General features: G+C 43.9%; 5 non-coding genes and 15 pseudogenes across 5 annotated transcripts; all 20 read left to right on the forward strand.

The window, feature by feature from the left end:
* Nucleotides 1–17,725: 17,725 nt before the first annotated feature.
* LOC135601634 (5S ribosomal RNA) lies at nucleotides 17,726–17,844 on the forward strand (annotated as a pseudogene).
* A 350-nt stretch (nucleotides 17,845–18,194) lies between these two features.
* LOC135602350 (5S ribosomal RNA) lies at nucleotides 18,195–18,313 on the forward strand (annotated as a pseudogene).
* A 350-nt stretch (nucleotides 18,314–18,663) lies between these two features.
* Nucleotides 18,664–18,782, forward strand: LOC135602205 (5S ribosomal RNA; annotated as a pseudogene).
* Nucleotides 18,783–19,132: 350 nt separating this feature from the next.
* Nucleotides 19,133–19,251, forward strand: LOC135600996 (5S ribosomal RNA). The gene has a single exon (XR_010483302.1). It is a non-coding gene; the product is annotated as a 5S ribosomal RNA (ribosomal RNA).
* A 350-nt stretch (nucleotides 19,252–19,601) lies between these two features.
* On the forward strand, nucleotides 19,602–19,726 carry LOC135604476 (5S ribosomal RNA; annotated as a pseudogene).
* A 338-nt stretch (nucleotides 19,727–20,064) lies between these two features.
* Nucleotides 20,065–20,183, forward strand: LOC135602167 (5S ribosomal RNA; annotated as a pseudogene).
* Nucleotides 20,184–20,533: 350 nt separating this feature from the next.
* On the forward strand, nucleotides 20,534–20,652 carry LOC135601795 (5S ribosomal RNA; annotated as a pseudogene).
* Nucleotides 20,653–22,396: 1,744 nt separating this feature from the next.
* Nucleotides 22,397–22,515, forward strand: LOC135601808 (5S ribosomal RNA; annotated as a pseudogene).
* An 11,352-nt stretch (nucleotides 22,516–33,867) lies between these two features.
* Nucleotides 33,868–33,985, forward strand: LOC135604364 (5S ribosomal RNA; annotated as a pseudogene).
* A 351-nt stretch (nucleotides 33,986–34,336) lies between these two features.
* On the forward strand, nucleotides 34,337–34,455 carry LOC135601607 (5S ribosomal RNA). Its single transcript, XR_010483897.1, has one exon. It is a non-coding gene; the product is annotated as a 5S ribosomal RNA (ribosomal RNA).
* A 351-nt stretch (nucleotides 34,456–34,806) lies between these two features.
* LOC135601608 (5S ribosomal RNA) lies at nucleotides 34,807–34,925 on the forward strand. The gene has a single exon (XR_010483898.1). It is a non-coding gene; the product is annotated as a 5S ribosomal RNA (ribosomal RNA).
* Nucleotides 34,926–35,275: 350 nt separating this feature from the next.
* On the forward strand, nucleotides 35,276–35,394 carry LOC135601417 (5S ribosomal RNA). The gene has a single exon (XR_010483712.1). It is a non-coding gene; the product is annotated as a 5S ribosomal RNA (ribosomal RNA).
* A 350-nt stretch (nucleotides 35,395–35,744) lies between these two features.
* Nucleotides 35,745–35,863, forward strand: LOC135604415 (5S ribosomal RNA; annotated as a pseudogene).
* Nucleotides 35,864–36,213: 350 nt separating this feature from the next.
* Nucleotides 36,214–36,332, forward strand: LOC135600965 (5S ribosomal RNA). The gene has a single exon (XR_010483273.1). It is a non-coding gene; the product is annotated as a 5S ribosomal RNA (ribosomal RNA).
* Nucleotides 36,333–36,682: 350 nt separating this feature from the next.
* Nucleotides 36,683–36,802, forward strand: LOC135599287 (5S ribosomal RNA; annotated as a pseudogene).
* A 20,583-nt stretch (nucleotides 36,803–57,385) lies between these two features.
* Nucleotides 57,386–57,504, forward strand: LOC135604546 (5S ribosomal RNA; annotated as a pseudogene).
* A 350-nt stretch (nucleotides 57,505–57,854) lies between these two features.
* Nucleotides 57,855–57,973, forward strand: LOC135603070 (5S ribosomal RNA; annotated as a pseudogene).
* Nucleotides 57,974–58,323: 350 nt separating this feature from the next.
* LOC135603273 (5S ribosomal RNA) lies at nucleotides 58,324–58,442 on the forward strand (annotated as a pseudogene).
* Nucleotides 58,443–58,792: 350 nt separating this feature from the next.
* Nucleotides 58,793–58,911, forward strand: LOC135602668 (5S ribosomal RNA; annotated as a pseudogene).
* Nucleotides 58,912–59,261: 350 nt separating this feature from the next.
* LOC135599497 (5S ribosomal RNA) lies at nucleotides 59,262–59,380 on the forward strand (annotated as a pseudogene).
* Nucleotides 59,381–71,447: the final 12,067 nt, after the last annotated feature.

Raw genomic sequence — 71,447 nt, forward strand, 5'->3', positions numbered from 1 at the left:
GGAGTACCAAACCAGGTTTGAAAGGTTATCTAATCAAACTCATGATTGGTCTCAAAAACAGCTATTGAGGACCTTTATTGAGGGCTTGAAGCCGGAGATCCGAGGAGAAGTTAAAGCGCGACAACCGTACACGCTTATGGCAGCCATTTCTTTCGCACGACATCAAGAGGAGCAATTGAACCATGAAGCTCGAAGGACTAGGGTCACTCCTCAACCAGTAATATTGAAGCCCTTAGCCCCCCCTACTGTTGACCGAGTCCCTACACCAAAAAGGTTGACAAGAGAAGAGCTTCAGGAGCGATCTGCGAAGGGGTTATGTTGGCATTGCGACGAGCCGTGGAGCCATGAGCATCGCTGTAGTAAAGGGAGACTTTTTATCATTGAACCAGTAGAAGAAGAGGTCATTGAACATCCAGAAGAGAGCATTGAACATAAAGAAGAAGATGCAGAAGAAGAGCCACAACCGACCGAAGTTACGGTACATGCACTAGCCGGCTACTCAAACTCGCAAATGATGAAAGTTGGAGGCCTTCTCAAACAACAACTGATCACTGTTTTCATCGACACGGGCAGCACTAATAATATCCTAAATAGTAAGGTTGCTATCCGAATGGCATTACCTATCGAGAATCATTGCAGGTTTGATGTTAAGGTCACCGACAGACGGATTTTGAAGTGTGATCGTAGGCGCCCGCAGGAGAAACTATTGCTGCAGGACCAAGAGATAATTGCAGATTTCTTCATTCTCCCTCTTGATGATCATGAGGCCATGCTCAGAATTAAATGGTTGACAACATTAGGTGATTTTTCTTCGAATTTTATGAAACTAATTATGAAATTTTACAGTAAGGAGAAACAGGTGATACTGCACGGGAAACGTGGGGGCGACGTAACGATGATTTGGACACAACAAATGAAGAAGGTTTTGCATAAAGCATACAGTGGCTTTTTGGTACAACTTGAGCAGCAAACTAAGGGAGAGCCAACAGAATTTGAAGATCCAAATCTACTTCCTTTGCTTGCTGAATTTTCAAATATATTTGACGAACCGCGCAACCTACCTCTTACCTGTCGGCATGATCATTGTATAATGATTCTTCCAGGCAAATCTTCAGCAAATGCTCAGCCATATCAGTATCCACATCTCCAGAAGGATGAAAATAGAAAGGATTATAAAAGAGATGCTCGAAACAGGAGTTATTCGGCCAAGTTGCAACCTCTACTCTTCGCCGGTGCTACTTGTACGCAAGAAGGACGGAACAAGGCGAATATGTGTTGATTACCGAGCTCTCAATGGCATAATCATCAAGGACAAATACTTTATTCCAATAGTAGATGAATTGCTAGATGAAAGGGAGTACAAATCTTTACAAAGCTGGACCTTTGATCCGGGTATCATCAAATACGAGCATGCGAAGAAGACATACGAAAAACCACCTTTTGAACACACAACAACCACGAATTTTTGCTTTCTTCAACAAAAGGTGGAATATCTTGGGCATATCATATCAGAGGAAGGTGTGGCAGTGGACCCCTTCAAAATTGGAGCAATGCAAAACTGGCCGACCTCGAGAAACATAAAATTGCTACATGGCTTTCTGGGTTTAACAGGCTACTACCGCAAGTTCGTGAAAAACTATGGAAAGATCAGTGCACCACTTACTTCCTTACTAGAAAAAGATGTCTTCCAATGGTTGGATAGAGCCTCCGCTGCCTTCGACAAACTTAAGGCAGCCATGACGACGACGCCGGTGCTAACACTACCAGATTTCAACCGACCCTTCATTATTGAGGCCGACACATCTGGAGTCAGAATTGGAGCCATTCTCATGCAAGATGGTCGACCACTCATATACACTAGCAAGGCATTATCTCCCTCCGATCAAAATATGTCAACATATGGTAAGGAGATGCTCGCCATTGTGCGCGCAGCAACGAGGTGGAGATTGTACTTGATCAGGCGATACTTTCAAATCAAGACCGACCATAAAAGCCTAAAATATCTCTTGGAGCAGAAGATATCTTCCCCCGAGCAACAAAAATGGGTAACAAAACTTCTTGGATTTGATTTTGAAATAACTTACAAAAAGGGGAAAGAGAATGTTCTTGCAGATGCGCTTTCGCAGCTACCCGAGCAAGTTGAAGTTTCGATCGTTTCACTTCCGACCAGCGACTTCCTTGAGGATATTAAGATGGAATGGCAGGAAGATTCAAAAACTAGTAAGATTATAAAAAAATTGGAGGAAGCACCAAGCTCCGTAGCTCATTACAATTGGGACTCAAAAGAATTACACTATAAGAGTACTAAATTGAAAAGGAGTATGGCATATCACTCACAAACCGACGGCCAGACAGAAGTTGTAAATAGGTGCTTGGAGATAGCCCAAAGCCACCCACCAAATATGACTACCCAAGGAGGACTTCAGACTCAGCCAAGTGCCATTATTGATCGACGGATTATGACTCGACGAAGACGATCCACTACTGAATTGCTAATACAGTGGGCAAACCTACTAACAGAAGATGCCACTTTGGAGAACTATGATGACTTGAAGATCAAATTCCCAAAATTCATGAATCGTCAGCCTCGAGGACAAGGCTGATTTGAAGAGGGCGGGTTTGTTAGGACTCTAGCTAGGAGAGTCCTAATTGAGAGGGACATTCATGTAAAACTGTTAGGACTTTAGCTAGGAGAGTCCTAATTGAGAGGGACATTCTGTTAGGACTCTAGCTAGGAGAGTCCTAATTAAGAGGGACATTCATATAGGAGGTTTTTTCTTAGAGAAGGATTAGGAGTTGTAAGGGAATAGGAGTCTTGAGTAGGAGTCCTATTAGGAGTTATTTGAAGTAAGAGTCTTAAGTAGGAGTCCTATTAGGAGTTAGGGTTTAGAAGCCCTATAAATAGTCATGTATTTCTCCTCTTTTCATAAGCAATAGATGAATCTTTTCTGCAGCCTTTGAGCAGCAACTTGGAGGGAGGAACCCCTATAGAGTTCCAAGGAGGCCGATCCCCTAAAGAGATCAACCCCAAGTTTAGAATCTGCAAGGGTTCTAACATCTACCCCCCTCTTTTTCATTTGTGTACCGAACAGTATTAAAGTCTCCAAGAACAATCCAAGGTACATTGAGACAGCCATTTGCAATATTAGTCAGGTCAGACCAAAGAGTATTTCTTTCTTGCATACTATTTGAAGCATATATACCAATGAAATTGAATTGACAACCATTCTTTTTGTCCTCTACCTTAAGTTGAATGAATTGATCAGTAGCAGAAATAAACCAAGCATTAATAGAGTTAGGATGCCATAAGACCCATATTCTACCAAAAGTTTCATTTGAGCCATTGGTAAACAGTTCTGCGTCCGGCCATATTAAATTCTTTTGAGCTTGAACGCGCGATTGTTTAATTTTCGTTTCTACTAGAATAACAATATCACATGCGGCAGACTTGATTATTCTATTGAGCTCCCGACATTTCTCCGGCTTATTAAGTCCGCGAACATTCCAACATGTTATCTTCATCAGTAATAAAGAAATGAAAAGGTGGTAAGGTATTCATCCTACGACTTTGGATGGACTGTACCATCCTTTTTCTTATCCTTCGGTTTTGTATTTTCCTCCCGCACAATATCCTTACCTTTTATGACTTTATTTCTATATTTATCCACTTCATCTACAGCTTGCAGATTTTTAAACTTTAAAATACCTTGAATCATGTGGTCTTGATTGGCAGGGTTTGTTGAAGCACGATAAGATTGTTGCAGCACAATTTCCTGGATAGTACTTGTTGGAGTAGCTTGGCTAGAGAGGTTTGTTGGGGCATGAGTTTGTTGAGACAGAATATCCTTGTTGGCGATGTTTATTGTGGCTTGAGTTTGTTGAGGAAGAATATCCTTGCTGGCGAGATTTGTTTGGGCCTGAGTTTGTTGAGTTATTGTGGACGGATCCAATGATATTGGAAGAGATGAAGTTCCTGACTTATGTTTCTCCTGTCCACTAGTACCAAGGGAAACCTCTGTTGTGGAAGGCTCCGACATTATAGGAAGAGATATAATTTTGGATTTGTCCTTCTGTCTGCGGTGCTGTCCTTGTGAGTCGGAATGCTCAATAGTCTTCGCCACCATCGGTGCTACTGCCATTAGAGAAGACTCGCTTTGTGTGATTATTAGAGACTCAAGATCCTGTATGGAGCATGATCTCAAAACCGAGCACTTCACCCGAAGAGAAAAAGATATTTTTATCAAATTTAATTTTGCTATTAGCTAAAGATCTTGGGAATGATGCCAAATAATGTATCCATAGGTAGTTATAGTCTACAGCATGTGTAGTCATAACTATCGCATTCGCACATTATGAGTTACGTGGCTTTGTCTATGACTTGTATAGATAAAGCTATTTGTAGAAACTTTACACATAATCAATTTACTTTTACTTACCAAAAAAAAAAAGAGAAGACTCGCTTTGTTGCGGAGGCGTGTTAGGACTCTAGCTAGGAGAGTCCTAATTGAGAGGGACATTCATGTAAAACTATTAGGACTTTAGCTAGGAGAGTCCTAATTGAGAGGGACATTCTGTTAGGACTCTTCGCTAGGAGAGTCCTAATTGAGAGGGACATTCTGTTAGGACTCTAGTTAGGAGAGTCCTAATTGAGAGGGACATTCATGTAGGAGGTTTTTTCTTAGAGAAGAATTAGGAGTTGTAAGGGAATAGGAGTCTTGAGTAGGAGTCCTATTAGGAGTTGGTTAGAAGTAAGAGTCTTAAGTAGGAGTCCTATTAGGAGTTAGGGTTTACAAGCCCTATAAATAGCCATGTATTCCTCCTCTTTTCTAAAGCAATAGATGAATCTTTTCTGCAGCCTTTGAGCAGCAACTTGGAGGGAGGAACCCCTATAGAGTTCCAAGGAGGCCGATCCCCTAAAGAGATCAACCCCAAGTTTAGAATCTGCAAGGGTTCTAACACCTGGTATCAGAGCAGCGTTCTTGGCGTCTCGCTGCCCTTCCACAGCCATCCATCAACCCTCCACAACCATCCAAAGCAATTCCCACAATTGCTTAAAAGATCATCGCCGAATTCCGCCATCATCTCCACCACCACGGATCATCCTTTGATCTCCCCGTGAATTGCAACAGGTTCTGGTTTTCTACCTTAATGCTGCTGCAATTTAGTTATCCTTATTTGAAAATCCCAAACAAATTATTCCTACATTGCTGCATAAACTTTTCGTCATAAAGTTTTCATCTCTACGACGAAAGATACATTGCAGAATTCCAACCGTATAGCACTGTCTGTTTGATCTTGCTACTATGTTTTTTCTATCCAAATCTCCATGAAATTTTATGACATCTTTGACACTTCCTAACAGCAGATTTACCTTTGGTTTTGTCAAAAAATTCTCAATATAAACCATTGATATTTTACATCTAATCTGCTATACTTTAAAATCTGCACCGTAAAATTTCAGCAACATAGCACTGATTGTTTGATCTTGATACTACGTTGTTTCTATCCAAATCTCTACGAAATTTTTATGATAGCTTTGACACTTCCTAATAGTAGATTTCCCTTTAGTTTCATCAAAAAATTCTCAATATAAACTTCTGATCTTTTACGTCCAATCTGCTATACTTAAAAATCTGTGCTGCAGAAAATTTCAGCCGCATATTGTTGCCTTAACCCATCTATTTGCAATCATTTTTGAATGAAATTTCTTATACACTTTATAGATCATCTTGGCTTCCATCTAAGATTGATCTATTGAGGAATTTATCTCTAAAACCGATTTTGTGTTGCTATAAATTTTCATCGTAAACTGCTGAAATTTTTCGACGAGAATTCTGCTATCGCAGCTTGCACCAATTTCCTTGCTGTTATACTTCCGAAATTTTCTTGATTAAATTAGACATCCTTGCTGATTTTGCTGTCAATTCCCTCCTCAATTTTCTTAAGTTTTTGGTGGAAATTTCGTTGAGAAACCACTGTTTCTTCGACGATAATTCTGCTCTTACAAGTCAGCACATACTTGCTGCAACTTCCACTGATTTCTATCAAACCTTTGCTGCCATCTACCACAGACCCAAAACTTTATCCACAGCCCTAAAACACCACCAAACCACACCCTCAAACTACACCCAAAACAGCAACAAAACAAGCCTAAACCGTAGCCTACATCCACCAATCCACCAACCCTTTCGACCATCACCTCTCTCAACCAATACATCCCTTTAACCCAACAACAAAAGAGGGATCTTAACATCACAGATTTGAAGACATATACTATGGTATCTAAGGAGGCAATCAATGCTAAATTCGAAGCCTTGGAGGCACGAATGGAGGATAAGATTCGGATGCTCTTTACCGAACTCAGATTGGGCCGACCACTAAGCCCGAAGAAATCACATCAAGGAGAGCTTTGCCCAATCACACCAAGCCCGAAGATATGACTTCCAAGAGAGGGGAAGCTCTATGACCAACCCCAACTATCCATGTATGAGAGTGGACTTCCCTAGATGGGAAGAAGGAGACCCGATTGGTTGGATCTTGCACGCGGAGCGATATTTTCGGTACCACAAAACCGCGGATGCATCTATGGTGAAAATTGCAGCTATACATCTTGAAGGGGATGCTATACAGTGGTTTGACTGGTTTGAACATACTTATGGAGTCCTTTCATGGCAACAATTCAAAGAAGGACTGCTGATCCGCTTCAGACCAACCGATTACGAGAATATTGACGGACAACTAGCAAAGATCCGACAAACCTCCACCATTCAGGAGTACCAAACCAGGTTTGAAAGGTTATCTAATCAAACTCTTGATTGGTCTCAAAAACAGCTATTGAGGACCTTTATTGAGGGCTTGAAGCCGGAGATCCGAGGAGAAGTTAAAGCGCGACAACCGTACATGCTTATGGCAGCCATCTCTTTCGCACGACATCAAGAGGAGCAATTGAACCATGAAGCTCGAAGGACTAGGGTCACTCCTCAACCAGTAATATTGAAGCCCTTAGCCCCCCCTACTGTTGACCGAGTCCCTCCACCAAAAAGGTTGACAAGAGAAGAGCTTCAGGAGCGATCTACGAAGGGGTTATGTTGGTATTGCGACGAGCCGTGGAGCCATAAGCATCGCTGTAGTAAAGGGAGACTTTTTATCATTGAACCAGTAGAAGAAGAGGTCATTGAACATCCAGAAGAGAGCATTGAACATAAAGAAGAAGATGCAGAAGAAGAGCCACAACCGACCGAAGTTACGGTACATGCACTAGCCGGCTACTCAAACCCGCAAATGATGAAAGTTGGAGGCTTTCTCAAACAACAACTGATCACTGTTTTCATCGACACGGGCAGCACTAATAATATCCTAAACAGTAAGGTTGCTATCCGAATGGCATTACCTATCGAGAATCGTTGCAGGTTTGATGTTAAGGTCACCGACAAACGGATTTTGAAGTGTGATCGTAGGCGCCCGCAGGAGAAACTATTGCTGCAGGACCAAGAGATAATTGCAGATTTCTTCCTTCTCCCTCTTGATGATCATGAGGCCATGCTCAGAATTAAATGGTTGACAACATTAGGTGATTTTTCTTGGAATTTTATGAAACTAATTATGAAATTTTACAGTAAGGAGAAACAGGTGATACTGCACGGGAAACGTGGGGGCGACGTAACAATGATTTGCACACAACAAATGAAGAAGGTTTTGCATAAAGCATGCAGTGGCTTTTTGGTACAACTTGAGCAGCAAACTAAGGGAGAGCCAACAAAATTGGAAGATCCAAATCTACTTCCTTTGCTTGCTGAATTTTCAGATATATTTGACGAACTACACAACCTACCTCTTACCCGTCGGCATGATCATTGTATAATGATTCTTCTAGGCCAATCTCCAGCAAATGCTCAGCCATATCAGTATCTACAGGAGTTATTCGGCTATGTTGTAGCCTCTACTCTTCACCGGTGTTCCTCATACGAAAGAAGGATGGAATATGGCGATTATGTGTTGATTACCGAACTCTCAATGGCATAACCATCAAGGATAAATACCCTATTCCAGTAGTAGATGAGTTGCAAGATGAAAGGGAGCACAAATCTTCACAAAGCTGGACCTTCGATCCGGGTATCATCAAATACGAGTATGCGAAGAAGACATACCGAAAACCACCTTTTGAACACACATTAACCACTATGAATTTTTGCTTTCTTCAAAAGAAGGTGGAATATCTTGGGCATATCATATCAGAGGAAGGTGTGGCAGTAGACCCCTTCAAAATTGGAGCAATGCAAAATTGGCTGACCCCGAGGAACATAAAATTGCTACATGGCTTTCTGGGTTTAACAGGCTACTACTGCAAGTTCGTGAAAAACTATGGAGAGATCAGTGCACCACTTACTTCCTTTTTGAAAAAATATGTCTTCCAATGGTCGGACAGAGCCTCCGTTGCCTTCGACAAACTTAAGGCAGCCATGACGACGACGCCGGTGCTAACACTACCAGATTTCAACCGACCCTTCATTATTGAGGCCGATGCATCTGGAGTCGGAATTGGAGCAATTCTCATGCAAGATGGTCGACCACTCGCATACACTAGCAAGGCATTATCTCCCTCCCATCAAAATAAGTCAGCATATGATAAGGAGATGCTCGCCATTGTGCGCGCAGCAACGAGGTGGAGACCCTACTTGATTGGTCGACGATTTCAAATTAAAACCGACCATAAAAGCCTCAAGTACTTTTTGGAGCGAAAGATATCATCCCCTGAGCAGCAAAACTGGGTAACAAAACTTCTTGGATTTGATTATAAAATAACTTACAAAAAGGGGAAAGAGAATGTTCTTGCAGATGCGCTTTCGCAACTACCCGAGCAAGCTGAAGTTTTGGCCAATTCACTTCCGACCAGCGACTTCCTTGAGGATATTAAGATGGAATGGCAGGAAGATTCAAAGACTAGTAAGATTATAAAAAAATTGGAGGAAGCACCAAGCTCCGTAGCTCATTACAATTGGGACTCAAAAGAATTACACTATAAGAGTACTAAATTGAAAAGGAGTATGGCATATCACTCACAAACCGACGGCCAGATAGAAGTTGTAAATAGGTGCTTGGAGATAGCCCAAAGCCACCCACCAAATATGACTACCCAAGGAAGACTTCAGACTCAGCCAAGTGTCATTATTGATCGACGGATTATGACTCGACGACGACGATCCACTACTGAATTGCTAATACAGTGGGCAAACCTACTAACAGAAGATGCCACTTTGGAGAACTATGATGACTTGAAGATCAAATTCCCAAAATTCATGAATCGTCAGCCTCGAGGACAAGGCTGATTTGAAGAGGCGGCGGGTTTGTTAGGACTCTAGCTAGGAGAGTCCTAATTGAGAGGGACATTCATGTAAAACTATTAGGACTTTAGCTAGGAGAGTCCTAATTGAGAGGGACATTATGTTAGGACTCTAGCTAGGAGAGTCCTAATTGAGAGGGACATTCTGTTAGGACTCTAGTTAGGAGAGTCCTAATTGAGAGGGACATTCATGTAGGAGGTTTTTTCTTAGAGAAGAATTAGGAGTTGTAAGGGAATAGGAGTCTTGAGTAGGAGTCCTATTAGGAGTTGGTTAGAAGTAAGAGTCTTAAGTAGGAGTCCTATTAGGAGTTAGGGTTTACAAGCCCTATAAATAGCCATGTATTCCTCCTCTTTTCTAAAGCAATAGATGAATCTTTTCTGCAGCCTTTGAGCAGCAACTTGGAGGGAGGAACCCCTATAGAGTTCCAAGGAGGCCGATCCCCTAAAGAGATCAACCCCAAGTTTAGAATCTGCAAGGGTTCTAACAAGGCGCTTGACGTGGTCGATAAACCTTTATGATTTGTTTTGGAGTTTGTTGACAAGCTCCATTTGTATGACCAAAAGATAAGCAATGCTGACATCGTTGTGGCTTCCAAGAATATGAGACATGTACCTTCCGAGTGTTCCCGTCAAGATCACGATAGAAAACCTCATTTGGAAGATCTTCGTCAGAAGAAACCAGTACACATGCTCGTGCAAATGCTAATCTCGTCTGAGCAGCTGTTGCTTTGTCGATGTAGAGTGGCTGTCCCAGAGTGCTGCATAACTTTGCAATAAAACGTCGACTCCAAAGATGTAGAGGAAGACCTTGAAAGGATACCCATAATGGAATAGACTGTAGGCTATCTAACTCCAAACGGACATCAGGAGACCAGCGTCGTAGAATCATTGGATGGCCGCGAATAGTCCAGAATCCTTCGAGGACTCGTTGTAAATCTTCTTCAGAGTATAGCTTGCAAACAAAGAATCCGTTCTCCAGCATATGAAGATCAAATGACGATATTCCCCATCGAGTTTTGATAAATGAGGATAGTGGGAAATAAGATGTTTTGAGACCTACCACATAGCCAACAATCGCCATAGACCATGTCTCAATAAGCTCTGCTGAATCAGCAGTCTCGTATACAGCAATCTTCTTATCAGCCTGAACTTCTGGAGTAAAGAATTCCAAGCTTAGATCCGGACTTCCAACCGGAGCCTTGAAGAGGCTAGTCCAAGGCCTAGGGTCACTGGAAATGAGGGCAGGCTGCCGCGATCTAGAGCGCGATCTACTTCGATGCTGTTTCGTCGAAGGAGTTTCTCTCTGGAGAGGATATGGAGGAGGAGCCAATTGAGGGGTAACGGTAGGGAGTCTTACCGTAGCGGCGACACTATAGCGGCGACCAGATCTAGGGTGACGACACTATAGCGGCGACGACACTGTAGCGGTGAACAGATCTAGGGCGACCACTGTAGCAGCGGCCATATCTCCCTAGGGCGATCTGACTCCTGCAGCGTCGGCTTTCTCCCACGGGCGACAGGCGACGACACTGTAGCGGCGATCTGATTTCCTGCAGCGTCGGCTGTTTCCCAAGGGCAACGTACTGTAGCGGCGGCGACGACACTGTAGCAGCGACAGTACTGTAGCGGCGACGACACTGTAGCGGCGACGAGATCTCCTTAGGGCGATCTGACTCCTGCAGCGTTGGCTTTCTCCCACGGGCGACGTTACTATAGCAACGATCTGATCTCCCTTACTGTAGTGGTGATCGGATCTCCTGCAGCGTCGGCTTCTCCCCAAGGGCGACGACACTATAGCGGCGACCAGATCTCCCTAGGGCGACGGTGCTGTAGCGGCGATCTGATATACTGCGACGGTGGCTTTTCCCTATGGAGATGATTCTATAGCCGCGACCAGAAGAGGGATCAAACATGGCAACGACGGCCCCTAGGGCTGGCGACGGTGGCGGGAGAGTTGATATGATGGTAAGACTCCCTACCGTTACCCCTCAATTGGCTCCTCCTCCATATCCTCTCCAAAGAGAAACTCCTTCGACGAAACAGCATCGAAGTAGGTCGCGCTCTAGATCACGGCAGCCTGCCCTCATTTCCAGTGATCCTAGGCCTTGGACTAGCCTCTTCAAGGCTCCGGTTGGAAGTCCGGATCTAAGCTTGGAATTCTTTACTCCCGAAGTTCAGGCTGATAAGAAGATTGCTGTATACGAGACTACTGATTCAGCAGAGCTTATTGAGACATGGTCTATGGCGATTGTTGGCTATGTGGTAGGTCTCAAAACATCTTATTTCCCACTATCCTCATTTATCAAAACTCGATGGGGAATATCATCATTTGATCTTCATATGCTGGAGAACGGATTCTTTGTTTGCAAGCTATACTCTGAAGAAGATTTACAACGGGTCCTCGAAGGATTCTGGACTATTCGCGGCCATCCAATGATTCTACGACGCTGGTCTCCTGATGTCCGTTTGGAGTTAGATAGCCTACAGTCTATTCCATTATGGGTATCCTTTCAAGGTCTTCCTCTATATCTTTGGAGTCGACGTTTTATTGCAAAGTTATGCAGCACTCTGGGACAGCCACTCTACATCGACAAAGCAACTGCTGCTCAAACGAGATTAGCATTTGCACGAGCATGTGTACTGGTTTCTTCTAACGAAGATCTTCCAAATGAGGTTTTCTATCGTGATCTTGACGGGAACACTCGGAAGGTACATGTCTCATATTCCTGGAAGCCACAATGATGTCAGCATTGCTTATCTTTTGGTCATGCAAATGGAGCTTGTCAGCAAACTCCAAAACAAATCACAAAGGTCTATCGACCACGTCAAGCGCCTCCGCAACAAAGTGAGTCTTCTCTAAGGGCAGTAGCACCGATGGTGGCGAAGACTATTGAGCATTCCGACTCGCAAGGACAGCACCGCGGACAGAAGGACAAATCCAAAATTATATCTCTTCCTATAATGTCGGAGCCTTCCACAACAGAGGTTTCCCTTGGTACTAGTGGACAGGAGAAACATAAGTCAGGAACTTCATCTCTTCCAATATCATTGGATCCGTCCACAATAGCTCAACAAACTCAGGCCCAAACAAATCTAGCCAGCAAGGATATTCTTCCTCAACAAACTCAGGCCACAACAAACATCGCCAACAAGGATATTCTGTCTCAACAAACTCATGCCCCAACAAACCTCTCTAGCCAAGCTACTCCAACAAGTACTATCCAGGAAATTGTGCTGCAACAATCTTATCATGCTTCAACAAACCCTGCCAATCAAGACCACATGATTCAAGGTATTTTAAAGTTTAAAAATCTGCAAGCTGTAGATGAAGTGGATAAATATAGAAATAAAGCCATAAAAGGTAAGGATATTGTGCGGGAGGAAAATACAAAACCGAAGGATAAGAAAAAGGATGGTACAGTCCATCCAAAGTCGTAGGATGAATACCTTACCACCTTTTTATTTCTTTATTACTGATGAAGATAACATGTTGGAATGTTCGCGGACTTAATAAGCCGGAGAAATGTCGGGAGCTCAACAGAATAATCAAGTCTGCCGCATGTGATATTGTTATTCTAGTAGAAACGAAAATTAAACAATCGCGCGTTCAAGCTCAAAAGAATTTAATATGGCCGGACGCAGAACTGTTTACGAATGACTCAAATGAAACTTTTGGTAGAATATGGGTCTTATGGCATCCTAACTCTATTAATGCTTGGTTTATTTCTGCTACTGATCAATTCATTCAACTTAAGGTAGAGGACAAAAAGAATGGCTGTCAATTCAATTTCATTGGTATATATGCTTCAAATAGTATGCAAGAAAGAAATACTCTTTGGTCTGACCTGACTAATATTGCAAATGGCTGTCTCAATGTACCTTGGATTGTTCTTGGAGACTTTAATACTGTTCGGTACACAAATGAAAAAGAGGGGGGTAGACAACTTTCAGAAAGCCAGCTTCAAAGTTTTAATGATTACATTGACACTGCAGCTTTGTTTGATATGAAATCTGTGGGTAATTGGCTCTCCTGGAGTAATCAAGGTGCTGCTAACAGAAAAATAATGGCTCGACTTGATAGGTGTTTGATTAATCATGAATGGTTAACAGTTTATCCAGATTCACTTCTTGAGTATGGTGCTCCTTTGTTTTCTGACCATTCTTTAATGTATATACACGCAGACAAAGCGACACCAAGAGGCAAGAAACCGTTTAGATTCTTTAACATGTGGAGTACTCATCCTCAATTTCTTGATGTTATCAGATCTGCTTGGAATGTTAATGTGCATGGATCCCCCCCTACATCTTATGTCAAAAGCTCAAAGTCTGTAAAGCAGCACTAAAGGAGTGGAATACAAATACCTTTGGCAATATTACCACCACAGTTCAATTTTGCAGGAAGGAACTAATGTCATTGCAACATGAGCTACAACTTCAGCCAAATGATGAGAATATTATCTACAAAGAGACAGAAGCCAGAAATAACTTCATGCAAGCCTTAAAACAAGAGGAAAGTTTTGTAAAGCAGAAGTCTCGACAGCATTGGCTTACACTAGGAGATTCCAATACTAAATTTTTTTATGCTTCAATTGCTACTCGAAGGGCTGTTAACCGTATCAGCAAATGCAGAGACAAAGATGATAATCTTATTGAGAATTTAGATGAGGTTAAAGCACACACAGAGCAATTTTTTTATTCCTTAATCAAGCTGGGAAAACTAATAACATTCATGTGGAGCCGGCTAGAAAACTTGATTCGGAAGCTATTTCAATCCTCAATGCCCCAATTACTGACGACGAAATTGTATGTATTGTCTTTAAGTCACCAAAGCACAAAAGCCCAGGTCCAGATGGATTTCCAGCTGAATTTTACCAAACTGCTTGGTCTATTATTGGAAAAGATGTGATCAAGGCTTGCCAACATTTTTTCTCTTCAGGTCATATTCTTAGAGAGATGAATTGCACCTTTATTTCTTTAATTCCGAAGAATGCAGGGGCTGATTCACTAGAGAACTATCGACCCATATCATTATGCAACTTTATTTACAAGATCATCTCCAAAGTATTAGCAAATAGAATGCAAAAGGTAATACACAGGATCATTAGCCCAAATCAAGCTGCTTTCATGAAAGGGAGAAGTATACATCATAACATTTTGCTTGCTAATGACTTGGTCAAAGATTTGCATTCAAAAGCAAGAGGGACAAAAATATGTTTTAAAGCTGATTTACGGAAAGCCTTTGATTCAGTTAATAGGAAATTTATCTATAAGATGCTCCTCGATATGAACTTCCCACAGCAATGGGTTAATTGGATTCAATCTTGCCTGGAAACTCCAAAGTTTTCGATACTCTTTAATGGCTCACCTATTGGTTTTTTTGGGAGCACGAATGGCATTCGACAAGATGATCCACTCTCTCCGTATCTCTTTACTATTGCGATGGAAGGACTTAGCTGTATGTTGGAACATGCAGTCTTAAATGGCAGTATTAAGGTACCTAATGCTGGCTCTATTCATATATCACATATAACATTTGCAGATGATTTACTTATCTTTCTCCAAAATGATCCAACTTCAATAAAGAACCTGGCTACTATTATGAATGACTTTGGTATGGTTTCTGGACTTCAGTTAAATCATGCGAAAAGTAAAGTATATATGAGCCCTTACGTTGAGGATAAGGTCTTTATTGCACAAACTTTGGGGGTTAGTGAGGGAAGCCTGCCAGTTCCTTATTTGGGTCTCCCGCTCATATCCACAGGCATTCACAAAATCCACTGTCAGCCTATCTTGCAAAAAATAAAGAATAGAATTTCTTCTTGGAAAAATAGGCTTCTATCAAAAGCAGGACGACTCGAACTCATCCGTTCTGTATTGCACTCCTACTCTATATATTGGTGTAATGCATTTCTTCTGCCTGCTGGACTTCTCCAAGATATTGAACGGTTATTAATGAACTTCTTCTGGAATGGCACAAATGATAAGGCAATGCATATGGTAAATTGGGATAGCATTTGCAAACCGAAAGATGAAGGGGGGCTAAACTTGAGAAATACTAGAGATTGGAATCAAGCATGCCTGGTACAACAATTGTGGGATCTTTTGCAAAACAAATGTTCCTTATGGTCACAATGGGTTTCTGCTAGGTATCTTTCAAAGGAATCAATCTGGGAAATTTCAACAAGAACATACCACTCTTCAGCTTGGAAAGGAATTTTAAAGGCAAGGAATTGGCTAATCAAACACATTTCTTATGCAATCTCTTCTGGAACTAGTACTAATATGTGGTACGATCCTTGGGTGAATGGGAAGAGTATATTTCAATTATATGGCGACAGAATACGAAAAGATCTTGGCGCTCCCAAAGATTGGAAGGTTTCCGAGTTCATTGTTAATGGTACCTGGTGTCTCCCTAATCCTATTTCTCCCGAAATGTTATCACTTTGGCCGACTATCATAGCTATTCCAATCAGGAACAACTCTTCAGATATACTTATTTGGCCTCATGACAATGGCAAATTTAGTGCCACATCCGCATGGAATCAAATTAGGCAAAGAAATAACAAGTGGGTCCCAAGCAGTTGGACATGGGATCGACCGGGATCACAAAGACACTCCTTATGTACATGGCAGGCCCTTCTCAATAAACTACCTACAATAGACAATATGAAAAGAAGAGGTATCTATCATGTTAACCGATGCTCCCTTTGTTTGCAATAAGAAGAAACTGTTGACCACCTCTATTTTGCTTGTAATTATACAAAATGGATATGGAAGGAGATTCTCCAGCGATTTGAACTCAATAGACTGCCGCAACCAAACTTGCACCAAGAACTAGGCGACCTTATGCAATGTTTCTCAAGAAAAGGGCCACTTACACAACTGGCAAAGGTTACTTTCAGATGCGCTATTTGGTGGATGTGGAAGGAGAGATGTAATAGAATCTTTGAATGTCAACACACAAACAATGCTCAGCTCTTGAAAGAGATTATTAGAGACTCAAGATCTTGCATGGAGCATGATCTTAAAACCGAGCACTTCACCCGAAGAGAAAAAGATATTTTTATCAAATTTAATTTTGCTATTAGCTAAAGATCTTGGGAATGATGCCAAATAATGTACCCACAGGTAGTTATAGTCTACAGCATGTGTAGTCATAACTATCGCATTCGCACTCTATGAGTTACTTGGCTTTGTCTATGACTTGTATAGATAAAGCTATTTGTAGAAACTTTATACATAATCAATTTACTTTTACTTACCAAAAAAAAAAAAAAGTCTTACCATCGTATTAACTCTCCCGCCACCATCGCCAGCCCTAGGGGCCGTCGCTGCCATGTTTGATCCCTCTTCTGGTCGCGGCTATAGAATCATCTCCATAGGGAAAAACCACCGTCGCAGTATATCAGATCGCCGCTACAGTACCGTCGCCCTAGGGAGATCTGGTCGCCGCTATAGTATCGTCGCCCTTGGGGAGAAGCTGACGCTGCAGGAGATCCGATCACCACTACAGTAAGGGAGATCAGATCGTTGCTATAGTATCATCGCCCGTGGGAGAAAGCCAACGCTGCAGGAGTCAGATCGCCTTAGGGAGATCTCGTCGCCGCTACAGTGTCGTCGCCGCTACAGTACTGTCGCTGCTACAGTGTCGTCGCCGCCGCTACAGTACGTCGCCCTTGGGAAACAGCCGACGCTGCAGGAAATCAGATCGCCGCTACAGTGTCGTCGCCTGTCGCCTGTCGCCCGTGGGAGAAAGCCGACGCTGCAGGAGTCAGATCGCCCTAGGGAGATCTGGCCGCCGCTACAGTGGTCGCCCTAGATATGTTCGCCGCTACAGTGTCGTCGCCGCTACAATGGTCGCCCTAGATCTGGTTGACGCTACAGTGTCGTCGCCGCTGCAGGAGTCAGATCGCCCTAGGGAGATCTGGCCGCCGCTACAGTGTCATCGCCGCTACAGTGGTCGCCCTAGATCTGGCCGCCGCTACAGTGGTCGCCGCTACAGTGCCGCCGCTACAGTGTTGTCTGTTGCACTCCTTTTTGCGTCCCGAGATACGAAACATCTCCCGTAGACCTCCGAGACGATTGTTTTGGGGCTCAGAATTTGTCGTGACCGCTACGCAGTCAGTATCGTGGGGCTCGGAGAGAGCTTTCCGGATTGGGGTCGCAATAGCGATTCCGAGATCGTTCTAGAAAGTGCCGATGGTTTCGACGCGCGCTTGCCGTGACCGATACGCAGTCGTTGGGCTAGGGCTCGGAGAGAGCTTGAAATAGGGATTTCGTGAACGTTCGAGAAAGCGTCGACGGTTTCGTGACAGGCAAAGAGGCTCCGGACGTTGATGCGCCGGCCGCGAGGTGCACATAGGTGAGGGACAAAGCACGCGAAACGGGTGCGATAATGCCAGCACTAAATCACCGGATCCCATCAGAACTCCGAAGTTAAGCGTGATTTAGAGAGAGTAGTACTAGGATGGGTGACCCCCTGGGAAGCCCTCGTGTTGCACTCCATTTTGCGTCTCGAGATACGAAACATCTCCCGTAGACCTCCGAGACGATTGTTTTGGGGCTCAGAATTTGCCGTGACCACTACGCAGTCAGTATCGTGGGGCTCGGAGAGAGCTTTCCGGATTGGGGTCGCAATAGCGATTCCGAGATCGTTCTAGAAAGTGCCGATGGTTTCGACGCGCCCTTGCCGTGATCGATACGCAGTCATTGGGCTAGGGCACGGAGAGAGCTTGCAATAGGGATTTCGTGAACGTTCGAGAAAGCGCCGACGTTTTCGTGACGGGCAAGAGTCTCCGGACGTTGATGCGCCGGCCGCGACGTGCACATCGGCGAGGGACGAAGCACGCGAAAAGGGTACGATAATGCCAGCACTAAAGCACCGGATCCCATCAGAACTCCGAAGTTAAGCGTGATTTAGAGAGAGTAGTACTAGGATGGGTGACCCCCTGGGAAGCCCTCGTGTTGCACTCCATTTTGCGTCTCGAGATACGAAACATCTCCCGTAGACCTCCGAGACGATTGTTTTGGGGCTCAGAATTTGCCGTGACCACTACGCAGTCAGTATCGTGGGGCTCGGAGAGAGCTTTCCGGATTGGGGTCGCAATAGCGAATCCGAGATCGTTCTAGAAAGTGCCGATGGTTTCGACGCGCCCTTGCCGTGATCGATACGCAGTCATTGGGCTAGGGCTCGGAGAGAGCGTACAATAGGGATTTCGTGAACGTTCGAGAAAGCGCCGACGTTTTCGTGACGGGCAAGAGTCTCCGGACGTTGATGCGCCGGCCGCGACATGCACATCGGCGAGGGACGAAGCACGCGAAAAGGGTACGATAATGCCAGCACTAAAGCACCGGATCCCATCAGAACTCCGAAGTTAAGCGTGATTTAGAGAGAGTAGTACTAGGATGGGTGACCCCCTGGGAAGTCCTCGTGTTGCACTCCTTTTTGCGTCCCGAGATACGAAACATCTCCCGTAGACCTCCGAGATGATTGTTTTGGGGCTCGGAATTTGCCGTGACCGCTACGCTGTCAGTATCGTGGGGCTCGGAGAGAGCTTTCCGGATTGGGGTCGCAATAGCGATTCCGAGATCGTTCTAGAAAGTGCCGATGGTTTCGACGCGCCCTTGCCGTGACCGATACGCAGTCGTTGGGCTAGGGCTCGGAGAGAGCTTGCAATAGGGATTTCGTGAACGTTTGAGAAAGCACCGACGGTTTCGTGATGGGAAAGAGGCTCCGGACGTTGATGCGCCGGCCGCGACGTGCACATCGGCGAGGGACGAAGCACGCGAAAAGGGTGCGATAATGCGAGCACTAAAGCACCGGATCCCATCAGAACTCCGAAGTTAAGCGTGATTTAGAGAGAGTTGTACTAGGATGGGTGACCCCCTGGGAAGTCCTCGTGTTGCACTCCTTTTTGCGTCCCGAGATACGAAACATCTCCCGTAGACCTCCGAGATGATTGTTTTGGGGCTCGGAATTTGCCGTGATCGCTACGCTGTCAGTATCGTGGGGCTCGGAGAGAGCTTTCCGGATTTGGGTCGCAATAGCTATTCCGAGATCGTTCTAGAAAGTGCAGATGGTTTCGACGCACGCTTTCCGTGACCGATACGCAGTCGTTGTGCTAGGGTTCGTAGAGAGCTTGCAATAAGGATTTCGTGAACGTTCGAGAAAGCGCCGACGGTTTCGTGACAGGCAAGAGGCTCCGGACGTTGATGCGCCGGTCGCGACGTGCACATCGGCGAGGGACGAAGCATGCGAACAGGGTGCGATAATGCCAGCACTAAAGCACCGGATCCCATCAGAACTCCGAAGTTAAGCGTGATTTAGAGAGAGTAGTACTTGGATGGGTGACCCCCTGGGAGACGATCGTGTCCTTTTTGCATCCCGAGATACGAAACATCTCCCGTAGACCTCCGAGACGTTTGTTTTGGGGCTCGGAATTTGCCGTGACTGCTACGCAGTCAGTATCGTGGGGCTCGGAGAGAGCTTTACGGATTGGGGTCGCAATAGCGATTCCGAGATCGTTCTAGAAATTGCCGATGGTTTTGAGGCGCGCTTGCCGTGACCGATACGCAGTCGTTGGGCTAGGGCTCGGAGAGAGCTTGCAATAGGGATTTCGTGAACGTTCGAGATAGCGCCAACGTTTTCATGAAGGGCAAGAGTCTCTGGACGTTGATGCGCCGGCCGCGACGTGCACATCGGCGAGGGACGAAGCACGCGAAAAGGGTGCGATAATGCCAGCACTAAAGCACTGGATCCCTTCAGAACTCCGAAGTTAAGCGTGATTTAGAGAGAGTAGTACTAGGATGGGTGACCCCCTGGGAAGTCCTCGTGTTGCACTCCTTTTTGCGTCCCGAGATACGAAACATCTCCCGTAGACCTCCGAGATGATTGTTTTGGGGCTCGGAATTTGCCGTGACAGCTACGCAGTCAGTATTGTGGTGCTCGGAGAGAGCTTTTCGGATTGGGGTCGCAATAGCTATTAGAAGATCGTTCTAGAAAGTGCAGATGGTTTCGACGCGCGCTTGCCGTGACCGATACACAGTCGTTGTGCTAGGGCTCGGAGAGAGATTGCAATAGGGATTTCGTGAATGTTCGAGAAAGCGCCGACCGTTTCGTGACGGGCAAGCGGCTCCAGACGTTGATGCGTCGGCCGCGACGTGCACATCTGCGAGGGACGAAGCACGCGAACAGGGTGCGATAATGCCAGCACTAAAGCACCGGATCCCATCAGAACTCTGAAGTTAAGCGTGATTTAGAGAGAGTAGTACTTGGATGGGTGACCCCCTGGGAATTCCTCGTGTTGCACTCCTTTTTGCGTCCCGAGATACGAAACATCTCCCGTAGACCTCCGAGACGTTTGTTTTGGGGCTCGGAATTAGCCGTGACTGCTACGTAGTCAGTATCGTGGGGCTCGGAGAGAGCTTTCCGGATTGGGGTCGCAATAGCGATTCCGAGATCGTTCTAGAAAGTGCCGATTGTTTCGACGCGCCCTTGCCGTGACCGATACGCAGTCGTTGGGCTAGGGCTCGGAGAGAGCTTGCAATACGGATTTCGTGAACGTTCGAGAAAGCGCCGACGGTTTCGTGACGGGCAAGAGTTTCCGGACGTTGATGCGCCGGCCGCGACGTGCTCATCGGCGAGGGACGAAGCACGCGTAAAGGGTGCGATAATGCCAGCACTAATCACCGAATCCCATCAGAACTCTGAAGTTTTTTTTTGGTAAGTAAAAGTAAATTGATTATGTGTAAAGATTCTACAAATAGCTTTATCTATACAAGTCATAGACAAAGCCAATTAACTCATAGAGTGCGAATGCGATAGTTATGACTACACATGCTGTAGACTATAACTACCTGTGGGTACATTATTTGACATCATTCCCAAGATCTTTAGCTAATAGCAAAATTAAATTTGATAAAAATATCTTTTTCTCTTCGGGTGAAGTGCTCGATTTTGAGATCATGCTCCATACAGGATCTTGAGTCTCTAATAATCTCTTTCAAGAGTTGAGCATTGTTTGTGTGTTGACATTCAAAGATTCTATTACATCTCTCTTTCCACATCCACCAAATAGCGCATCTGAAAGTAACCTTTGCCAGTTGTGTAAGTGGCCCTTTTCTTGAGAAACATTGCATAAGGTCGCCTAGTTCTTGGTGCAAGTTTGGTTGCGGCAGTCTATTGAGTTCAAATCGCTGGAGAATCTCCTTCCATATCCATTTTGTATAATTACAAGCAAAATAAAGGTGGTCAACAGTTTCTTCTTGTTGCAAACAAAGGGAGCATCGGTTAACATGATAGATACCTCTTCTTTTCATATTGTCTATTGTAGGTAGTTTATTGAGAAGGGCCTGCCATGTACATAAGGAGTGTCTTTGTGATCCCGGTCGATCCCATGTCCAACTGCTTGGGACCCACTTGTTATTTCTTTGTCTAATTTGATTCCATACGGATGTGGCACTAAATTTGCCATTGTCATGAGGCCAAATAAGTATATCTGAAGAGTTGTTCCTGATTGGAATAGCTATGATAGTCGGCCAAAGTGATAACATTTCGGGAGAAATAGGATTAGGGAGACACCAGGTACCGTTAGCAATGAACTCGGAAACCTTCCAATCTTTGGGAGCCCCAAGATCTTTTCGTATTCTGTCGCCATATAATTGAAATATACTCTTCCCATTCACCCAAGGATCGTACCACATATTAGTACTAGTTCCAGAAGAGATTGCATAAGAAATGTGTTTGATTAGCCAATTCCTTGCCTTTAAAATTCCTTTCCAAGCTGAAGAGTGGTATGTTCTTGTTGAAATTTCCCAGATTGATTCCTTTGAAAGATACCTAGCGATTCCGAGATCGTTCTAGAAACTGCCGATGGTTTCGACGCGCCCTTGCCGTGACCGATACGCAGTCGTTGGGCTAGGGCTCGGAGAGAGCTTGCAATAGGGATTTCGTGAACGTTCGAGAAAGCGCCGAAGGTTTCGTGATGGGCAAGAGGCTCCGGACGTTGATGCGCCGGCCGTGACGTGCACATCGGCGAGGGACGAAGCACACGAACAGGGTGCGATAATGCCAGCACTAAAGCACCGGATCCCATCAGAACTCTGAAGTTAAGAGTGATTTAGAGAGAGTAGTACTTGGATGGGTGACCCCTTGGGAATTCCACGTGTTGCACTCCTTTTTGCGTCCCGAGATACGAAACATCTCCCGTAGACCTCCGAGACGTTTGTTTTGGGGCTCGGAATTTGCCGTGACTGCTACGCAGTCAGTATCGTGGGGCTCGGAGAGAGCTTTCCGGATTGGGGTCGCAATAGCGATTCCGAGATCGTTCTAGAAATTGCCGATGGTTTCGAGGCGCGCTTGCCGTGACCGATACGCAGTCCTTGGGCTAGGCCTCGGAGAGAGCTTGCAATAGGGATTTCGTGAAAGTTCGAGAAAGCGCCGACGGTTTCGTGACGGGCAAGAGGTTCCGGACGTTGATGCGTGTTAGGACTCTAGCTAGGAGAGTCCTAATTGAGAGGGATATTCCGTTAGGACTCTAGCTAGGAGAGTCCTAATTGAGAGGGACACTCTGTTAGGACTCTAACTAGGAGAGTCCCAATTGAGAGGGACATTCTGTTAGGAGATTTTTTCTTAGAGAAGAATTAGGAGTTGTAAGGGAATAGGAGTCTTGAGTATGAGTCATATTAGGAGTTGGTTAGAAGTAAGAGTCCTAAGTAGGAGTCCTATTAGGAGTTAGGGTTTAGAAGCCCTATAAATAGCCATGTATTCCTTCTCTTTTCATAAGCAATAGATGAATCTTTTCTGCAGCCTTTGAGCAGCAACTTGGAGGGAGGAACCCCTATAGAGTTCCAAGGAGGCCGATCCCCTAAAGAGATCAACCCCAAGTTTAGAATCTGCAAGGGTTCTAACACCTGGTATCAGAGCAGCGTTCTTGGCGTCTCGCTGCCCTTTCACAGCCATCCATCAACCCTCCACAACCATCCAAAGCAATTCCCACAATTGCTTAAAAGATCGTCACCGAATTCCGCCATCATCTCTACCACCACGGATCATCCTTTGATCTCCCCGTGAATTGCAACAGGTTCTGGTTTCCTACCTTACTGCTGCTGCAATTTAGTTATCCTTATTCGAAAATCCAAAAAAAAAAAAAAAATCGTTCCTATATTGCTGCATAAACTTTTCGTCACAAAGTTTTCATCTCTACGACGAAAGATATATTGCAGAATTCCAGCCGCATATCACCATCTGTTTGATCTTGCTACTGTGCTTTTTCTATCCAAATTTCTATGAAATTTTTATGACATCTTTGACACTTCTTAACAGTGGATTTCCCTTTGGTTTCATCAAAAAATTCTCAATATAAACTACTGATCTTTTATGTCCAATCTGCTGCACTTGAATTGCAGAATTCAAGCTGCATAGCACCATCTGTTTGATCTTGCTACTGTGCTTTTTCTATCCAATTTTCTACGAAATTTTTATGACATCTTTGACACTTCCTAACAGTAGATTTCCCTTTGGTTTCATCGAAAAATTCTCAATATAAACTACTGATCTTTTATGTCCAATCTGCTACACTTGAAAATCTATGCTGCAGAAAATTTCAACTACATATCGTTGCCTTAACCCATCTATTTGCAATCTTTTTTGAATGAAATTTCTTATAGACTTCATATATCATCTTGGCTTCCATCTAAGATTGATCTATTAAGAAATTCATCTCTAAAAACGATTTTATGTTGCTGCAAATTTTCATCGTAACCCGCTGAAATTTTTCGACGATAATTCTGCAATTCCAACTTGCACCAATTTCTTTGCTGTTATACTGCCGAAATTTTCTTGATTAAATTAGATATCCTTGCTGTCATATAAACTGTGATTTTGCTATCAATTCCCTCCTCAATTCTCTTAAGTTTTTGGTGGAAATTACGTCGAGAAACCGTTGTTTCTTCGACGACAATTCTACTCTTACAAGACAGCACATACTTGCTGCAACTTCCACGGATTTCTGTCAAACCTTTGCTACCATCTACCACAGATCCAAAACTTTCATCCAGAGCCCTAAAACTCTACCAAACCACACCCTCAAACTGCACCCAAAACAGCCACAAAACAAGCCTAAACCGTAGCCTACATCCACCAATCCACCAACACTTTCGACCATCACTTCTCTCAACCTATACATGCCTTTAACCCAACAGTAAAAGAGAGATCTTAACATCATTGATTTGGGGCCATATACTATGGCATCTAAGGAGGCAATCAATGCTAAATTCGAAGCCTTGGAGGCGCGAATGGAGGATAAGATTCGGACGCTCTTTACCGAACTCAGATTGGGCCGACCACTAAGCCCGAAGAAATCATATCAAGGAGAGAGCTTTGCCCAATCACACCAAGCCCGAAGAGATGACTTCCAAGAGAGGGGAAGCTCTATGACCAACCCCAACTATCCATGCATGAGAGTGGACTTCCCTAGATGGGAAGAAGGAAACCCGATTGGTTGGATTTCGTATGCGGAGCGATATTTTCGGTACCACAAAACCGCGGATGTATCTATGGTGAAAATTGCAGCTATACATCTTGAAGGGGATGCTATTCAATGGTTTGACTGGTTTGAACATACTTATGGAGTCCTTTCATGGCGACAATTCAAAGAAGAACTGCTGATTCGCTTCAGACCAACCGATTACGAGAATATTGACAAACAACTAGCAAAGATCCGACAAACCTCCACCATTCAGGAGTACCAAACCAGGTTTGAAAGGTTATCTAATCAAAATCATGATTGGTCTCAAAAATAGCTATTGAGGACCTTCATTGAGGGCTTGAAGCCGGAGATCCGAGGAGAAGTTAAAGCGCGACAACCGTATACGCTTATGGCAGCCATCTCTTTCGCACGACATCAAGAGGAGCAATTGAACCATGAAGCTCGGAGGACTAGGGTCACTCCTCAACCAGTAATATTGAAGCCCTCAGCCCCCCCTACTGTCGACCAAGTCCCTGCACCAAAGAGGTTAACAGGAGAAGAGCTTCGGGAGCGATATGCGAAGGGGTTATGTTGGCATTGTGACGAGCCGTGGAGCCGTGAGCATCGCTGCAGTAAAGGAGGACTTCTTATGATTGAACCGATAGAAGAAGAGGTCATTGAACATCCAAAAGAGAGCTTTGAATATGAAGAAGAAGATGCAGAAGAAGAGCCACAATCGACCGAAGTTACGGTACATACACTAGCTAGCTACTCAAACCCGCAAACGATGAAAATTGGAGGCCTTCTCAAACAACAACCAATCACTGTTCTCATCGACACGGGCAGTACTACTAACTTCCTAAATAGTAAGCTTGCTGTTCGGATATCATTACCTATCGAGAATCGCTGCAAGTTTGATGTTAAGGTCGCCGACGGACGGATTTTGAATTGTGATCATAGGCGCTTGCAGGAGAAACTATTGCTGCAGGACCAAGAGATAATTGCAGATTTCTTCCTTCTCCCTCTTAACAATCATGAGGCCATGCTCAGAATTAAATGGTTGACGACATTAGGTGATATTTCCTGGAATTTTATGAAACTAATTATGAAATTTTACAGTAAGGAGAAACATGTGACATTGCACGGGAAACGTGGGGGCGACATAACAACGATTTGCACACAACAAATGGAGAATGTTTTGCATAAAGCATGCAGCGGCTTTTTGGTACAACTTGAGCAGCAAACTAAGGGAGAGCTAACAGAATTTGAAGATCCAAATCTACTTCCTTTGCTTGCTGAATTTTCAAATATATTTGACGAACCGCGCAACCTACCTCTTACCTGTCGGCATGAGCATGATCATTGTATAATGATTCTTCCAGGCAAATCTTCAGCAAATGCTCAGCCATATCAGTATCCACATCTCCAGAAGGATGAAATAGAAAGGATTATAAAAGAGATGCTCGAAACAGGAGTTATTCGGCCAAGTTCCAACCTCTACTCTTCGCCGGTGCTACTTGTATGCAAGAAGGACGGAACAAGGCGAATATGTGTTGATTACCGAGCTCTCAATGGCATAATCATCAAGGACAAATGCTTTATTCCAATAGTTGATGAATTGCTAGATGAAAGGGAGCACAAATCTTTAAAAAGCTGGACCTTTGATCCGGGTATCATCAAATACGAGCATGCAAAGAAGACATACGGAAAACCACCTTTTGAACACACAACAACCACAAATTTTTGCTTTCTTCAACAAAAGGTGGAATATCTTGGGCATATCATATCAGAGGAAGGTGTGGCAGTGGACCCCTTCAAAATTGGAGCAATGCAAAACTGGCCGACCTCGAGAAACATAAAATTGCTACATGGCTTTCTGGGTTTAACAGGCTACTACCGCAAGTTCGTGAAAAACTATGGAAAGATCAGTGCACCACTTACTTCCTTACTAGAAAAAAATGTCTTCCAATGGTTGGACAGAGCCTCCGCTGCCTTCGACAAACTTAAGGCAGCCATGACGACGACGCCGGTGCTAACACTACCAGATTTCAACCGACCCTTCATTATTGAGGCCGACACATCTGGAGTCAGAATTGGAGCCATTCTCATGCAAGATGGTCGACCACTCGCATACACTAGCAAGACATTATCTCCCTCCGATCAAAATATGTCAACATATGATAAGGAGATGCTCGCCATTGTGCGCGCAGCAACGAGGTGGAGATTATACTTGATCAGGCGATACTTGCAAATCAAGACCGACCATAAAAGCCTAAAATATCTCTTGGAACAGAAGATATCTTCCCCCGAGCAGCAAAAATGGGTAACAAAACTTCTTGGATTTGATTTTGAAATAACTTACAAAAAGGGAAAAGAGAATGTTCTTGCAGATGCGCTTTCGCAGCTACCCGAGCAAGTTGAAGTTTCGACCGTTTCACTTCCGACCAGCGACTTCCTTGAGGATATTAAGATGGAATGGCAAGAAGATTCAGATACTAGTAAGATTATAAAAAAATTGGAGGAAGCACCAAGCCCCATGGCTCATTATAATTGGGACTCAAAAGAATTACACTATAAGGGACGCATTGTGCTTGTGACAAATTCTACTTGCATCTTCAATAGAAGATTTTGGACAAAGTTATTCTATATGCAGGGTACTAAATTGAAAAGGAGTACGACATATCACCCACAAACCAACAGCCAACCGGAAGTTTTAAACAGGTGCTTGGAGACAGCCCAAAGCCACCCACCAAATATGACTACCCAAAGAGAACTCCAGACCCAGCCAAGTGCCATTATTAATCGACGGATCGTGACTCGACGACGACGACCCACTAATGAAGTGCTAATACAGTGGGCGAACCTACCAAAAGAAGATGCCACTTGGGAGAACTATGACGACTTGAAGATCAAATTCCCAGAATTCATGAATCATCAGCCTCGAGGACAAGGCTGATTTGAAGAGGGCGGGTCTGTTAGGACTCTAGCTTGGAGAGTCCTAATTGAGAGGGACATTCATGTAAAAATGTTAGGACTCTAGCTAGGAGAGTCCTAATTGAGAGGGACATTCATGTAAAAATGTTAGGACTCTAGCTAGGAGAGTCCTAATTGAGAGGGACATTCTGTTAGGACTCTAGCTAGGAGAGTCCTAATTGTGAGGGGCATTCATGTAGGAGGTTTTTTCTTAGAGAAGAATTAGGAGTTGTAAGGGAATAGGAGTCTTGAGTAGGAGTCCTATTAGGAGTTGGTTAGAAGTAAGAGTCTTAAGTAGGAGTCCTATTAGGTGTTAGGGTTTAGAAGCCCTATAAATAGCCATGTATTCCTTCTCTTTTCATAAGCAATAGATGAATCTTTTCTGCAGCCTTTGAGCAGCAACTTGGAGGGAGGAACCCCTATAGAGTTCCAAGGAGGCCGATCCCCTAAAGAGATCAACCCCAAGTTTAGAATCTGCAAGGGTTCTAACAAGAAGCCCTATAAATAACCATGTATTCCTTCTCTTTTGATAAGCAATAGATGAAACTTTTCTGCAGCCTTTGAGCAGCACTTGGAGGGAGGAACCCCTATAGAGTTCCAAGGAGGCCGATCCCCTAAAGAGATCAACCCCAAGTTTAGAATCTGCAAGGGTTCTAACAACTGGTATCAGAGCAGCGTTCTTGGCATCTCGCTGCCCTTCCACTGCCATCCATCAACCCTCGACAACCGCCCAAAGCAATTCCCATAATTGCTTAAGAGATCATTGCCAAATTCCACCATCATCTCCACCACCGCAGATCATCCTTTGATCTCCCTGTGAATTGCAACAGGTTCTGGTTTCCTACCTTACTGCTGCTGCAATTTAGTTATCCATATTCGAAAATCCAAAAAAAAAAAAAAAAAAAAATTCGTTCCTATATTGCTGCAAATTTCATCGTAAGTTGCTGAAATTTTTCGACGAGAATTCTGCTATCGCAACTTACACCAATTTTCTTGCTGTTACTGCCGAAATTTTCTTGATTAAATTGGACATCCTTGCTGTCATATAAACTGAGATATTGCTGTCAATTCCCTCCTCAAATCTCTCAAATTTTTTGTGGAGATTTCATCGAGAAACCGCTGTTTCTTCGACGTTAATTCTGCTCTTACAAGACAACACAATTCTGCAGCAAACTTTCACTGATTTCTATCAAACCTATACATGCCTTTAACCCGTCAACAAAAGAGAAATCTTAACATCACAGATTTGGAGTCATATACTATGGCATCTGAGGACGCAATCAATGCTAAATTTGAAGCCTTTGAGGCACGAATGAAGGATAAGATTCGGACTCTCCTTACCGAATTCAGTTTGGGCCGACCACCAAGCCCGAAGAAATCACATCAAGGAGAGAGCTCTAATCAATCAAATCATGCCCAAAGAGATGACTTTCAAGAGAGGGGAGGTTCTATGACCGACCCCAACTATTCGCGCATGAGAGTGGACTTCCCTAGATGGGAAGAAGGAGACCCAATTGGTTGGATCTCGCGCGCGGAGCGATATTTTCGGTACCATAAAACTGCAGATGCATCCATGGTGGAAATTGCAGCTATACATCTTGAAGGGGATGCCATACAATGGTTTGACTGGTTTGAACACACTTATGGAGCCCTTTCATGGCGACAATTCAAAGAAGGACTACTGATCCGCTTCGGACCAACTTATTACGAGAACATTGACGGACAACTAGCAAAGATCCGACAAACCTCCACCATTCAGGAGTACCAAACCAGGTTTGAAAGGTTATCTAATCAAACTCGTGATTGGTCTGAAAAACAGTTATTGGGTACTTTTATTGAGGGTTTAAAGCCGGAGATCCGGGGAGAAGTTAAGGCACGACAACCATACACGCTTATGGCAGCCATCTCTTTCGCACGACTTCAAGAAGAGCGATTGAACCATGAAGCCCGGAGGACTAGGATCACTCCACGACCTACAATACTAAAGCCCTCAGCTCCCCCTACTATCAACCGAGTCCCTGCACCGAAAAGGTTAACAAGAGAAGAACTTCGGGAGCGATCTGCGAAGGGGTTATGTTGGCATTGCGACGAGCCGTGGAGCCGCGAGCATCGCTGTAAAAAAGGTAGACTTCTTATGATTGAACCAGTAGAAGAAGAGGTCTTTGAACATTTAGAAGAGAGCCTTGAACATGAAGAAGAAGATATGGAAGAAGAGTCACAGCCGACCGACATTATGGTACATGCACTAGCCGGCTACTCAAATCCGCAAACGATGAAAGTTGGAGGCCTTCTCAAACAACAGCCGATCACTGTTCTCATCGACACGGGTAGCACTAATAACTTCCTGAATAGTAAGGTTGCTGCTCGGATGGCACTGCATATTGAAGGTTGCAGCAAGTTCGATGTAAAGGTTGCCGACGGCAGAATCCTAAAGTGCGACCAAAGATGCCCGCAGGTGAAACTATTACTACAAGACCAAGAAATTATCACCGATTTCTTCCTCCTACCAATCGATGACTATGAGGCAGTGCTTGGTATAGAATGGCTGACTACACTAGGTGATGTCTCTTGGAACTTTTCTAAATTAATTATGAAATTCTACTGTAAGGGCAAACAGATCATCCTACGCGGGAAGCGCGGAAGCAACGTTACCACTGTTTCGACCCAACGAATGGAGAAAGTTTTACACAAGGTAAATGGTGGCTTTTTGATGCACCTCCAGCAGCAACCAGAGGGGAAGAAAATAGAAATTGAAGATCAAAATCTTGCCCAATTGCTTACTGAATTTGCCGACATATTTGCTGAACCGCGCGGTCTTCCTCCTTCTCGGCAACATGACCATCGAATTCCAATCCTTCCGGGCAAGCCACCAGCGAACACTCGACCGTACCGATATCCTCACCTCCAGAAAGATGAAATTGAAAAGATCGTAAAGGAGATGCTTGAAACAGGGGTGATTCGGCCAAGTTGCAGCCCCTATTCCTCACCGGTGCTACTTGTACGCAAGAAGGACGGAACTTGGCGGATGTGCATCGACTACCGAGCTTTAAATGGCATCACCGTCAAGGACAAATACCCAATACCAGTGGTGGATGAACTTCTTGATGAATTGAAAGGAGCTCGAGTCTTCACGAAGTTGGACCTCCGATCCGGTTACCACCAAATTCGGGTATGTAACGATGACATTCCAAAAACTGCATTTCGCACACATGATGGCCATTATGAATTCTTGGTAATGCCTTTTGGACTCACTAATGCTCCTTCAACCTTTCAAAGTCTCATGAATGATATATTTCGGAGCTTTCTTCGTAAATTTGTGCTGGTATTTTTCGATGATATTCTCGTTTACAGCCCTTCTCTCGAGACTCACTTTCAGCATTTACGGATTGTTTTGACGATCCTTCGGGAGAATACTCTTTTTGTTAAGCAACCAAAGTGCAGCTTTCTCCAGCAAAAAGTAGAGTACCTTGGGCATATAATATCAGAAGAAGGAGTGGCGGTAGACCCAACAAAAATTGAGGCAATGCAAGGCTGGCCGAAACCTACAAACGTGAAATTACTGCGGGGGTTCCTTGGACTAACGGGTTACTACCGAAAATTTGTTAAGGACTATGGGAAGATCAGTGCACCACTCACTTCTTTACTGAAAAAAGATGCTTTCCAATGGTCGGACAAAGCCTCTGCTGCCTTCGACAAACTTAAAGCAGCCATGACAACGACGCCGGTGCTTGCGCTACCAGATTTCAATATACCCTTCATCATTGAGGCCGACGCATCTGGAGTCGGAATTGGAGCTGTTCTCATGCAAAATGGTCGACCACTCGCATACACTAGCAAGGCATTATCTCCCTCCCATCAAAATATGTCAGTATATGATAAGGAGATGCTTGCCATTGTACACGCAGTAACGAGGTGGAGACCCTACCTGATCGGCCGGCGATTTCAAATTAAAACTGATCATAAAAGCCTCAAGTACTTTTTGGAGCAAAAGATATCATCCCCTGAGCAGCAAAAATGGGTAACCAAACTTCTTGGATTTGATTATGAAATTATTTACAAAAAGGGGAAAGAAAACGTTGTTGCAGATGCACTCTCACGGCTACCTGAACAAGCTAAGGTTTCAGCCATCTCCCTTCCTACCACCGGTCTACTCGAGGACATTAGGGAAGAATGGAAGAAGGATCCAGAGATCAGTAAGATCATAAAAAAATTGGAGGAGGATCCAAGTGCAATAGCCCACTACACTTGGGATTCGAGGAATTTACGCTACAAAGGTCGCATTGTGCTTATACCTGACTCCCCTTGCATCGCAATCATCTTGCATGAAATGCACTCTATACCTTCAGCAGGGCACTCTGGATTCCTAAGAACCTACAAAAGAGTGAAGCAAAATTTTTATTGGAGAGGGATGAAAAAAATTATTGCTGAATATGTGGCACAATGTGATGTATGTCAACAGCACAAGGGTGAAACTGTGGCAAATCCAGGGAAGCTACAACCACTACCCATACCAGACTCAGTGTGGACTGACATCTCCATGGACTTCATTGAAGGGCTGCCATCTTCCAAAGGTAAAAGCACGATTCTCGTGGTGGTTGATCGACTTACGAAATATGCTCATTTTTGTGCTGTGAGAAATCCCTACACTGCTGCTAGTATTGCTCAGATTTTCATAGAAAATATTGTTAAACTGCATGGGATGCCAAGGTCCATCGTAAGTGATCGTGACAGGATCTTCACTAGTAAATTTTGGACCAAGTTATTTCAGTTACAAGGCACCAAACTCAAGATGAGCACAGCATATCATCCACAAACTGACGGCCAAACAGAGGTGGTAAATAGGTGCTTAGAGACGTACCTCCGGTGTTTCGCTAGCGACCGACCAAAAGAATGGGCGAAATGGCTTCCTTGGGCCGAATGGTGGTATAATACTACATATCATTCATCTACAAAATGTGCCCCTTATGAAGCATTGTAAGGTCGACCAGCACTTGTGATTCCAAAGTATGTAATTGGCTCGGCCAAGGTAGATCAGGTTGACCAAGAATTGATTGATAGGGACAAACTCTTACAACTGTTAAAAGATAATCTCTCTACCGCTCAAGCCAGAATGAAGCAGCAAGCCGACACACGACGAAGTGAAAGAGAATTTTCAGTGGGAGATTGGGTTTATCTTCGCCTACAACCGTACAAGCAACTCTCTATCAACACTCGAGCCTCCATGAAGCTATCCCCACGTTTTTATGGGCCCTATCAGATCACAGAGCGTATTGGAGCCGTGGCATACAGACTTAAATTACCTGAAGATGCCAAAATTCACCCTGTCTTCCACGTATCATGCCTAAAGCCCAAGTTGGGAGAACACGAGTCACCCCAGATCCAACTGCCCAACACAACTGAGGATGGAGTTATTCAAGCCCAACCACAGGCCATCCTCGATCGCAGGATCGTGATGCGTCGCCGACATCCCTCTACTGAAGTACTAGTGCATTGGAATAATCTACCACTTGAAGACGCCACATGGGAACCATATGAGGAGCTGAAGACCCGGTTCCCTGAGTTCATGGAATCTCAGCCTTGAGGACAAGGCTGATTTGAAGAGGGCGGGTCTGTTAGGACTCTAGCTAGGAGAGTCCTAATTGAGAGGGATATTCCGTTAGGACTCTAGCTAGGAGAGTCCTAATTGAGAGGGACACTCTGTTAGGACTCTAACTAGGAGAGTCCTAATTGAGAAGGACATTCTGTTAGGAGATTTTTTCTTAGAGAAGAATTAGGAGTTGTAAGGGAATAGGAGTCTTGAGTATGAGTCATATTAGGAGTTGGTTAGAAGTAAGAGTCCTAAGTAGGAGTCCTATTAGGAGTTAGGGTTTAGAAGCCCTATAAATAACCATGTATTCCTTCTCTTTTGATAAGCAATAGATGAAACTTTTCTGCAGCCTTTGAGCAGCACTTGGAGGGAGGAACCCCTATAGAGTTCCAAGGAGGCCGATCCCCTAAAGAGATCAACCCCAAGTTTAGAATCTGCAAGGGTTCTAACAATGCGCCGGCCGCGACGTGCTCATCCGCGAGGGACGAAGCACGCGAAAAGGGTGCGATAATGCCAACACTAATCACCGAATCCCATCAGAACTCCGAAGTTAAGCGTGATTTAGAGAGAGTTGTACTAGGATGGGTGACCCCCTGGGAAGTCCTCGTGTTGCACTCCTTTTTGCGTCCCGAGATACGAAACATCTCCCGTAGACCTCCGAGACGATTGTTTTGGGGCTCGGAATTTGCCGTGACCGCTACGCAGTTAGTATCGTGGGGCTCGGAGAGAGCTTTCCGGATTGGGGTCGCAATAGCGATTCCGAGATCGTTCTAGAAAGTGCCGTTGGTTTCAACGCGCCCTTGCCGTGACCGATACGCAGTCGTTGGGCTAGGGCTCGGAGAGAGCTTGCAATAGGGATTTCGTGAACGTTCGAGAAAGCGCCGACGGTTTCGTGACGGGCAAGAGTCTCCGGACGTTGATGCGCCGGCCGCGACGTGCACATCGGCGAGGGGACGAAGCACGCGAAAAGGGTGCGATAATGCCAGCACTAAAGCACCGGATCCCTTCAGAACTCCGAAGTTAAGCGTGATTTAGAGAGAGTAGTACTAGGATGGGTGACCCCCTGGGAAGTCCTCGTGTTGCACTCCTTTTTGCGTCCCGAGATACGAAACATCTCCCGTAGACCTCCGAGACGTTTGTTTTGGGGCTCGGAATTTGCCGTGACTGCTACGCAATCAGTATCGTGGGGCTCGGAGAGAGCTTTCCGGATTGGGGTCGCAATAGCGATTCCGAGATCGTTCTAGAAATTGCCGATGGTTTCGAGGCGCGCTTGCCGTGACCGATACGCAGTCCTTGGGCTAGGCCTCGGAGAGAGCTTGCAATAGGGATTTCATGAACGTTTGAGAAAGCGCCGACGGTTTCGTGACGGGCAAGAGTCTCCGGACGTTGATGCGCCGGCCGCGACGTGCACATCGGCGAGGGGACGAAGCACGCGAAAAGGGTGCGATAATGCCAGCACTAAAGCACCGGATCCCTTCAGAACTCCGAAGTTAAGCGTGATTTAGAGAGAGTAGTACTAGGATGGGTGACCCCCTGGGAAGTCCTCGTGTTGCACTCCTTTTTGCGTCCCGAGATACGAAACATCTCCCGTAGACCTCCGAGACGTTTGTTTTGGGGCTCGGAATTTGCCGTGACTGCTACGCAATCATTATCGTGGGGCTCGGAGAGAGCTTTCCGGATTGGGGTCGCAATAGTGATTCCGAGATCGTTCTAGAAATTGCCGATGGTTTCGAGGCGCGCTTGCCGTGACCGATACGCAGTCCTTGGGCTAGGCCTCGGAGAGAGCTTGCAATAGGGATTTCGTGAACGTTCGAGAAAGCGCTGACGGTTTCGTGACGGGCAAGAGTCTCCGGACGTTGATGCGCCGGCCGCGACGTGCACATCGGCGAGGGACGAAGCACGCGAAAAGGGTGCGATAATGCCAGCACTAAAGCACCGGATCCCATCAGAACTCCGAAGTTAAGCGTGATTTAGAGAGAGTAGTACTTGGATGGGTGACCTCCTAGGAAGTCCTCGTGTTGCACTCCTTTTTGCGTCCCGAGATACGAAACATCTCCCGTAGACCTCCGAGACGTTTGTTTTGGGGCTCAGAATTTGCCGTGACCGTTACGCAATCAGTATCGTGGGGCTCGGAGAGAGCTTTCCGGATTGGGGTCGCAATAGTGATTCCGAGATCGTTCTAGAAATTGCCGATGGTTTCGAGGCGCGTTTGCCGTGACCGATACGCAGTCCTTGGGCTAGGCCTCGGAGAGAGCTTGCAATAGGGATTTAGTGAACGTTTGAGAAAGCGCCGACGGTTTCGTGACGGGCAAGAGGCTCCGGACGTTGATGCGCCGGCCGCGACGTGCACATCGGCGAGGGACGAAGCACGCGAAAATGGTACGATAATGCCAGCACTAAAGCACCGGATCCCATCAGAACTCCGAAGTTAAGCGTGATTTAGAGAGAGTAGTACTAGGATGGGTGAACCCCTAGGAAGTCCTCGTGTTGCACTCCTTTTTGCGTCCCGAGATACGAAACACCTCCCGTAGACCTCCGAGACGATTGTTTTGGGGCTCGGAATTTGCCGTGACCGCTACGCAGTCAGTATCGTGGGGCTCGGAGAGAGCTTTCCGGATTGGGGTCGCAATAGCGATTCGGAGATCGTTCTAGAAAGTGCAGATGGTTTCGACGCGCGCTTGTCGTGACCGATACGCAATCGTTGTGCTAGGCCTTGGAGAGAGCTTGCAATAGGGATTTCGTGAACGTTCGAGAAAGCGCCAACGGTTTCGTGACGGGCAAGAGGCTCCGGACGTTGATGCACCGGCCGCGACGTGCACATCGGCGAGGGACGAAGCACGAGAAAAGGGTGCGATAATGGCAGCACTAAAGCACCGGATCCCATCAGAACTCCGAAGTTAAGCGTGATTTAGAGAGAGTAGTACTAGGATGGGTGACCCCCTGGGAAGTCCTCGTGTTGCACTCCTTTTTGCGTCCCGAGATACGAAACATCTCCCGTAGACCTCCCTAATGATTGTTTTGGGGCTCGGAATTTGCCGTGACCGCTACGCTGTCAGTATCGTGGGGCTCGGAGAGAGCTTTCCTGATTGGGGTCGCAATAGCGATTCCGAGATCATTCTAGAAAGTGCCGATGGTTTCGACGCGCACTTGCCGTGACCGATAAACAGTCGTTGGGCTAGGGCTCGGAGAGAGCTTGAAATAGGGATTTCGTGAACGTTCGAGAAAGCGCCGACGGTTTCGTGACAGGCAAGAGGCTCCGGACGTTGATGCGCCGGCCGCGACGTGCACATAGGCGAGGGACGAAGCACGCGAAACGGGTGCGATAATGCCAGCACTAAATCATCGGATCCCATCAGAACTCCGAAGTTAAGCGTGCTTGGGCCAGAGTAGTACTAGGATGGGTGACCCTGTTAGGACTCTAGCTTGGAGAGTCCTAATTGAGAGGGACATTCATGTAAAACTGTTAGGACTCAAGCTAGGAGAGTCTTAATTGAGAGGGACATTCTGTTAGGACTCTAGCTTGGAGAGTCCTAGTTGAGTTGGGCATTCAAGTAGGAGGTGTTTTCTTAGAGAAGAATTAGTAGTTGTAAGGGAATAGGAGTCTTGACTATGAGTCCTACTAAGAGTTGGTTAGAAGTAAGAGTCTTAAGTAGGAGTCATATTATGAGTTAGGGTTTAGAAGCCCTATAAATAGTAATGTATTCCTTCTCTTTTGATAAGCAATAGATGAATCTTTTCTGCAGCCTTTGAGCAGCAACTTGGAGGGAGGAACCCCTATAGAGTTCCAAGGAGGTCGATCCCCTAAAGAGATCAACCCCAAGTTTAGAATCTGCAAGGGTTCTATCTCCTGGTATCAGAGCAGCGTTCTTGGCGTCTCGCTGCCCTCCCACAGCCATCCATCAACCCTCCACAACCACTCAAAGCAATTCTCACAATTGCTTAAAAGATCGTCGCCGAATTCCGCCATCATCTCCACCACCGCGGATCATCCTTTGATCTCCCCGTGAATAGCAACAGGTTCTGGTTTTCTACCTTACTGCTACTGCAATTTAGTTATCTTTATTTGAAAATCCCAAAAAAATTATTCCTATATTGCTGCATAAACTTTTCGTCATAAAGTTTTCATCTCTACGACGAAAGATACATTGCAGAATTCCAACCGTATAGCACTATCTGTTTGATCTTGCTACTATGTTTTTTCTATCCAAATCTCCACGAAATTTTATGACATCTTTGACACTTCCTAACAGCAGATTTCCCTTTGGTTTTGTCAAAAAATTCTCAATATATACCATTGATATTTTACATCTAATCTGCTATACTTGAAAATCTGCACCGTAAAATTTCAGCCGCATAGCACTGATTGTTTGATCTTGATACTACGTTGTTTCTATCCAAATCTCTACGAAATTTTTATGATAGCTTTGACACTTCCTAATAGTGGATTTTCCTTTGGTTTCATCAAAAAATTCTCAATATAAACTTCTGATCTTTTACGTCCAATCTGCTATAATTAAAAATCTATGGTGCAGAAAATTTCTTTTTTTTTTTTGGTAAGTAAAAGTAAATTGATTATGTGTAAAGATTCTACAAATAGCTTTATCTATATAAGTCATAGACAAAGCCAATTAACTCATAGAGTGCGAATGCGATAGTTATGACTACACATGCTATAGACTATAACTACCTGTGGGTACATTATTTGACATCATTCCCAAGATCTTTAGCTAATAGCAAAATTAAATTTGATAAAAATATCTTTTTCTCTTCGGGTGAAGTGCTCGATTTTGAGATCATGCTCCATACAGGATCTTGAGTCTCTAATAATCTCTTTCAAGAGCTGAGCATTGTTTGTGTGTTGACATTCAAAGATTCTATTACATCTCTCCTTCCACATCCACCAAATAGCGCATCTGAAAGTAACCTTTGCCAGTTGTGTAAGTGGCCCTTTTCTTGAGAAACATTGCATAAGGTCGCCTAGTTCTTGGTGCAAGTTTGGTTGCGGCAGTCTATTGAGTTCAAATCGCTGGAGAATCTCCTTCCATATCCATTTTGTATAATTACAAGCAAAATAAAGGTGGTCAACAGTTTCTTCTTGTTGCAAACAAAGGGAGCATCGGTTAACATGATAGATACCTCTTCTTTTCATATTGTCTATTGTAGGTAGTTTATTGAGAAGGGCCTGCCATGTACATAAGGAGTGTCTTTGTGATCCCGGTCGATCCCATGTCCAACTGCTTGGGACCCACGCAGATTCTAAACTTGGGGTTGATCTCTTTAGGGGATCGGCTTCCTTGGAACTCTATAGGGGTTCCTCCCTCCAAGTTGCTGCTCAAAGGCTGCAGAAAATATTCATCTATTGCTTAAGAAAAGAGAAGGAATACATGGCTATTTATAGGGCTTCTAAACCCTAACTCCTAATAGGACTCCTACTTAAGACTCTTACTTCTAACCAACTCCTAATAGGACTCCTACTCAAGACTCCTATTCCCTTACAACTCCTAATTCTTCTCTAAGAAAAAACCTCCTACATGAATGCCCCTCACAATTAGGACTCTCCTAGCTAGAGTCCTAACAGAATGTCCCTCTCAATTAGGACTCTCCTAGCTAGAGTCCTAACATTTTTACATGATTGTCCCTCTCAATTAGGACTCTCCAAGCTAGAGTCCTAACAGACCCACCCTCTTCAAATCAGCCTTGTCCTCGAGGCTGATGATTCATGAATTCTGAGAATTTGATCTTCAAGTCGTCATAGTTCTCCCAAGTGGCATCTTCTTTTGGTAGGTTCGCCCACTGTATTAGCACTTCATTAGTGGGTCGTCGTCGTCGAGTCACGATCCGTCGATCAATAATGGCACTTGGCTGGGTCTGGAGTTCTCTTTGGATAGTCATATTTGGTGGGTGGCTTTGGGCTGTCTCCAAGCACCTGTTTAAAACTTCCGGTTGGCTGTTGGTTTGTGGGTGATATGTCGTACTCCTTTTCAATTTAGTACCCTGCATATAGAATAACTTTGTCCAAAATCTGCTATTGAAGATGCAAGTAGAATTTGTCACAAGCACAATGCGTCCCTTATAGTGTAATTCTTTTGAGTCCCAATTGTAATGAGCCATGGGACATGGTGCTTCCTCCAATTTTTTTATAATCTTACTAGTATCTGAATCTTCCTGTCATTCCATCTTAATATCCTCAAGGAAGTCGCTGGTCGGAAGTGAAACGGTCGAAACTTCAACTTGCTTAGGTAGCTGCGAAAGCGTATCTACAAGAACATTCTCTTTCCCCTTTTTGTAAGTTATTTCAAAATCAAATCCAAGAAGTTTTGTTACCCATTTTTGCTGCTCGGGGGAAGATATCTTCTGCTCCAAGAGATATTTTAGGCTTTTATGGTCGGTCTTGATTTGAAAGTATCGCCTGATCAAGTACAATCTCCACCTCGTTGCTGCGCGCAAAATGGCGAGCATCTCCTTATCATATGTTGACATATTTTGATCGGAGGAAGATAATGCCTTGCTAGTGTATGTGAGTGGTCGACCATCTTGCATGAGAATGGCTCCAATTCTGACTCCAGATGTGTCGGCCTCAATAATGAAGGGTCGGTTGAAATCTGGTAGTGTTAGCACCGGCATCGTCGTCATGGCTGCCTTATGTTTGTCGAAGGCAGCGGAGGCTCTGTCCAACCATTGGAAGACATCTTTTTCTAGTAAGGAAGTAAGTGGTGCACTGATCTTTCCATAGTTTTTCACGAACTTGCGGTAGTAGCCTGTTAAACCCAGAAAGCCATGTAGCAATTTTATGTTTCTCGAGGTCGGCCAGTTTTGCATTGCTCCAATTTTGAAGGGGTCCACTGCCACACCTTCCTCTGATATGATATGCCCAAGATATTCCACCTTTTGTTGAAGAAAGTAAAAATTCGTGGTTGTTGTGTGTTCAAAAGGTGGTTTTTCATATGTCTTCTTCGCATGCTCGTATTTGATGATACCCGGATCAAAGGTCCAGCTTTGTAAAGATTTATGCTCCCTTTCATCTAGCAATTCATCTACTATTGGAATAAAGTATTTGTCCTTGATGATTATGCCATCGAGAGCTCGGTAATCAACACATATTCGCCTTGTTCCGTCCTTCTTGCGTACAAGTAGCACCGGCGAAGAGTATGTTAGGATCGGAGCGGCACTAAGAGGGGGGGGTGAATTAGTGCAGCGGATTAAAACTTCGATTTTAATAAAATCTTTCGTACGTTAAGAACGAAACTTGAGAAATTTAATTTGAAGGTGTATTCTTAAAGTTGCGCAGCAAGAGTAATAATGAACTAAAGCAGTAAGAAGATTTGCAGTAATGTAAATGACAATAATAAAAAGCAAACCAGAGATTACGCCGATTTTTAGAGTGGTTCGGTCAAATGACCTACTCCACTTGTGAGGCCCCTCTTCGATGAGGCTCCCACCTTCCACTAGCAAGTCTCTTGAAATGGAAGGGTAAACACCCCTCTTACAACTCTTTACAAGCAGTTCACTCTCTTACAAATTTTTAGCAAGAATGAAGGAGGTGAACACTAGCAAATTGAAAACAAGACAAGCTAACACTTTTCTAAGGCCTTTCTCTCAAACACTTGCTGCTCAAAAAGTTGTTCTCTCAGCTGAGATTTGAGGGGTATTTATAGGCCTCAAGAGGATTCAAATTTGGGCTTCAAAATTTGAATTCTCTTTGGGTTCCCGCTGTTGGAGGTGCCACCGCCCAGCCAAGCGGTGCCACCGCCCAGCGCTCGGGTGCTGGGCGGTGCCACCGCCCAGCCAGGAGGTGTCACCGCCCAGCACTCGGGTGCTGAGCGGTGCCACCGTCCAGCTAGGCGGTGCCACCGCCTACAGTGTTTTCAGCCCAACTACAGTGTTTTCAGCCACTAGTTGGGCTTCAATCTTGGCTCTCTAGTTTGCTGGTTTAGCTTAATTTTTAGCCTAAACCAACTCTGACTTTGGGCCCAGTTGGCCCCTAACCAGGATATAGGATTATCTCTTAATCCTAATCCTAATTACAAGTGGACTACATAACCAAAACACATCCTAAGCAAATTTTCAACCGCGAACGTCGAGTCTTGTTCCGGCGAGCTTTCCGACGAACTTCTTCCGACGGACTCCCTGCAAGCTCCCAATCTTTGTGATGACTTTTAACGAGTAGCCGAGCCTTCTCGGTGATCTCCGCGAGCCTCCGACGATTTCTTCGGCGAACTTCCGACACGTTCCCAATTTCTTCTCGGATGGTTCCGGCAGCATCTCCGATGATTCTTCGGTCTCTTAAACGTCCATCGAGCTCGACTCTGGTATCCTTGCTTTATGTTTTCTGGTTATCGTAGTTAATCCTGCACACACAAGCAAACACTCTACTCCGATCTAGACAATTATTATAACGCAAATTGACATTCTGTTGCCCGACACGTCATTGGTTGGTGCTTCGTCCGATTCTTCGGTGCATCATCCTCTCTTGCGGCTTGTTGCCCAATCGGCGGTTGACCTCCGCAACCCCGATATCCTTGGCGCAATTTCGCTCTCCTTGGCCCGATGCCCGACGCCCGAAGCCTTCTGCCATCCAATATCCTGACGTGATCTCCTCCGACGCAACGTCAATTCCTCCTGCGTTAATTGTCTAATCCTGATCGAGTAGACCTGTATCACTCAAAATGTAGTCAAACATTTAAACACAATCAATTAGTTTCATCATCAAAATCCGAGATTCAACAATCTCCCCTTTTTTGATGATGACAACTAATTGATGACTAACGGAGTTAACCTTAACTCCCCGGAGTTTAACTAAACTCCCCCTATCAATATGCCATTGATAGAACACTTGGATTTTCCCAAATCCAAGTAACATTCATCACATGTTATGAAAAACATTTAAACTATCATGCAAATATATAAAATATTTAATTCAATGCATGAAGTCATCAATATACTTCTCCCCTTATGTCATCAACAAAAAGGAGAAGTAGCTCTAGCTATTTTAAAAGATATGCAAGTTTTTGCAACATAAAGCTAGATTTTCATCACAACATATAAGCACAAAAGTATAGCAAGATTCTTAAGTTCAATCATGGCAATTCAATACTTGCTTCTTGTGCACGATTGCACTTTGCTTTTCTTTGCAATGTGCATGATAGTATTTCTTTGTAATATTCAAAATAGCAAATTGTACATCATGCTAGCTAGCATATTAAAGATGTTCAAGACAGTAAGTTTTTCTTCTCTTTTGAGAAGTGTTATTTTTGCTTCTTTTACAAAGTGCAAGCTAGCAAAGTATTTGAAAAAGTGAGCAAGTTTTGTAACATACAAGCTAGTAAAAATTTCAAAAGCAAATACAAGATAGCTTTCTTGTTGAAGTGTGTAAGCTATCGATTCTTACTTCCTATTGCAATGTGCAGGTTGCAAGTCTTGCTTCTTGAGATGGGCAAGATAATGATGTTCAAGAAGACAACTTTTGCTTCTTGAAATAAGCAAGTTAGCAATCTTTGCTACTTAAGATAGGCAAGCTAGCAATCAAGTTTTTTGCATCTTCTTGACTTGCGCAAGCAAGCTATCTCCCCCTTTGTCATTGTCAAAAAGAAGGGAAGACCCAATACATCAATTATGACAAAGGTAAGTATCAATCTTAATTGTGCATCATCATATTTTCAAATTAGAATATGCACATTTTCAAAAACCTTATATTCATTCATGCATGATATTGAATAAATCGATCAACATTATAAGGATATCACACATGATACTAAAATTTTTAACTATTTGTCAACATTTTGATCATGATACCAAATATTCATCATTTAGAGTATTCATGATACAAAACATTAAATCAATATTTATAATACATCATTTTAGCGACAACTCATAGTATTTTAAATCATGATTTACATCATATGTAATACATCACATCATAATTAGAAAGCACAAGTATTGCATATATCATTGCAAATCATAAATGTTTCATATCATGATGGTATCAATTTGTCAAATTATATCCTACCAAAAACTTATCCCCATTTGTATTTCATGCATAATTTCACTTCATCACATTAGGAGTATCAAGAGGAATTAATTGGGTGATGAGATTAATATTTCACGAATACATGGAATTGTATAAAAAGTCATATCATAAGTGTTTCATACATTCATATCATCACATTAGGAGTATCAAGAGGAATTAATTGGGTGATGAGATTAATATTTCACGAATACATGGAATTGTATAAAAAGTCATATCATAAGTGTTTCATACATTCATATCATCACATGAAGGAATATAAACAAAAATTAGTGATGAGATCTTACTTCATGAATACAATAAAATTCATATAGCATATCATGGTTTATTAGAATTAGTCTTCCTTTTGGTGAATAGCAAAAAGAGTGGTAGGAGAGCAAGATCTCAATTCATGCATATCAAATATTCAATCATCAAAATCATGAACCATCTAGAAAATTCTCCTCTTTAAATATTCAAAGAGAGAATCATGATGAACATTCTTGGTTTACATAAAGTTTCAAAACATAATTGTCAAGATTATGAATACTAAAAGACTAAGAAACATTTCGACAAATCTCCTTTTAAATAGAAAAGAAAATGTTGATTCATAAAGGATTTCATGTTATGAATTTCAAGAGATCAAGATCATGATTTCAATAAAAAATTATTCAAATTTAAATCATCAAAATCATTATCAAAATCCAAGAGATTCACAAAGATGATACAAATGGATTCATCAAAATCAATAAGATTGAGCAAAATAATTTTCAAGAATGTTATCCTCTTTTCGATTATTTCAAAACATATGATTTTGTTTCATTTATACCAAATAAAAATATTTATCATGTTTAAAACCGAAAGAGTAAGATTTATTACAACAAAAATCAATAATGTACTTTCATTATGGTAAAAATCAATGATCCATAAATCGTAAAAGATTCATCATCCATAATTTCGAAATTTATTAAGCATGATCATTAAGCATAACACTAAAACATGGTTTCAAAATGTTTAATATTTTCATGCATATCAAATATTTTCAAATTCGAACATGCAAAATTTAAAAACTATATCTTCCATTTTTCATACATAACTCAATCATCATTATGAGCATATTGTACATGATATTCAAGTCATAAATTATCAAGATGTCAAGTAGAGTAGGTTAATTTGAATGTATCATTTTTAGTGAATACCAAGAAGAATCACTTCATGAAATAATTTTGATTCATGGAAAAATTTCATGTATCAAATATCGAGAAATCAAGATGAAAATATATATGTAAAAATATTACAAGTTGTATTCAAGAGAAAAATCATCATTTGTTTTCAACTCATTCAATTTTGTCAAATCAATATCATGATTTTGATATAACTCATTTCTAATTCAAATCATCAAACCAAAATTATTTTCAAGGGATTCATATAAATCAACAAGATAGAGAAAAATAATTTTCAAGAACAATGCTTTTCTCTTTTTAGTTATTTAAATTCATGTCATTTATGCTAGATAAAAATGTGCATCAACATTTAGGATCGAAAAATGAATTTTATCATAAAAACCATCAAGACCAATAAATCATAAAAATCATCATGTATATAACTTTACAATTTCATGCATAAAATCATCAAATCATAGCATCAAAACTTTCAATGGTTTCATTACAACATCAAGTAAGGTTTTATTGAACATAATTTTGAATGATTCTTATAGATATTTAAAATTTCTTTAGTTTTACTTTATATGATTGACTTTATATTAGCATGCTTCAAATTTTTATTCTTATGTCAAAACTATACATCATGTTTGAAAACCAAAGATATGGTTCATAAAAAATCATCAAGCCTTCCATTCAAAAGTCATGCATCGTCATTGAAAATCAATATGAAAATCGTCAAAATATAAATTCTTGCTTCTCAAGCACATATATAAGATTAATCTTACTAGGTGTATAAGCATTAGATTTATATTTAACATTTTACTGCATTAACATAACACATGCAATTTTTAAGAAAATTAATCCTAAACTAAATTAAAAATAACTCAAGAAAGTATTATGTAATATCGAAATAAATTAGTGGGATTTTGATTACCTCATTGTTGAAAGAGGGTGAGGCATAGTTTGCCACCTCGCCTTTCTTGATTTTCTCCTCGTCTTCGGAAGAGCTCAATTCATCCCAACTTTTGTTCTTCTTACGTTCAAAGCAAGTAGTTCCATTCTTTTTGCTTTTTAATTTTTGTTTCATTTGTAGTTTAAGTTCACCATCACTTGAACTTATGCTCGAGTGGTCTTCATGTGTTCTATGTCCCAAATCCTTCCTATCATTTGGAAGGTTGTTCTCAAGTTTCTTTTTTGTCACATTGTTCATTTCGTAGGTCATTAGAGACCCAATAAGTTCTTCGAGAGGGAATGTTTTAAGGTCCTTGGCCTCTTGAATGGCCGTAACTTTTGGATCCCAACTTTTTGGAAGGGATCTTAAGATTTTAGTGACTAGTTCAAAATTAGAAAAACTTTTACCAAGAGCTTTGAGTCCATTGATGACATCCGTGAACCGGGTGTACATGTCTCCGATGGACTCACTTGGTTTTATCCGGAAAAGTTCGTAAGAATGCACAAGAATATTGATTTTGGACTCTTTCACTCGGCTAGTACCTTCATGAGTGACCTCTAGAGTTCTCCAAATATCAAAAGCCGAGTCACACATCGAAATGCGATTAAATTCATTTTTGTCAAGTGCACAATATAAGGCATTCATAGCCTTTGCATTTAGAGAAAATATCTTCTTCTCCAAATCATTCCAATGGTTCATTGGAAGAGAAGAAATTTCAAATCCATTTTCGACTATGTGCCATAAATTCAAATCCAAAGAAAGTAAGAAAACTCTCATTCGAGTTTTCCAATAAGTGTAGTCCGTCCCATTGAAAAAGGGAGGACAAATGAGAGAGTGACCCTCTTGAAAGCCGTAAAGAGCCATTTCTATTTGGGTGTTAGACCAAGGTAGAAAAATGTGGCTCTGATACCAATTGTTAGGATCGGAGCGGCACTAAGAGGGGGGGGTGAATTAGTGCAGCGGATTAAAACTTCGATTTTAATAAAATCTTTCGTACGTTAAGAACGAAACTTGAGAAATTTAATTTGAAGGTGTATTCTTAAAGTTGCGCAGCAAGAGTAATAAGGAACTAAAGCAGTAAGAAGATTTGCAGTAATGTAAATGACAATAATAAAAAGCAAACCAGAGATTACGCCGATTTTTAGAGTGGTTCGGTCAAATGACCTACTCCACTTGTGAGGCCCCTCTTCGATGAGGCTCCCACCTTCCACTAGCAAGTCTCTTGAAATGGAAGGGTAAACACCCCTCTTACAACTCTTTACAAGCAGTTCACTCTCTTACAAATTTTTAGCAAGAATGAAGGAGGTGAACACTAGCAAATTGAAAACAAGACAAGCTAACACTTTTCTAAGGCCTTTCTCTCAAACACTTGCTGCTCAAAAAGTTGTTCTCTCAGCTGAGATTTGAGGGGTATTTATAGGCCTTAAGAGGATTCAAATTTGGGCTTCAAAATTTGAATTCTCTTTGGGTTCCCGCTGTTGGAGGTGCCACCGCCCAGCCAAGCGGTGCCACCGCCCAGCGCTCGGGTGCTGGGCGATGCCACCGCCCAGCCAGGAGGTGTCACCGCCCAGCACTCGCCAGCTAGGCGGTGCCACCGCCTACAGTGTTTTCAGCCCAACTACAGTGTTTTCAGCCACTAGTTGGGCTTCAATCTTGGCTCTCTAGTTCGCTGGTTTAGCTTAATTTTTAGCCTAAACCAACTCTGACTTTGGGCCCAGTTGGCCCCTAACCAGGATATAGGATTATCTCTTAATCCTAATCCTAATTACAAGTGGACTACATAACCAAAACACATCCTAAGCAAATTTTCAACCGCGAACGTCGAGTCTTGTTCCGGCGAGCTTTCCGACGAACTTCTTCCGACGGACTCCCTGCAAGCTCCCAATCTTTGTGATGACTTTTAACGAGTAGCCGAGCCTTCTCGGTGATCTCCGCGAGCCTCCGACGATTTCTTCGGCGAACTTCCGACACGTTCCCGATTTCTTCTCGGATGGTTCCGGCAGCATCTCCGATGATTCTTCGGTCTCTTAAACGTCCATCGAGCTCGACTCCGGTATCCTTGCTTTATGTTTTCTGGTTATCGTAGTTAATCCTGCACACACAAGCAAACACTCTACTCCGATCTAGACAATTATTATAACGCAAATTGACATTCTGTTGCCCGACACGTCATTGGTTGGTGCTTCGTCTGATTCTTCGGTGCATCATCCTCTCTTGCGGCTTGTTGCCCAATCGGCGGTTGACCTCCGCAACCCCGATATCCTTGGCGCAATTTCGCTCTCCTTGGCCCGATGCCCGACGCCCGAAGCCTTCTGCCATCCAATATCCTGACGTGATCTCCTCCGACGCAACGTCAATTCCTCCTGTGTTAATTGTCTAATCCTGATCGAGTAGACCTGTATCACTCAAAATGTAGTCAAACATTTAAACACAATCAATTAGTTTCATCATCAAAATCCGAGATTCAACAGAGTAGAGGTTGCAACTTGGCCGAATAACTCCTGTTTCGAGCATCTCTTTTATAATCCTTTCTATTTCATCCTTCTGGAGATGTGGATACTGATATGGCTGAGCATTTGCGGAAGATTTGCCTGGAAGAATCATTATACAATGATCATGCCGATAGGTAAGAGGTAGGTTGCGCGGTTCGTCAAATATATTTGAAAATTCAGCAAGCAAAGGAAGTAGATTTGGATCTTCAAATTCTGTTGGCTCTCCCTTAGTTTGCTGCTCAAGTTGTACCAAAAAGCCGATGCATGCTTTATGCAAAACATTCTCCATTTGTTGTGTGCAAATCGTTGTTATGTTGCCCCCACGTTTCCCGTGCAATGTCACCTGTTTCTCCTTACTGTAAAATTTCATAATTAGTTTCATAAAATTCCAAGAAATATCACCTAATGTCGTCAACCATTTAATTCTGAGCATGGCCTCATGATTGTTAAGAGGGAGAAGGAAGAAATCTGCAATTATCTCTTGGTCCTGCAGCAATAGTTTCTCCTGCAAGCGCCTATGATCATAATTCAAAATCCGTCCGTCGGTGACCTTAACATCAAACCTGCAGCGATTCTCGATAGGTAATGATATCTGAACAGCAAGCTTACTATTTAGGAAGTTAGTAGTACTGCCCGTGTCAATGAGAACAGTGATTGGTTGTTGTTTGAGAAGGCCTCCAATTTTCATCGTTTGCGGGTTTGAGTAGCTAGCTAGTGTATGTACTGTAACTTCGGTCGGTTGTGGCTCTTCTTCTGCATCTTTTCTTCATGTTCAAGGCTCTCTTTTGGATGTTCAATGACCTCTTCTTCTATCGGTTCAATCATAAGAAGTCCCCCTTTACTACAGCGATGCTCACGGCTCCACGGCTCGTCACAATGCCAACATAACCCCTTCGCATATCGCTCCCGAAGCTCTTCTCTTGTTAACCTCTTTAGTGTAGGGACTTGGTCGACAGTAGGGGGGGCTAAGGGCTTCAATATTACTGGTTGAGGAGAGACCTGTTAGGACTCTAGCTTGGAGAGTCCTAATTGAGAGGGACATTCATGTAAAAATGTTAGGACTCTAGCTAGGAGAGTCCTAATTGAGAGGGACATTCATGTAAAACTGTTAGGACTTTAGCTAGGAGAGTCCTAATTGAGAGGGACATTCTGTTAGGACTCTAGCTAGGAGAGTCCTAATTGAGAGGGACATTCTGTTAGGACTCTAGTTAGGAGAGTCCTAATTGAGAGGGACATTCATGTAGGAGGTTTTTTCTTAGAGAAGAATTAGGAGTTGTAAGGGAATAGGAGTCTTAAGTAGGAGTCCTATTGGGAGTTCGGGTTTAGAAGCCCTATAAATAGCCATGTATTCCTCCTCTTTTCTCAAGGAATAGATGAATCTTTTCTGCAGCCTTTGAGCAGCAACTTGGAGGGAAGAACCCCTATAGAGTTCCAAGGAGGCCGATCCCCTAAAGAGATCAACCCCAAGTTTAGAATCTGCAAGGGTTCTACCACCTGGTATCAGAGCAGCGTTCTTGGCGTCTCGCTGCTCTTTCACAGCCATCCATCAACCCTCCACAACCATCCAAAGCAATTCCCACAATTGCTTAAAAGATCGTCACCGAATTCCGCCATCATCTCCACCACCACGGATCATCCTTTGATCTCCCCGTGAATTGCAACAGGTTCTGGTTTCCTACCTTACTGCTGCTGCAATTTAGTTATCCTTATTCGAAAATCTAAAAAAAAAAAAAAAAAAAAAATCGTTCCTATATTGCTGCATAAACTTTTCGTCACAAAGTTTTCATCTCTACGACGAAAGATACATTGCAGAATTCCAGCCGCATAGCACCATCTGTTTGATCTTGCTACTGTGCTTTTTCTATCCAAATTTCTACAAAATTTTTATGACATCTTTGACACTTCTTAACAGTGGATTTCCCTTTGGTTTCATCAAAAAATTCTCAATATAAACTACTGATCTTTTATGTCCAATCTGCTGCACTTGAATTGCAGAATTCAAGCCGCATAGCACCATCTGTTTGATCTTGCTACTGTGCTTTTTCTATCCAAATTTCTACGAAATTTTTATGACATCTTTGACACTTCCTAACAGTATATTTCCCTTTGGTTTCATCGAAAAATTCTCAATATAAACTACTGATCTTTTATGTCCAATCTGCTGCACTTGAAAATCTATGCTGCAGAAAATTTCAGCTGCATATCGTTGCCTTAACCCATCTATTTGCAATCTTTTTTGAATGAAATTTCTTATAGACTTCATATATCATCTTGGCTTCCATCTAAGATTGATCTATTAAGAAATTCATCTCTAAAAACGATTTTATGTTGCTGCAAATTTTCATCGTAGCCCGCTGAAATGTTTCGACGATAATTCTGCAATTGCAACTTGCACCAATTTCTTTGCTGTTATACTGCCGAAATTTTCTTGATTAAATTAGATATACTTGCTGTCATATAAACTGTGATTGTGCTATCAATTCCCTCCTCAATTCTCTTAAGTTTTTGGTGGAAATTACGTCGAGAAACCGTTGTTTCTTCGACGACAATTCTACTCTTACAAGACAGCACATACTTGCTGCAACTTCCACGGATTTCTGTCAAACTTTTGCTACCATCTACCACAGATCCAAAACTTTCATCCACAGCCCTAAAACTCTACCAAACCACACCCTCAAACTGCACCCAAAATAGCCACAAAACAAGCCTAAACCGTAGCCTACATCCACCAATCCACCAACACTTTCGACCATCACTTCTCTCAACCTATACATGCCTTTAACCCAACAGCAAAAGAGAGATCTTAACATCATTGATTTGGGGCCATATACTATGGCATCTAAGGAGGCAATCAATGCTAAATTCGAAGCCTTGGAGGCGCGAATGGAGGATAAGATTCGGACGCTCTTTACCGAACTCAGATTGGGCCGACCACTAAGCCCGAAGAAATCATATCAAGGAGAGAGCTTTGCCCAATCACACCAAGCCCGAAGAGATGACTTCCAAGAGAGGGGAAGCTCTATGACCAACCCCAACTATCCATGCATGAGAGTGGACTTCCCTAGATGGGAAGAAGGAGACCCGATTGGTTGGATTTCGCACGCGGAGCGATATTTTCGGTACCACAAAACCGCGGATGTATCTATGGTGAAAATTGCAGCTATACATCTTGAAGGGGATGCTATTCAGTGGTTTGACTGGTTTGAACATACTTATGGAGTCCTTTCATGGCGACAATTCAAAGAAGAACTGCTGATTCGCTTCAGACCAACCGATTACGAGAATATTGACGAACAACTAGCAAAGATCCGACAAACCTTCACCATTCAGGAGTACCAAACCAGGTTTGAAAGGTTATCTAATCAAAATCATGATTGGTCTCAAAAACAGCTATTGAGGACCTTCATTGAGGGCTTGAAGCCGGAGATCCGAGGAGAAGTTAAAGCGCGACAACCATACACGCTTATGGCAGCCATTTCTTTCGCACGACATCAAGAGGAGCAATTGAACCATGAAGCTCGAAGGACTAGGGTCACTCGTCAACCAGTAATATTGAAGCCCTCAGCCCCCCCTACTATCGACCAAGTCCCTGCACCAAAGAGGTTAACAGGAGAAGAGCTTCGGGAGCGATATGCGAAGGGGTTATGTTGGCATTGTGACGAGCCGTGGAGCCGTGAGCATCGCTGTAGTAAAGGAGGACTTCTTATGATTGAACCGATAGAAGAAGAGGTCATTGAACATCCAAAAGAGAGCTTTGAACATGAAGAAGAAGATGCAGAAGAAGAGCCACAACCGACCGAAGTTACGGTACATACACTAGCTAGCTACTCAAACCCGCAAACGATGAAAATTGGAGGCCTTCTCAAACAACAACCAATCACTGTTCTCATCGACACGGGCAGTACTACTAACTTCCTAAATAGTAAGCTTGCTGTTCGGATATCATTACCTATCGAGAATCGCTGCAGGTTTGATGTTAAGGTCATCGACGGACGGATTTTGAATTGTGATCATAGGCGCTTGCAGGAGAAACTATTGCTGCAGGACCAAGAGATAATTGCAGATTTCTTCCTTCTCCCTCTTAACAATCATGAGGCCATGCTCAGAATTAAATGGTTGACGACATTAGGTGATATTTCTTGGAATTTTATGAAACTAATTATGAAATTTTACAGTAAGGAGAAACAGGTGACATTGCACGGGAAACGTGGGGGCGACATAACAACGATTTGCACACAACAAATGGAGAATGTTTTGCATAATAAAGCATGCAGCGGCTTTTTGGTAAAACTTGAGCAGCAAACTAAGGGAGAGCCAACAGAATTTGAAGATCCAAATCTACTTCCTTTGCTTACTGAATTTTCAAATATATTTGACGAACCGCGCAACCTACCTCTTACCTGTCGGCATGATCATTGTATAATGATTCTTCCAGGCAAATCTTCAGCAAATGCTTAGCCATATCAGTATCCACATCTCCAGAAGGATGAAATAGAAAGGATTATAAAAGAGATGCTCGAAACAGGAGTTATTCGGCCAAGTTGCAACCTCTACTCTTCGCCGGTGCTACTTGTACGCAAGAAGGACGGAACAAGGCGAATATGTGTTGATTACCGAGCTCTCAATGGCATAATCATCAAGGACAAATACTTTATTCCAATAGTAGATGAATTGCTAGATGAAAGGGAGCACAAATCTTTACAAAGATGGACCTTTGATCCGGGTATCATCAAATACGAGCATGCGAAGAAGACATACGGAAAACCACCTTTTGAACACACAACAACCACGAATTTTTGCTTTCTACAACAAAAGGTGGAATATCTTGGGCATATCATATCAGAGGAAGGTGTGGCAGTGGACCCCTTCAAAATTGGAGCAATGCAAAACTGGCCGACCTCGAGAAACATAAAATTGCTACATGGCTTTCTGGGTTTAACAGGCTACTACCGCAAGTTCATGAAAAACTATGGAAAGATCAGTCCACCACTTACTTCCTTACTAGAAAAAAATGTCTTCCAATGGTTGGACAGAGCCTCCACTGCCTTCGACAAACTTAAGGCAGCCATGACGACGACGCCGGTGCTAACACTACCAGATTTCAACCGACCCTTCATTATTGAGGCCGACACATCTGGAGTCAGAATTGGAGTCATTCTCATGCAAGATGGTCGACCACTCGCATACACTAGCAAGGCATTATCTCCCTCCGATCAAAATATGTCAACATATGATAAGGAGATGCTCGCCATTGTGCGTGCAGCAACGAGGTGGAGATTGTACTTGATCAGGCGATACTTTCAAATCAAGACCGACCATAAAAGCCTAAAATATCTCTTGGAACAGAAGATATCTTCCCCCGAGCAGCAAAAATGGGTAACAAAACTTCTTGGATTTGATTTTGAAATAACTTACAAAAAGGGGAAAGAGAATGTTCTTGCAGATGCGCTTTCGCAGCTACCCGAGCAAGTTGAAGTTTCGACCGTTTCACTTCCGACCAGCGACTTCCTTGAGGATATTAAGATGGAATGGCAAGAAGATTCAGATACTAGTAAGATTATAAAAAAATTGGAGGAAGCACCAAGCCCCATGGCTCATTACAATTGGGACTCAAAAGAATTACACTATAAGGGACGCATTGTGCTTGTGACAAATTCTACTTGCATCTTCAATAGCAGATTTTGGACAAAGTTATTCTATATGCAGGGTACTAAATTGAAAAGGAGTACGACATATCACCCACAAACCAACAGCCAACCGGAAGTTTTAAACAGGTGCTTGGAGACAGCCCAAAGCCACCCACCAAATATGACTACCCAAAGAGAACTCCAGACCCAGCCAAGTGCCATTATTGATCGACGGATCGTGACTCGACGACGACGACCCACTAATGAAGTGCTAATACAGTGGGCGAACCTACCAAAAGAAGATGCCACTTGGGAGAACTATGACGACTTGAAGATCAAATTCCCAGAATTCATGAATCATCAGCCTCGAGGACAAGGCTGATTTGAAGAGGGCGGGTCTGTTAGGACTCTAGCTTGGAGAGTCCTAATTGAGAGGGACATTCATGTAAAAATGTTAGGACTCTAGCTAGGAGAGTCCTAATTGAGAGGGACATTCATGTAAAACTGTTAGGACTTTAGCTAGGAGAGTCCTAATTGAGAGGGACATTCTGTTAGGACTCTAGCTAGGAGAGTCCTAATTGAGAGGGACATTCTGTTAGGACTCTAGTTAGGAGAGTCCTAATTGAGAGGGGCATTCATGTAGGAGGTTTTTTCTTAGAGAAGAATTAGGAGTTGTAAGGGAATAGGAGTCTTGAGTAGGAGTCCTATTAGGAGTTGGTTAGAAGTAAGAGTCTTAAGTAGGAGTCCTATTGGGAGTTCGGGTTTAGAAGCCCTATAAATAGCCATGTATTCCTCCTCTTTTCTCAAGGAATAGATGAATCTTTTCTGCAGCCTTTGAGCAGCAACTTGGAGGGAGGAACCCCTATAGAGTTCCAAGGAGGCCGATCCCCTAAAGAGATCAACCCCAAGTTTAGAATCTGCAAGGGTTCTACCAAGACCCTAGTCCTCCGAGCTTCATGGTTTAATTGCTCCTCTTGATGTCGTGCGAAAGAGATGGCTGCCATAAGCGTATACGGTTGTCACGCTTTAACTTCTCCTCGGATCTCCGGCTTCAAGCCCTCAATGAAGGTCTTCAATAGCTGTTTTTGAGACCAATCACAAGTTTGATTAGATAACCTTTCAAACCTGGTTTGGTACTCCTGAATGGTGGAGGTTTGTCGGATCTTTGCTAGTTGTTCGTCAATATTCTCGTAATCGGTTGGTCTGAAGCGAATCAGCAGTCCTTCTTTGAATTGTCGCCATGAAAGGACTCCATAAGTATGTTCAAACCAATCAAACCACTGTATAGCATCCCCTTCAAGATGTATAGCTGCAATTTTCACCATAGATGCATCCGCGGTTTTGTGGTACCGAAAATATCGCTCCGCGTGCAAGATCCAACCAATCGGGTCTCCCTATTCCCATCTAGGGAAGTCCACCCTTATGCGTGGATAGTTGGGATCGATCATAGAGCCTCCCCTCCCTTGGAACTCATCTCTTCGGGCCTGGTGCGATTGGGCAAAGCTCTCTCCATGATATGATTTTTTCGGGCTTAGTAGTCGGCCCAATCTGAGTTCGGTAAAGAGCGTCCGAATCTTATCCTCCATTCGCGCCTCCAAGGCTTCGAATTTAGCATCGATTGCCTCCTTAGATGCCATAGTATATACCTCCAAATCTATGATATTAAGATCTCTCTTTTGTTGTCAGGTTAAAGGCATGTATAGGTTGAGAGAAGTGATGGTCGAAAGGGTTGGTGGATCGGTGGATGTAGGCTACGATTTAGGCTTGTTTTGTGACTGTTTTGGGTGCAGTTTGAGGGTGTGGTTTGGTAGAGTTTTAGGGCTGTGGATGAAAGTTTTGGATCTGTGGTAGATGGTAGCAAAGGTTTGACAGAAATCCGTGGAAGTTGCAGCAAGTATGTGCTGTCTTGTAAGAGTAGAATTGTCGTCGAAGAAACAATGGTTTCTCGACGTAATTTCCACCAAAAACTTGAGAGAATTGACGAGGGAATTGATAGCAAAATCACAGTTTATATGACAGCAAGGATATCTAATTTAATCAAGAAAATCTTGGCAGTATAACAGCAAGGAAATTGGTGCAAGTTGCAATTGCAGAATTGTCGTCGAAAAATTTCAGCGGGTTACGATGAAAATTTGTAGCAACATAAAATCGTTTTTAGAGATGAATTTCTTAATAGATCAATCTTAGATGGAATCCAAGATGATCTATGAAGTGTATAAGAAATTTCATTCAAAAAAGATTGCAAATAGATGGGTTAAGGCAACGATATGCAGCTGAAATTTTCTGTAGCATAGATTTTCAAGTGCAGCAGATTGGACATAAAAGATCAGTAGTTTATATTAAGAATTTTTCGATAAAACCAAAAGGAAATCTACTGTTAGGAAGTGTCAAAGATGTCATAAAAATTTCGTAGAAATTTGGATAGAAAAAGCACAGTAGCAAGATCAAACAGATGGTGCTATGCGGCTTGAATTCTGCAATTCAAGTGCAGCAGATTGGACATAAAAGATCAGTAGTTTATATTGAGAATTTTTTGATGAAACCAAAGGGAAGTCCACTGTTAGGAAGTGTCAAAGATGTCATAAAAATTTCGTAGAAATTTGGATAGAAAAAGCACAGTAGCAAGATCAAACAGATGGTGCTATGCGGTTGGAATTCTGCAATGTATCTTTCGTCGTAGAGATGAAAACTTTGTGACGAAAAGTTTATGTAGCAATATAGGAACGATTTTTTTTTTTTTTTTTTGGATTTTCGAATAAGGATAACTAAATTGCAGCAGCAGTAAGGTAGGAAACCAGAACCTGTTGCAATTCACGGGGAGATCAAAGGATGATCCGCGGTGGTGGAGATGATGGTGGAATTCGGTGACGATCTTTTAAGCAATTGTGGGAATTGCTTTGGATGGTTGTAGAGGGTTGATGGATGGCTGTGGAAGGGCAGCGAGACGCCAAGAATGCTGCTCTGATACCAGGTGTTAGAACCCTTGCAGATTCTAAACTTGGGGTTGATCTCTTTAGGGGATCGGCTTCCTTGGAACTCTATAGGGGTTCCTCCCTCCAAGTTGCTGCTCAAAGGCTGCAGAAAATATTCATCTATTGCTTAAGAAAAGAGAAGGAATACATGGCTATTTATAGGGCTTCTAAACCCTAACTCCTAATAGGACTCCTACTTAAGACTCTTACTTCTAACCAACTCCTAATAGGACTCCTACTCAAGACTCCTATTCCCTTACAACTCCTAATTCTTCTCTAAGAAAAAACCTCCTACATGAATGCCCCTCACAATTAGGACTCTCCTAGCTAGAGTCCTAACAGAATGTCCCTCTCAATTAGGACTCTCCTAGCTAGAGTCCTAACATTTTTACATGATTGTCCCTCTCAATTAGGACTCTCCAAGCTAGAGTCCTAACAGAAGTCCTCGTGTTGCAGTCCTTTTTGCGTCCCGAGATATGAAACATCTCCCGTAGACCTCCGAGATGATTGTTTTGGGGCTCGGAATTTGCCGTGACAGCTACGCAGTCAGTATCGTGGGGCTCGGAGAGAGCTTTCCGGATTGGGGTCGCAATAGCGATTCCGAGATCGTTCTAGAAAGTGCCGATGGTTTCGACGCGCGCTTGCCGTGACCAATATGCAGTCGTTAGGCTAGGGATCGGAGAGAGCTTGCAATAGGGATTTCGTGAACGTTCGAGAAAGCGCCGAAGGTTTCGTGACGGGCAAGAGGCTCCGGGCGTTGATGCGCCGGCTACGACGTGCACATAGGCGAGGGACGAAGCATGCGAAACCGGTGCGATAATGCCAGCACTAAATAACTGGATCCCATCAGAACTCCGAAGTTAAGCGTGAATTAGAGAGAGTAGTACTAGGATGGTTGACCCCCTGGGAAGTCCTCGTGTTGCACTCCTTTTTGCGTCCCGAGATATGAAACATCTCCCGTAGACCTCCGAGACGATTGTTTTGGGGCTCGGAATTTGCCGTGACCGCTACGCAGTCAGTATCGTGGGGCTCGAAGAGAGCTTTCTGGATTGGGGTCGCAATAGCGATTCCGAGATCGTTCTAGAAAGTGCCGATGGTTTCGACGCGCGCTTGCCGTGACCGATATGCAGTCGTTAGGCTAGGGCTCGGAGAGAGCTTGCAATAGGGATTTCGTGAACGTTCGAGAAAGCGCCGAAGGTTTCGTGACGGGCAAGAGGCTCCGGACGTTGATGCGCCGGCTGCGACGTGCACATAGGCGAGGGACGAAGCACGCGAAACGGGTGCGATAATGCCAGCACTAAATAACCGGATCCCATCAGAACTCCGAAGTTAAGCGTGAATTAGAGAGAGTAGTACTAGGATGGGTGACCCCCTGGGAAGTCCTCGTGTTGCACTCCTTTTTGCGTCCCGAGTTATGAAACATCTCCCGTAGACCTCCGAGACGATTGTTTTGGGGCTCGGAATTTGCCGTGACCGCTACGCAGTCAGTATCGTGGGGCTCGGAGAGAGCTTTCCGGATTGGGGTCGCAATAGCGATTCCGAGATCGTTCTAGAAAGTGCCGATGGTTTCGACGCGCGCTTGCCATGACCGATATGCAGTCGTTAAGCTAGGGCTCGGAGAGAGCTTGCAATAGGGATTTTGTGAACGTTCGAGAAAGCGCCGAAGGTTTCGTGACGGGCAAGAGGCTCCGGACGTTGATGCGCCGGCTGCGACGTGCACATAGGCGAGGGACGAAGCACGCGAAACGGGTGCGATAATGCCAGCACTAAATAACCGGATCCCATCAGAACTCCGAAGTTAAGCGTGAATTAGAGAGAGTAGTACTAGGATGGGTGACCCCCTGAGAAGTCCTCGTGTTGCACTCCTTTTTGCGTCCCGAGATATGAAACATCTCCCGTAGACCTCCGAGACGATTGTTTTGGGTCTCGGAATTTGCCGTGACTGCTACGCAGTCAGTATCGTGGGGCTCGGAGAGAGCTTTCCGGATTGGGGTCGCAATAGCGATTCCGAGATCGTTCTAGAAAGTGTCGATGGTTTCGACTCGCACTTGCCGTGACCGATACGCAGTTGTTGGGCTAGGGCTCGGAGAGAGCTTGCAATAGGGATTTCATGAACGTTCGAGAAAGCGCCGACAGTTTCGTGACGGGCAAGAGGCTCCGGACGTTGATGCGCCGGCTGCGACGTGCACATTGGCGAGGGACGAAGCACGCGAAACGGGTGCGATAATGCCAGCACTAAAGCACCGGAGCCCATCAGAACTCCGAAGTTAAGCGTGAATTAGAGAGAGTAGTACTATGATGGGTGACCCCCTGGGAAGTCCTCGTGTTGCACTCCTTTTTGCGTCCCGAGATACGAAACATCTCCCGTAGACCTCCGAGACGATTGTTTTGGGGCTCGGAATTTGCCGTGACCGCTACGCTGTCAGTATCGTGGGGCTCGGAGAGAGCTTTCTGGATTGGGGTCGCAATAGCGATTCCGAGATCGTTCTAGAAAGTGCCGATGGTTTCGACACGCGCTTGCCGTGACCGATACACAGTCGTTGTGCTAGGGCTCGGAGAGAGCTTGCAATAGGGATTTCTTGAACGTTCGAGAAAGCGCCGACGGTTTCGTGACGGGCAATAGGCTCCGGACGTTGATGCGCCGGCCGCGACGTGCACATCGGCGAGGGACGAAGCACGCGAAAAGGGTACGATAATGCCAGCACTAAAGCACCGGATCCCATCAGAAATCCAAAGTTAAGCATGATTTAGAGAGAGTAGAACTAGGATGGGTGACCCCCTGGGAAGTCCTCGTGTTGCACTCATTTTTGCGTCCTGAGATACGAAACATCTCCCGTAGACCTCCGAGACGATTGTTTTGGGGCTCGGAATTTGCCTTGACCGCTACGCAGTCAGTATCGTAGGGCTCGGAGAGAGCTTTCCGGATTGGGGTCGCAATAGCGATTCCGAGATCGTTCTAGAAAGTGCCGATGGTTTCGAAGCGCGCTTGCCGTGACCGATAGGCGGTCGTTGGGCTAGGGCTCGGAGAGAGCTTGCAATAGGGATTTCATGAACGTTCGAGAAAGCGCCGACGGTTTCGTGACGGGCAAGAGGTTCCGGACGTTTATGTGCCGGCCGCGACGTGCACATAGGCGAGGGACGAAGCACACGAAAAGGGTGCGATAATGCCAGCACTAAAGCACCGGATCCCATCAGAACTCCGAAGTTAAGCGTGATTTAGAGAGAGTAGTACTAGGATGGGTGACCCCCTGGGATGTGTTAGGATCGGAGCGGCACTAAGAGGGGGGTGAATTAGTGCAGCGGATTAAAACTTCGATTTTAACAAAATCTTTCGTACGATAAGAACGGAACTTGAAAAGTTTAACTTGAAAGTGTATTCTTAAAATTGCGCAGCAAGGGTAATAAGGAACTAAAGCAGTAAGAAGATTTGCAGTAATGTAAATGACAATAATAAAATGCAAACCAGAGATTACGCCGATTTTTAGAGTGGTTCGGTCAAATGACCTACTCCACTTGCGATGCCCCTCTTCGATGAGGCTCCCACCTTCCACTAGCAAATCTCTTGAAATGGAAGGGTAAACACCCCTCTTACAACCTTTTACAAGCAGCTCAACCTCTTACAAATTTTCAATAAGAAAGAAGGAGGAGAACTCTCTAGCAAATTGAAAACAAGACTTGCTAAGACTTTCTAAGACTTTTCTCTCAATCAAAATGCTTCTCAAAAGTTGTAACCTCAGCTGAGATTTGAGGGGTATTTATAGGCCTCAAGAGGATTCAAATTTTGGGCTCCAAAATTTGAATTCTCTTAGGGTTCCTGGTGCTGGAGGTGCCACCGCCCAGCCAGGCGGTGCCACCGCCCAGCACTCGGGTGCTGGACGGTGCAACCGCCTAGCACTCGGGTGCTGGACGGTGCAACCGCCCAGTCAAGGAGGTGTCACCGCCCAGCACTCGGGTGCTAGGCGGTTTCACCGCCCAGCCAAGCGGTGCCACCGCTTGGCTCTCCAATTCATTTGTTTGGCTTAATTTTAGCCCAAACCAAATCTGACTTTGGGCCCAGTTGGCCCCTAACCAGAATATAGGATTATCTCTTAATCCTAATCCTAATTACAGGTGAACTACATAACACAAAAAAAAACATCCTAAGCAAGTTTTTTAACCGCGAACGTCGAGTCTTGTTCCGGCGAGCTTTCCGACGAACTTCTTCCGACGGACTCCCTGCAAGCTCCCAATCTTTGTGATGACTTTAACGAGTAGCCGAGCCTTCTCGGTGATCTCCGCGAGCCTCCGACGATTTCTTCGACGAACTTCCGACACGTTCCCGATTTCTTCTCGGTTGGTTCCGGCAGCATCTCCGATGATTCTTCGGTCTCTTAAACGTCCATCGAGCTCGACTCCGGTATCCTTGCTTTATGTTTTCTGGTTATCGTAGTTAATCCTGCACACTTAACTCAATAATATGGATTAGATCAATTAACCCACCAATTTATTATATCATCAAAATCTGAGATTCAACAATCTCCCCCTTTTTGATGATGACAATCAATTGATGACGGAGTTAAACATAACTCCCCCTATCTATATGTCATATTATGAGAAGATAAAAAACCCGATAAGTTCTAATCGTAGAACTCATCGTTATCCTCATTAAACAATAGTAAGTACGAAACTTCGATGAAAATCATAAGTTAAATGATAAGGGACGAATTTTGCTACGACAGAAGATAAAGATTTTCAATATAAATTTCATGATATCAATCTTGTGATATTTTCAAGGATTTGCAAGTCATATAAGACATTCATATCACACAAGTTTTTGTAATTCATATTAGTCATGCTATCGTTCTGGTGTAAGTCATCACTTCTCCCCCTTTGTCATCAACAAAAAGAGACAAGCCAGCTAATTGATGATCATAGAAAAAGGTTTAGCATTTATCAAAGTTCATCATTCAAATTTGCCAGAAATAGTTTATCCAAAAGACATCATCATCTATGCAGATTAAGACAGTAGTTATCTAAAAGGAAAGATCAGTTATCGTTCAATCGATGACAAACTTGAACTTGTTGTTAAAAGCAAACAGAACAGAATAAAAAGATACATCAATTTAATCCTTAGGAGGTAATCCACAGTGCTGATACATGATATCTATTTTTTCATTCATCTGTCGTAGTGTCTTCAAAATTTCAACTTGTTGATTCTGAATTTGTTCTTGCTGTGATTTGATCTGAGATAGCTCCGTCATAATGATATCTTCAGAGGAGGAAACAGGAGCTGAAGGTGCTGCGCCAAAGGGACTAGGAGGAGGAGATTCATTTCCCATAAGAATTGGTGTTTCGGGTTGTTCTATTGGTGTAGGAATTGGATCCGTCCTTCTAGGCTGCCTAACCCATATGCCATTGCTAAAAGTGCACCTAAGTCTTTTCAGCAGGTTTTTATTTATTATGTTATATCGATCATTTTGAATAGATTCTTCATCGGGTGGAATGCAAATGTCATAGGCATGAAGAATTCTAGTGATTAACCTCCCATATGGCAATATAGTTGTTACGATAAGTAACTTTTTTAGCCGTGGCCTCGGGGCCGACGCGGCTTGTTCGGGTCCGGATGACGGGGATCTTTCTGGGGGCGCTCCTCGGGGTCTCCCGGCAGCCGAGCTCGGTGGTTCGGGTCGGGAGGTCGGGTCGGTAAGTCGGGTCTTCCCGGTGGTTCGGGTCGGGAGGTCGGGTCTTCTCGGTGGTTCGGGTCGGGAGGTCGGGAAGAAGCTCCGCCACAGCATCAGGAAGAGGCGACACCGTCTCGCACCTGCACACAGGTCGGGCCGGGGTGCTCGACCCGACCCCTCCGACGATCAAGTTAGAGAAAGATGTGGAGGGGGTTTAGGAGGAGGAGAAACCTCCGTCTGTTGAGTGTGTGATCCCCCCTTTTGCCAAGGGCTCGGGGGTATTTATAGAGGAGGTTTGATGTTACCTGATGTAGCTTTCTGCAGGGCAGGACTGTACCTTTGGTTGCGTGGGAGGCCGAGCTGCTGCAGGGTATGGCGAGCCTCGGGCAGTGTGTTGCTTAGGGGGATGGCGTGTCACATTGCCATTTTTGTCCATATCATATGCCCCCCCCGAAAGGAGCTATGCGTCGGTTTTTGTATGCAGGGAGTCCGATGCATGGCTTCTTACTTCAAGTCGGTTGTTCCTGCGGATCCGAGGGGCATGACGCAGACGGGTTGGTCGCGCGAACGCGTCTCGAGCAGCACGAGGCCGAGTTGCGCAATTCAGACAAGAAGCCCAGCAGAGTTGTACTCGGGAGAAATGGAGCCGATGAGGGTCGAGGAGTTCGGCACGGGCAGGCTGGCCGCACAAACGTATCTCGAGGTTTATGGAGCCGAGGGGCACGACGCAGGCGTACTGGCGGCACTGGTCTGTCTCGGGAACATGGAGCCAAGGAGCACGACGCAGGCGGTCTGGTCGCGCAGGTGTGTCTCGGGGATGATGGAAGCGAGGAGCACGACGCAGGCGGGCAGGCCGCGCAGGTGTGGTCTCGGTCATCATGCTGCCGAGGAGCACGACGCAGGCGAGCAGACCGCGCAGGCGTGGTCGCGAGGGCCATGCGGCCGAGTAGCACGATCAGGCGGGCAGGACACGAGGACGTGGCCTCGGGCACCACGCGGCCGAGGAACACGACAGGCGGTCGGGCCGCGCCGAGGTGGGTCTTGGCAGAGATTTGGCCGAGGTGCTCGGTGCAGGCAGGTTGCGACCGAGGAGGCCTCGGGCATTATGCGACCGAGGTGGTGGCCTCGAGCATTAAGCGACCGAGGAGGCCTCGGGCATTATGCGACCGAGGTGGTGGCCTCGGCAAGCATGGAGCCGAGGCATTCGGCGCAGGCAAGCCGCGGCCGAGGGGTGTGAACCAGGTGGATAGGGCCGTGGAGTTCGGCGCGGGCAGGCTGTAATATCCCTCGCTTTTGAAAATTATTAATAAAAATTTATTTATAAATCAGAGGACCTATATGTAAATATGGAAATTTCAAGGACTAAACTGTTAAGTTGTAAAAAGAAGAAAATAAAGAAAACCGAAAATTCGGTTTTATCCCACCGCCTCCCACGCTCTCTCTGTTTCTCGAAGAAACAGAGAGAAGCGGTGGGGCGTGGGGAGAAGAAGAAGAGAAGTAGAGGGAGAAGAGAAGAAGAGGGAAAAGAAGAGAGGAAGAAGAGGAAGAAGAGGGAGAAGAGAAGAAAAGAAGTAGAAGAGAGGGAAGATGGAGAGGAGAAAGAGAGGCAGCTGCAGCACCTCTGTTTCCCGCAGGTGGAAAGAGAGGAGAGGATGTGTGGGGCGTTGAGGATGAAAAGGGAAGAAGAAGAAGAAGAAGAAGAAGAAGAAGAAGAAGAGAGGAGGATAGCTGCGGTAAGGCTGCAGCGAGGAGATGTGTGGCCTTGGGGAGGAAAAGGGAAGAGGAGAAGAGGAGAAGGAGAAGAAGAGGGAAAAGAGAGGGAAGACGGAGAGGAGCGAGAGGTGGCAGCAGCTAGGGCTGCAGCACCTCTGTTTCCTGCAGGTGGAAACAGAGGAGACGTGTGGGGTGTCGGGTAGGAGAAGAGCAGAAGAAGAAGAAGAGGAAGAGAAGAAGAAGAGGAAGCAGGAGAAGAGGTTGTGATACCTCTGTTCCCTGCAGAGGAAACAGAGGAGAGGGTGTGGGTGACGCCGGGAAGAAGAAGGGGAGGAAGGAGAAGAAGAGAAGAAGAAGAAAGGAAGGAGAAGGAAGAGGAGAAGGGAAAGAAGTACGGCTGCGGCTGTGGCAGCTGCAGCTATGGCAGGGAAAGAGGAAGAGAAAGGAAGAAGGGAAGGAGAGGAAGAAGAGAAGGGAAAGAAGGGGCTGCGGCTGCGGCGATGGCAGCTACAGTTGGTAGAGAAGAAGGAGAGGAAGATGAGCAGGGGAGGAAGAAGAGGCTGTGGCCGCGGCTGAGGCTGCGACTGCAGCAGTGCATCTGGGAAAGAAGAGGAGGAAAGGAAGAAGAAGAGAAAGGAAAAGGGAAGAAGAGAGGAAGAGGAGAAGGAGAGGCAGCTGTGGCAGTGGCAGCTGCAGCTGGAAGAGAAGGAGAGGAAATAGAGCAGGGGAGAAAGAAGAGGAAGCGGTGGGGCGTGGGGAGAAGAAGAAGAGAAGTAGAGGGAGAAGAGAAGAAGAGGGAAAAGAAGAGAGGAAGAAGAGGAAGAAGAGGGAGAAGAGAAGAAAAGAAGTAGAAGAGAGGGAAGATGGAGAGGAGAAAGAGAGGCAGCTGCAGCACCTCTGTTTCCCGCAGGTGGAAAGAGAGGAGAGGATGTGTGGGGCGTTGAGGATGAAAAGGGAAGAAGAAGAAGAAGAAGAAGAAGAAGAAGAAGAAGAGAGGAGGATAGCTGCGGTAAGGCTGCAGCGAGGAGATGTGTGGCCTTGGGGAGGAAAAGGGAAGAGGAGAAGAAGAGAAGGAGAAGAAGAGGGAAAAGAGAGGGAAGACGGAGAGGAGCGAGAGGTGGCAGCAGCTAGGGCTGCAGCACCTCTGTTTCCTGCAGGTGGAAACAGAGGAGACGTGTGGGGTGTCGGGTAGGAGAAGAGCAGAAGAAGAAGAAGAGGAAGAGAAGAAGAAGAGGAAGCAGGAGAAGAGGTTGTGATACCTCTGTTCCCTGCAGAGGAAACAGAGGAGAGGGTGTGGGTGACGCCGGGAAGAAGAAGGGGAGGAAGGAGAAGAAGAGAAGAAGAAGAAAGGAAGGAGAAGGAAGAGGAGAAGGGAAAGAAGTACGGCTGCGGCTGTGGCAGCTGCAGCTATGGCAGGGAAAGAGGAAGAGAAAGGAAGAAGGGAAGGAGAGGAAGAAGAGAAGGGAAAGAAGGGGCTGCGGCTGCGGCGATGGCAGCTACAGTTGGTAGAGAAGAAGGAGAGGAAGATGAGCAGGGGAGGAAGAAGAGGCTGTGGCCGCGGCTGAGGCTGCGACTGCAGCAGTGCATCTGGGAAAGAAGAGGAGGAAAGGAAGAAGAAGAGAAAGGAAAAGGGAAGAAGAGAGGAAGAGGAGAAGGAGAGGCAGCTGTGGCAGTGGCAGCTGCAGCTGGAAGAGAAGGAGAGGAAATAGAGCAGGGGAGAAAGAAGAGGTTGCGGCTGTGGTGGCTGCGGCCATGGTTGCGACTGCGACTGCGGCAGTTGCAGCTGGGAAAGAAAAGAAAGGAAAGGGGGAAAAAGGGGCTGCGGACGGGATTGCGGCCGCAGCGGCAACGACTGCGTATGCAGCAGTTATGTCTGCGAGAGAAGGGAGGAAGGAAGGTAGTGCGGTGGAAGGGGCTACGATTGTGGCAGCGGCAGCGGCGGCGGCGGCTGTGGCAGCTGCGTTTAGGAAAGAAAAAGAAGGAATGAGAGTAAGAGAGAGCAGGTGATTGTGCCTCGATGTTCGGCATGTGGTGTAGTTGCGAAGAAAGGAAGAAAATGAGAGCACAAAACGAAACAGAGAGAGAACGCGGAGGAAAAGTAGAAAAAGGATTCGAGCGTACACCTTCTTCGAATCTTTGGATCAAAACCTTCAAAAGGCAAGTGTTCTAACCTTTTCTATTGCAAGCTTTCTAATCTTTTCTCTTGCAAGTTTCCCGCTTGTTTCGATCCTTTCTATTGCAAATGTTTCGATCCTTTCTATTGCAAGTTCCCTGATCGTTTCTCCTATAATTGCTCTGATATGTCTTATTGCAAGTATTCTGATCTTTCCTCACTGCCATTTTTATCTCTACATTTGCTTTGAATATGAGGAACTTTGAATTGTTCTAGCCTTGCATTTGATATATCTCCTGTTTAGACGTAACGATTCGAATCTGTGCAACTTCTGAGATTCTGACCTTTTGATACCGAGCTGCCTATAAGTCTTTGTTGGAAACTCTGATTTGTTCAAAACTGATTTCATTGGAAACTAAACTCGTAGACCTTTCCTTGATATATGGATTGAAAGATTTGGAATCCAAACACATGTCCAGTTATCTGTTGAATATGACATTATGAATTCTGCCAACAGAGATTTTGTTCTACGACACTTGCTTACCAAATTATTTGTAACTCTCTCTGTTGGACAGTTCAATTCATATGAAGCCTGTCTTATCTGAAAGTATTATCCAATGATTATTTCTGAGTAAATTGGAGCACGATTGATAGTTTGAATCATTTGTTCAATGTGCCTTCTGTATTCTGCCAGAAATCGAGCTTTGGTCGATTTCTCATATTCTGGTTTCATTCCTTTGGAAAGTGATATCCTTTAGCTTTCTCATTCAATTGAGCTTTATATTACTGCTTTGAATTCTTGTATGCTCTTGTCCTTAAAATTATTGCATTCTTGAAAACTGTTGTGTAACGTTGATACCGGGGAGGGAAAAATACAGAATGGATGTCGATAGAAAATCGATATAACAGTTGTACAGATAGAAAATATCACAGAAGGCAATGAACGAACTCTTGAAGAAACTTCGGTAAAACGAAATATAGCTCACCACCAAGTTTAAAATCGCAATGGGATACAGAAAGTTCACCACCCAACGGAAATTAAACGAGGATACAGAACTAGAAAATAAAAGACTCACCACTCAAGGACGCATCCAAGAGATACAGAGTTTAAGGGGTTCTCTAAGAGCTTCTGCCCAGATATCATCAGTTTCTAAAGTCCTGCCTAAGTCCTAAACACCAAAATAAATACTAGTGCATGAAACAACCCTTCATGCATAGGAAATTTCGAAATTAAGTGTTTACAGCTTCTAACCAACTATTTTAATGCACTCATTGGTAATGAAGAAATGTTCACAGCTGCCAACCAACTCCTTTAATGCATTCCTTTGTCTTGAAGAAAAGTACCTTGAAACAGCTTTAACTTTGTGCAGAGAATATGCTGATGAGCTGTCATTTTTTTGTGTGCTGAGATAAAGATTATGAGGCATCATTATTGACTGAAAAAGATACTAGATCATAATCAAAGCTCATATAATCAGATTGTAGTAAATTAGACACTTCCGTGTCAATCTCCCCTGGTTGAATGAGACTTGTCCTCAAGTCTTCGTTTGATTCATCAACATGATTATAAAAAGGACTCAAATCAGCCACATTAAATGTTGGGGATACTCCGTAATCTTCAGGTAGCTCTATCTCATAAGCATTTCTGCCAATTCTCTTAAGCACCTTGAATGGACCATCAGCCTTTGGTTTTAATTTTCCAAATTTGCCCGGTGGAAACCTCTCCTTCCTTAGATGAATCCAGACCAAATCACCTGCATTAAACTCCACATGTTTTCTGTGTTTGTTTGCAGCATGCATGTACCTCTCATTTTGCTTCTCAATGGTTGCTTTCACACCCTCATGCAGCTTCTTTATCTGCTTAGCTCTTTCATCAGCATCTCCACTAAATTGCTTTGTTATAGAGTGAGGGATTAAGTCCAAAGGACCAGCAGGATTAGCACCATAAACTACCTCAAAAGGACTCTTACCAATACTATGATGCATAGAACGATTGTAAGCAAACTCAATTTGTGGAAGAATGACATCCCATTGCTTAATATTCTTGCCAACATAGCTTCTAAGTAAATTTCCCAAGCTTCGGTTTGTTACCTCAGTTTGCCCATCGGTTTGTGGATGATGCGAGCTACTGAAATTCAAAGAAGTACCCAGCTTCCTCCAAAGAGTTCTCCAAAAATGACTAACAAATTTTGAATCTCGATCAGACACCATAGTTCTTGGAATACCATGCAATTTAACAATCTCCTTAAAATATAAATCAGCAATATGAGATGCATCATTTGATTTATTGCATGGAACAAAGTGAGACATTTTTGAAAATCTATCAACAACAACCATGATAGAATCCTTGTTCCTTTGAGTTCTTGGCAGTCCCAAAACGAAATCAAGACTCACATCCTCCCATGGAGCATTTGGCATTGGCAATGGAGTGTACAACCCAGAATTTTGACTTCTTGTTTTTGCCAAATGACATAATCGGCATTGCTTCACATGTCTATCCATATCTCTGAACATTTTAGGCCAGTAGAAATTTGATTGAACAAGAGCTAGAGTCTTGTCCCTACCGAAATGTCCTCCCAAAACACCACCATGAGCTTCAGCTAGAATTACTTGTCTCAAAGAACAAGTTGGAACACATAAAGCATTAGCTCGAAAAAGAAAACCATCAAAGATCGAAAATTGTTGAAAGGAACCTGATTTGCAATTCTGCCATATCGAGCCAAAATCCACATCATTCTCATATAGATCTTTGAATGTTTCAAATCCAACCACTTTGACTTCCATTGCTGATAATAAAGAATGCTTTCTGCTCAATGCGTCAGCAACTACATTTTGAACACCAGATTTGTGCTTAATTGTAAAGTTGTAAGATTGTAAGAACTCCACCCAAGCTGCATGCCTCTTGTTTAGCTTGTGCTGATGATTAATGAACTTTAATGCCTCGTGATCAGAATATAGAACAAATGGCTTGGCGAGAAGATATTGACTCCAATGAGACAAAGCTCGATAAATCGCATAAAACTCCTTATCATAAGTAGAGTATTTCTTTCTTGTATCATTCAGCTTTTCACTAAAAAATGCAATGGGCCTTCCGTCTTGACTCAAAACAGCACCAATTCCCACATTAGATGCATCACATTCAACTTCAAACACATTATCAAAATTTGGTAGAACTAAGATAGGAGCCTCAGTAACCTTTCTTTTCAAAAGCTCAAAAGCATCGTTAGCCTCACTAGTCCATTTGAATTTGTCACATTTCAGACATTCGGTGATTGGAGCGACAATAGAGCTGAAACTCTTGATAAATCTTCTATAAAAAGATGTTAAGCCATGGAAACTCCTCACATCATGTAATGAAGCAGGTGTTGGCCAATTGAGAATAGCTTCCACCTTACTTTGATCCATCATGATTCCATCTTTTGAAACAACATACCCCAAAAACACCACACTAGAAGTAAAGAAATCACATTTGTTTAGATTAGCATAAAGTTTTTGCTGCCTCAAAATAAGAAAGATTTCTTTCAGATGACTCATATGCTCCTCTTCACTCTTGCTGTACACCAATATATCGTCAAAATAAACAACAACAAATATTCCAATGAATGGCTTAAGTATGTGATTCATAAATCTCATGAATGTGCTAGGAGCATTAGATAGTCCAAATGGCATAACCAACCATTCATATAAGCCTTCTCTAGTTTTAAACGCTGTTTTCCACTCATCTCCGGGCCTCATTCTTATTTGGTGATAGCCACTCCTCAAATCAATTTTTGAGAAAATACAAGCACCACACAATTGATCAAGTAAGTCATCTAACCTTGGAATAGGAAAGCGATAGTCCACTGTGATTTTGTTGATGGTGCGACTGTCCACGCACATTCTCCAAGAACCATCTTTCTTAGGCACCAACAAGGCTGGAACTGCACAGGGACTCATGCTCTCCCGAATTAACCCCTTTTTCACTAATTCATCAACTTGCCTTTGAAGTTCTTCATGTTCTTTAGGACTCATTCTGTACGCAGCCTTATTAGGTAGAACAGCCCCCGGAATAAGATCAATGTGATGTTGAATGTCTCTCAAAGGTGGAAGGCCATGTGGAATCTCTTCCGGTATAACATCTTGAAATTCTTCTAGGATTGGTTGCATGATTTTTGGTGTCTCCTTATGTTGTTCGTTCTCCTCTACTACCATTAGGGCCAAAACATGACCGCCCTTGTCCAATTCATATCTGCATTCTCTATAAGAAATAAAAGCACTAACTTCCTTCTTTGGCGCACTGATTTCGGAAGGTTGTAATGGAGCTAAGATAATCTTCTTTTCATTCACTTTAAAAGAATAAGTATGTTTATAACCATCATACAACACTCTTCTATCATAATGCCAAGGTCTTCCCAATAGTAAATGACAAGCATCCATAGGGGCAACATCACACCACACTTTATCTTTATAATACTTGCCAATAGAAAATGAAACTAAACATCTTTTAGTTACCTTGATGTCATTTCCTTTTTGCAACCAACATAATTGGTATGGATGTGGATGAGGGATCGTATCCAACTTCAGCTTCTGCACCATTTCCAAAGAAACCACGTTCTCAAAACTGCCACTGTCGATGATCACCAAGCACACCTTGTCAAGAGAAGTGCATTTAGTGTGAAACACATTTTTTCTCACCCAACTTTCATCGTCGGCCACATATGACACTTGTAAACTACGTTGCAATACAATAGACAAACCATGATCAGCATAAGTAATCTCTTCCTCATCATCATCGTATTTTGGTTCGTTGTCAGTTTCATCTTCTCCTCCATCACTATGATCTTCAACCAAAGTTACAATCCTCCTATTTGGACAATCTGATGCGATATGCCCAAAACCATGACATTTGAAGCATTTTCGACCACTTGGGGTAGAAGAATTATGTGTTTTTTTGCTGCCAGCAGATTCTTCACCCTTTTCTTGCACCTTCGATATCACCTTGCTTTGGACAGTAGGCTTGGAACTTCCTCCTTTTGTGTAGCCTTCTTTTGAGCTATACCGAAAACTCTTTTCAAACTTCTGTTGCTTTTCAACTTTTAATGCCAGCTTGCTCACATCATTTAAAAACCAATATGGCTGTAGCTGAACAACTTTAGCAATCTCATACTTCAGACCTCCCAGGTATCTTGCAATTGTTTGCTCTTCCGGTTCCACAAGCTCTCCTTTTAACATCAAATTATCAAATTCTGCAGTGTACTCCTCCACACTAAGATCTTTTTGCTTGAAATCATGTATTTTGAGAAAGATCTCTTGTCTATAATTATGAGGTAAATATTTTCTCTTTAGCTCCCTTTTCATTTTCTCCCATGTAACGATCTTACTCTTCCCCTCACGTTCTCTTTGTTT

The sequence above is a fragment of the Musa acuminata genome, chromosome BXJ2-1 (assembly GCF_036884655.1).
Source record: "Musa acuminata AAA Group cultivar baxijiao chromosome BXJ2-1, Cavendish_Baxijiao_AAA, whole genome shotgun sequence".
In the NCBI taxonomy this organism is placed as follows: domain Eukaryota; kingdom Viridiplantae; phylum Streptophyta; class Magnoliopsida; order Zingiberales; family Musaceae; genus Musa; species Musa acuminata.